The 72,089-nt window shown below is 40.2% G+C and overlaps 1 protein-coding gene, 1 pseudogene and 1 gene segment (V, D, J or C); 2 read left to right on the top strand and 1 right to left on the bottom strand.

The window, feature by feature from the left end:
* The first annotated feature begins 5,852 nt into the window (after window positions 1-5,852).
* LOC125341765 lies at window positions 5,853-6,548 on the top strand (annotated as a pseudogene).
* Window positions 6,549-20,430: 13,882 nt separating this feature from the next.
* LOC125342005 (olfactory receptor 4K17-like) lies at window positions 20,431-21,534 on the bottom strand. Its single transcript, XM_048334142.1, has one exon. The coding sequence runs from the start codon at window positions 21,532-21,534 to the stop codon at window positions 20,596-20,598; it is 939 nt and encodes a 312-aa protein (XP_048190099.1). The 3' UTR covers window positions 20,431-20,595.
* A 19,192-nt stretch (window positions 21,535-40,726) lies between these two features.
* On the top strand, window positions 40,727-41,392 carry LOC125341764. The segment is given in 2 exon segments: window positions 40,727-40,802; window positions 40,914-41,392. Coding segments are annotated over 2 exon segments (555 nt in total).
* The last annotated feature ends 30,697 nt before the right edge of the window (window positions 41,393-72,089 follow it).

The following is a 72,089-nucleotide window of genomic DNA, read 5'->3' as shown; positions in this document are numbered from 1 at the left end:
CTGAAAAAATTAGTAAGATCTGAACCCACTGGGCTAGATATTAAGGAAGACTCAAATGGCTCAGACTCTAAGGAGAAATTATGCAATGAGCCTACTGTAGATAGATTAACCCATGTTGAGAAAATGCTGGAATCAACCATAACCCTGTTGTCGCAGCTTCAGCCAGGACAACAAGCTCCTGCAAAGTTAGAAACTTGTGGACCCCCGCCCACAATCTTGGCGGACTTTGATCCTTTCCCACCACCCCCACCGCCTGCTATTGTCTCACCACCAGTACCATCGCAGCCTGCGCTGTTAAAGGCGCCTGGCCCTCCTAGCGGTGAACTCCTTTTTGGGTCAAGTCCTAATCCTTCCCCTAAGCGTAGTGCCCTGCAACTCTCCCTGGCGCAGGCTGCTCATGAAAGGGAGGACATTTCTGGTTTTCAATTATTCCTGGTAAGGAGGACTGAAGATAACGAAGCAGTCCACCAGCCTTTGCCATTTAAACAAATAAGTGATCTAAAAAATGCTTGTGCTCAATACGGCTCTATAGCGCCATTTACTCAAGTCATTCTTGATACCTTGGCTGCAAAAACTTTATGCCCAAATGATTGGAAACAGTTAGCTAAGGCTTGTCTTCATGGAGGAGATTACTTATTATGGAAGTCTGAATTTGTAGATCAGTGTCAGGCAAAAGCAGAGATCAACAGAGCAAATAATGTGCCTGCTTCATTTGCAGAGCTGGCTGGAGAAGGTGCCTATGCTGGCACTGAGACCCAGTTAGATTACGCCCCGGACGTTTATGGCCAGATAAGTGCTGCCGCTAAACACGCCTGGAGTAGACTTCCTAACTCTAGTAAGACTGAAGACCTTTCCAAAATTAGACAGGGGTCAGATGAACCTTATCAAGACTTTGTCTCTCGGTTATTGGCGGCGGCAAGTCGTCTGATCTGAGATGAGGGTGCCGGCAAGATCCTTGTACAACAATTGGCATATGAGAATGCAGCTTGCCAAGCAGCCATCAGATGTATTAAGAGAAAGGGAGAAATAACTGACTATATAGGGCTTTGTGCAGACATTGGTCCATCCTATATGCAGGGCCTCACGCTGGCTGCAGCGCTCCAGGGGCAGACTGTAACTGAGTTCTTACGCACCCCCCGCACAGGGGAAAAAGGAAAGGGACATCTGCACACTGCTGGGCCTCCCGGCAGCTGTTTTTCCTGCGGACAAATGGGCCACTTAATGGCTCGCTGCCCTAATCAGGAAAAGAGAGCTAAGCCTGGAATTTGTCCCCGTTGTAATAAAGGGAAGCATTGGGCTAAGAATTGTAGATCTACTTTTGTTAACTCTGGCCGCCCGATTTCAGGAAACTGGCAGAGGGGCCAGCCCCTGGCCCCGCAGAGAAATTTTGGGGCGGCTCCTTCCTTCCCCCAACCTCAGGCCCATCCCCCAACAACTCGCAGTTACAATCAGTTTCCTGCCTCCTCCAAGCAACGCCAGGGAGTGCAGGACTGGACCACTGCTCCTCCACCAGCTCAGTACTGACTCTGGAGATGGGAGTCCAGGTCCTCCCTACAGGAGCCATTGGCCCCCTACCAAGGGGATCTGTTGGCTTACTGTTAGGCCGCAGTAGCTCTGCACTGAGAGGCCTGCATATTATTCCAGGAGTGATAGATCAGGACTATACTGGAGAAATAAAAATGATGGCTTCAGCGCCTGTTAGTGTTATCTCTATCCCTGCAGGGCAAAGAATTGCTCAGCTCGTCCTTATTCCTTTAATTTCGGTCGGTGCATCAGCCACCACAAACCCTAGGGGAAAAAGGTGTTTTGGGTCCTCAGACATATTTTGGGTTCAAAACATAAAACGGGAAAGGCCTGAGCTTACAATTTATATACAAGAAAAGCCCTTCCGAGGTCTGTTAGATACAGGAGCAGATGTGTCTGTGATAGCCAAGAGACATTGGCCTTCCAATTGGCCTCTTACTGCGTCTCTTACATCCTTGCAGGGTATTGGCCATGCCACAGACACCCAACAAAGCAGTGCCATCCTTAACTGGAGAGATGGTGAGGGGCATTCTGGGACTTTCCAGCCTTTTGTATTTCCTCAGATTGTATCTCTATCTCCTCTCTCTATGGCTGCCTTGGTGTTTACAGACGGATCCTCTAATGGAACAGCAGCTCTTACTATTGATGGTGAAACTAGATCTTGGGACACTGGGCTTTCTTCTGCCCAGGAAGTTGAAATTCAAGCAGTTTTAGAGGCCCTTACTCTTTTACCTACTAAAGCCTTTAATTTATATTCAGATAATCATTATGTTATTCGAGCCCTTCAGGTCATTGAAACTCTCCCTTTTCTTGGTACAGCTAATTCCACTATCCAAACTCTTTTTCGCCAGATACAACATCTTCTTCGCTCTCGCAACTGTCCGTGCTTTTTGGATTTATACGTGCCCATACTAAGCTTCCTGGACCATTAAGTGAGGGCAATGCTATTACGGATGAGGCTACCCAAATTTTTCTTTCTCAAATTGACTTGGCAAAGCAATCACATGCTGCCCACCATCAAAACAGTCGTGCCTTACGTCAGCAATTTCATATTACTCGTGAGGGAGCTCGTCAAATTGTAAAAACTTGTCCCAACTGTGCTACCTTTCTGCCTGTGCCCTCCAATGGCATTAATCCTCGAGGCTTAGTGGCTAACCATGTGTGGCAAATGGATGTTACCCACATCCCCTCTTTTGGACGGATCTGCTTTGTCCATGTTACCATAGACACTTACTCTAATTTTATTATGGCTACTCCTCTTAGCGGGGAAGCTGGCAAACATTGTATCTCCCATGCCTTATGCTGCTTTGCTACTATGGGACTTCCCAAACAAATTAAAACTGATAATGGTCCAGGATGTATTGGGCGAGCTTTTCAAACTTTTTGCAAATCTTACCAAATTGTTCACTCCACAGGAATCCCCTATAATCCTCATGGTCAAGGAATTGTCGAACGGGCCAACGGTTTGTTAAAACACCAAATTTCTAAATTAAAAGGGGGGAACTATACCCCTCTCTCCTGTTAATATACTTTCTCATGCTTTATTCGTACTAAATTTTTTAAATTTGGATTTCAATGTCCACTCCGCAGCACAGCGGTTCTGGGAAAAAAGAGAGCAAAGAGCTTTTGCTCAAGTTAAGGGGAAAGATCATTTAACAAGTGCTTGGCACGGGCCCGATCCGGTATTGACATGGGGTCGAGGACATGTCTGTGTTTTTTCACAGGATGAAAATGATGCCCGCTGGCTACCTGAGCGTTGTGTTCGGATTGTAGAAACTCATCAGAATGGTACAAGCGCTGACCCACTGGGCTTACGTGCCAGATCCACCGATTGTGCACCCTGCGACCTGGGAGGGAGCTGAGGTGTTTGTCCATGTCAACAGATCAGCGTACGGTACAGCTCCAGACCCTTTTGTCCAGCATGTTAAGATGGGAGATTTTGCAGCTTCTGGCATTGGAACCCCTTTATGTTTTACAACTGACTGCAACCTTTATATTCCAGGCTGTACTGTAATGCAATCCATAAATCATAGAATTTGGATTCCTGATAATAGTCAAGTATATAATATACGAATGACTTCATTGCCTACTGGGTTTCCTGTACATGCCAATTCTACCTCGTCCTTCATGATACCTCGCTGCATCAACTCCTCTCAAATTGTAGAATCCACGGGAGAACTGCACCCTGTAAAGTGTAGACATGATCACCCTTTTATAACCAATATTTCAGGAACTAATTCTCAGCTGATGGACTGGTCTGGAGCTAATCTCACCAACAAGTTCAACCCAGGTCTGTGGTGGATGAATGGATGCCCTCAACGCCATGTCTGGATGTTAGCAGCTCCCCTGAATAATATCTCCTGGCCCACTTTTACTTCTTTAAAAAATATTATGAGTCGTGTAACACCCCCTTATGCTATTATGTATGGACCTTTTAATATTTCTATAGGAGCCATGTATTTCAATGTTACCTGCACTAACTGTTCTTTTACAAATTGCTTGTATAGTGGTCTTACTGATTCTGTAATTATTATTAAGCAACCACCATTTGTTATGCTTCCTGTAAACTTATCTGAAGCTTGGTATGAAGAAACAGGTATTCAAGTGTTAAAACATTTAAAAGAACTTATGCGCCCTAGACGATTTGTAGGGCTATTAATAGCAGGAATTTTAGCCTTTATTTCCTTAGCTGCCTCTGCTGCAGCGGCTACTGTGGCTTTAACACAAAATGTGCAGACAGCTCACCATGTTAATCAGCTTGCTCATAATACCACGCAAGCCCTGCACTTTCAAGGCAGGATTGATGATAAGGTAGAACAAAAATTAGAAGCCTTGTATGAATCTTTGTTGTCTCTGGGAGAACAAATTCGTGCCTTACAAACTTTGCAACGGGTGCGCTGTCATGCTGGGTTTGACTTTATTTGTGTGACCCTCCATAAGTATAATGGGTCGAGCTATCCTTGGGAACAAGTTGTAGCACATCTAAATGGTATTTGGCACCATAATAACTTGTCCTTAGATCTCTTTCAACTCCATAGACAAATAGCCAGACTAGAACAGGCCCCGCCTTTGGACTTTAAAGTGGCAGAAACAGCAAAAGAACTGTTTGAACAACTTCAACAGTATGTCCCTTCCTTATCTAACGTTAAGGGGCTGCTAATGACATTGCTCGGCCCAGGGATACTTTTGCTGATGGCTTGCCTATGTCTTCCTTGCATTGTACGCATATTGCAAAACTCTTTCATGAGTTTAGCCAGCCAGCTGCATAAGGTCAAGCTCCAAGTAAATGAATTTCCCCCGAGTGGAACCGCAGCCAGAGACGGGTATGAGGCGGTGCCAGCCTAGACCGACCTAAGACAGGGCCTTCAGCACTGCTCTGAAGTTGTTCCCTAAGACGGGTAAGGCCGGTTGGGGTACCCACCCCACCTAAGACAGGCGGGTTCGCTTCTTTTAATTAAAAGATGAGGGAATTGTGGGGAGCCGAGCTAGCTGCTAAGCTCTACCTGACCTCTGGCTGTGCTGTTACCGCCAGGATATGCTAAAGACAAGGACAATTGTTCACAGCCACTATCGGAAATTGCTTTGCTATGTCCCCACCTTGCTATGTCCCCACCTTGCTATGCTGGAGTAGATTCCTATGTTAATCAACCTTGTCCTGTGTTTACTGTGATGCTAAAGGCAAGGACAATTGTTCACAGCCACTATCCGGAATTGCTTTGCTATGTCCCCACCTTGCTATGTCCGCTGGAGTAGATTCCTATGTTAATCAACCTTGTCCTGTGTCTACTGTAATCAAATGTTGCAAACTTCAAAGCCTCTTTATGTTCTGGAATTTTAACAATCCTATGCTATTCCCTGGTTCCAAAACTGCATATAAGCTGGGAGTGAGAATAAACTGTTGTTAGAGTCTTGAGGTTCAACCTTACGGCTGCATACCTCCCGTACCCCATCTTTGTCTCTTGTCTTTTTTCTCTTGCCTTATTTTTCCTTTTCCTTAATCCTCGCCGCCCCTCAGTCAGGATTCCTGTTTCCCTGCCGGCTGGCCCGGTAGGCTGTGGCTTATGCTGTGCCTGGCCAGGGAGCACTGGGCCCACAGGAGGGCTCGGGCTCTGCCTCCTCCCTGGCCCTGTGGACCTGGTGATGTGGCAGGATTACTGTGCCTGGAAGGTGCAGTGGCCTGAGCCCAGCTGCCCGCCTTTTGTGTAGCCAGTAGCAGCTGTCGAACGTGGCCTTCGAGCGTGAGACTTCCGCACCTGTCCGCTGTCGTGCCACGGGGACCACCCCTGCATCCCCAAGCCCATGACCATCCCCGTGCCCTTAGGCTGCCCATGTACTGGCCAAAGGGCCAGGAGCACTGGCCCCAGCAGTTGGGCGCTGAGGCTCTGGAGTGGGGCAAAGCCGGTGTCCTCGTGGGAGGAAAGGCTTTGGGTAGAGAGGAAAGCGACACATGCTGGAGGGCATGGCCAACCTGGGTGGTGTGCCACCACTCCCAGGGCCGTGAGCCTACTCCTGCAGAGCAGACCCAGGCCAAAGAGGGAGGCCCAGCGGCAGGGAAAGGTGTCTGGTGCTGATGAGCATGACACCTGCTAGAAGGCCAGCCCCCCTGGAGGGTGAGCCTCTCCAAGGGCCACAAGCTGATGCCGCTGCCCTCCAGCCAATCCCAGGCTGCAGGCCCAGACAGCAGCCCGGGCCTCTCCATGGCCAATGCTCTGAACCAGCAGATCCATGACCAGGTGACCAGCATGGTGAGCATCTTCTACAGGAATGAATTCAGAGCCTGGACAAATATCAAGCCTGTGAAACCAATCCAATCCAAGCCCCAGTACAAATCCCCAGATGACAAGATGTCCCTTGAGACCAGCTATAGCTCCCAATTCAAAGGGGAGGCCAATAAGCCCACTACAGCTTACAATAAGATAATGGATCGCAGAAGAATACGTGGCCTTTATAGCGAACTTTCAAGGAATCCCCAGAGGTGGAGAAACCCAGTGTTTAGAGTTCCAAACCATAAAAGACCTCAGTGAGCCATAAGCCCCAAGGAAGGCCAAAGACAAGCATTTGGCTTCATCGGGCCAGGCTGCCAAGAAAAAGCACAGAGGGAGCCGCTGCCTCCAAACCCAGAAGAAGGAGCAAAGCGAAGGGATGAGCAATAAACTGGCTGAGGCTACAGAGTAAATGTCACCATAGTTTCCTTTTATTCCTCTCTCTCTTCTTCTCCCTCTTTCCCACCCTCCCTCCCTCTCTCCTCAACAACAAAAAAAAAGGCCACAAAATTAATTAGAGACTTGCCAGCTGCCTCCTGCCTGTGAGTCCTGGGGTAGTCCTGGGGCATTTGGGCTGGCTTCTCATGGGGAGGGTCACTGATTCTCCTGTGGGTGGCCCTGCGGCCAGCACCAGGGCCCAGGCCACCGCACCCTCTCTCCCTGGTGGAGCCCTGCCTGCTGAGCTGCAGAGGAAAGGGCTTCCTGCTAGAGCTCCGATGTGCTGCTCCCCCCTGGCCTCTCACCAATCCCACAGTCTGTGTCATTGCTGGATTCTGGACTTTAGATAAATGTTTGGGATTTTTATTCCCTGAGTTCCAAAGATGATCTGGAAAGATGGAAGCTCAGCTTAAGCTTCAGCGGTTGATAATATTTGTGGAAATTCTAAAGACAAACAATAACCTTAGCCTTAATATCAATGAAATAGACCTGTTTCTGTTAACTTTAAGTCATCTTCTAGAATCTTCAGTTAGGAGTTTGTGCCTGTGCTTCATTTCCTGTCGGTAGGCTTTGAACTATATACTGAGTAATAGCTAGGCCACCAGTGGCTAAGGCCAGGCCAGGAAGGGACTGAAAGAAGGTGCTTTCCATGCCTTAGGAAGGTCCCAGTGTGGGAGTCTGCTTTCTTGCAGCTGTACCTGCTCACAGTCAGCGAGGCTGAGAAACTGGCGATGGTAACCAGGGAGGAAGGCAAGGTGCAGTGGACTTATTGTGACTTTTTGTTCCTGAGACACCTAGATAAAAAGTGTGACAATTCTCCCTCCCTATGTCACTCTTGCTCTGCTCCATGAGAGCCAGCATGCTCAGCATTTCTGTTATGGAGATGTGGAATCTGTGTGTGCCCTAGGAAGGAATTAGCTAGCATCTTTGACATCTTTGACTTCTTTGAGAATAAAAGCAACCCTTGATGTGCTCTGTATTGTGTGTGTGTGTGTGTGTGTGTGTGTGTGTGTGTGTGTGTGTGTGAGACCAAAGTCTCCAGGACAGGCAAGGCCACCTGGGCTGTGCTAGAGTTATATGAATTAGTTAGGGAGTTGTGTAATGTCACCTGCGCGCCACTCCCCCAGTGATTGTGAGGGAACCTAAAATGTCTAGCAGAAATATTCTGTGAGCATGTGAATCACTCAACACACTGTATTTCCCTTGCCCTTGAAGCACTTCTCTTGTGCAGCGTTCTGTGCTGTGGAGCTCATGAGTTATGGGTGGTCCCATACCTCAAACATCCCTTCGGGGCCATTTGGCTTGGAGAAGGCAGAGCTCCTCCTTCAAGTATTCAGCCAGTGAATTACTGTTTACACTATTTTCTTGATTGTCACCCTGGGGCTGACTGAAAAATCTTTACAAATTAATTCACTATGTGCATGGAAAGCCCTCAATTAATGATAGAAAATCTAGAAATGAAGTGTGGATGTGAAGGAGCAAAAGGAAATCTTGGTGCAAAATGATGCTTGGCTGGAGGTGAATAGAGTTGTTCTGCTTGGGACTGACTACCTGCTAGCCCATCATAGCACTGACCAGAGACGTCTGTCCAGAGAGTCTGCCTGTGTATGGTTGCTCCTCAAGCTGTTGTGTTAGTCATCACACGGGCTCACATGAACCATATAGTGCCAAGGGCACTCTTTCCACATTCTCATTCTGAATGTCTTGTGCCAGGCACAGTGCTAGAGTTGACTAGTAGCATAAAGAACTCTGGGCAACACAGACAGACAGGCACACATGACGTCACCACGTAACAGTGTGTGTGACTGAACTGATAATGGATATTCTTAGTGGGGTGAGGTAGAATCTCAGTGTTGTTTTGATTTGCATTTTTTTATGGCCAGTGATGCAGAGCACTTCTTCATGTGTCTCTTGGCCATTCTCTTTTCCTCTTCAGAGAAGTCTCTCTTTAGGTCGTTAGCCCATTTTTTGAGAGAGCTGTTGGTCCTTTGAAGATTTTTTTGGAGGAATATAATTTTTTGAGTTCTGCGTATATTTTAGATATGAGGCCTTTGTTGTATGGCTGGTAAAGATCTTCTTCCAGTCTGTAGGATAGACATTGCCAGAAGAGCACAACAGCTCAATAGCTATGCCCGTATGAACATATAAGATAATGCTAAGTGAAACGAATTCCATTTTAATAAAATAAGTGGTATATCATTGCTATAGTTAATTTCAACACACCATGTGAAACTGTACCTTTTGTTCTCTTGTATTCCCTTCTTGTGGTTTTACTCCTGCTATTAGTGTAACTGATCTAAGTACCCCAGATACTGTATAGATATGTATTAGAACCAGATAAGGGAAAGGGAGACAAAAATGAGAGACAAAGGATAAAATGATAAACCATTGCAATAGGGATAGTTACAAAACCAATTGGTGTAAACCTATTGTACAACTCTTGGGGGTGGGGAAAGAGAACTGGGGAGGGTGGAAATGGGAGGAAATGAGGGAGGAGGTAACAAGTTGGATATGTAACGTACTTGCCTTACATATGAAACTGTAACCACTTCGTACTTCACTATGACAATAAAGAAAAAAACACTGAAAAAAGAAAGAAAAAGGAACAAAATTTACTTTGTGAGAGTCAGCCTCTGTTGATAATCATCACTGACACAAAAGAAGGCATAGTTAGCAGAAATAAGGTAAATAAAGTAAATAATGTGTTGTCTTTTTTTTTTTTTGTCTTGTCTATCATGAGGCTTGAATTCTGGGCCTGGGTGATGTCCCTGACTTGAGCAACAGCACCACAGCCAGTTTTCTGATGATTAATTAGAGATAAGAGTCTCAGGGACTTTCCTTCCCGGGCTGACTTTGAAGTTGGTCTTCAGATCTTAGCCTCTTGAGTAGCTAGGATTACAGTTAGGAGCCACCAGAGCCCAGCATGTTGACTCTTTTATGAGGATTTTTGTTGTTGTTGTTGTTAGCCTTTTTTCCCCTATTATTTTTTCCTTATTTCTTTTCCTTCTTTCATTCCATACTTACTTCTTCCTTTCTTCTCTCTGTTTATATTCCTTCTTTGATTCTTCATTCTAAAGATCTTCTGGTTTTACTCCATGCCTCATAATTTTAAGTTATACAGAATTGATTGTTTAGTATTTACTGAAAAACTATTTCATGTACTAAGGAGACGGTGGAAAAAACTATACCATTCTGTTCTCATCAAGATGACTTTGTTATAGTTTTCCAATCTATAGGGCTTCTCCCTATGTTTTTCAGTGCCAAAGTAAACCCATTTAAATGAGCTAAATAATTCCAAAGAACCAATATCCAGAATACCTTCCCATCCAAGTATGGGAAACCTTGACCTTAAGACCAGATATCAGATGAAATACCTCAAATTATTTCTAAATTTATTATTTCAATGAAAGGCATATGAAATCTGTGTTTATATGTATAATATGTATACCTAGTATATTATCTATCTATCTATCTATCTATCTATCTATCTATCTATCTATGTATATACATACATATATACATATATATACTATTAAGGCAGTACTGGGATTTGAATTTGCGGTTTTGTATTTTGTAGATACTCTGTCACTTGAACCTTTGTGTGCTGTGATATTTTATATGAAATCTTTTTGGCCTGGGCCAATCTGGACTGTAATACCCTTATTTTTGTTTTGTGCCATCACTGAGGTGACAGGGGTAAACTAATTGATTGAGATGGGGTCTTGTGAAGTTTTGTCTCACACTGGCCTTGAACTGTGATCTTCCTGATCTCAGCCTACTGAGTAGCTAGAATTATAGATGTGAGTCACCATTTCTTCTTTACTTTAAAAATTGCCTAGATGGATTGTACTGATTTACTATGCTTCTTGGAATCTTTATGAGACAAAATTAAATTCAGTTATATTCATTTAAGTCCTGAACATTTGCATCCCATTTTCTCTAACAATAGATGACAAGATGTCTTGCATTAAGATCACAGATAGTCTGTTTTGTTTTGTTTTTTCTTATGTGTGTTATAGGTTTTAGTTCCTAAGCATGAACTGCCCATCTCAGCCCATATGCTGATGAATTAGGGAGAAGAACTCAAAATGCAAGGAAAGAGAGTACTGTGAGTGAAATCCATTCACTAAATTCTAGCATTTGTAAATGGGGAACTGACAGTCAAGTTTAAATCAATTCATCTTCAGTGGTTCTTTGTGCCAGTGTATTTGTAATCTTTGGATATTATCATTCTGAAATATAGTTTGAGGAATTGTCTGACTTTACATTCATTTCAAAAAGTTTTTCCCTTCCTTCAAATCCTTGTTAGTAATAATACCTACCTTCAAGTTTTTGTTTAATCATCTCAACCACATAATGTCCATGTGTCTTTTCAGTCTCTTGGTTTGAGAGACCTTAAGAACTTTTATCCTGTAGTCCTGAGCTATTTTACACTTCTCTTGACCAAGTCTGTCAAGAAGAAAAATAGACAAAAGTTGCAGAAATTGTCTTATATTCTATCACAGTAAAGCAGAAATGCTACTAAGTGCTGTCTATGAGAAATTTTTATTTCACATTTATATATACTGCACATTGTTGCCATCACAAGACCATAGCCACACCAAGGGACCAGATTTACCTCATAGAAAGGAAAATGAAAACAAAACAAAAAAACAACAACCAGGATTTGACCTGAATGTTAGGTGATTTCCCTTTTGGTCAGATTTATAAAGGTCTTATTTGTTTATATTTTGAAAACCTTTTAGTTTTGCTTACTTTTGTATAATTCTTTCAGAGTCTAGTTAATTTATATTTGTTCTAAAGTTTATTTGTACCAGTTGGTGATTGAGGTTCATGTATTTCTAAGAACTGGGCATATATAATTAGAATATTAATTTGTGACCTCTCTTTTATGTTGTTGCAGGCATTATAAATCTAAAATTTTCATTTAAAACTGGCTTTATTGTGCCCCAAAGTTTCTGATATGTTGCGTTTCCCCTTTCCATAGATTCTAGGAACTTTTGCATTTTCTCTTTTATTTCTTTGACAATTCATATTCAACAAAGTGTTTTTCATGCTTCATGAATTTGAATATTTTCTGTGATTTTTTTCAACTAAGTTCTAATTTTATTACATTAGGTCTGAAAGTATAGTGAGTTTCTATATCTTTCTTTGTTTTTGCTGATACTTTCTTTATAACCCAGAATATGTTTTACTAAGGAGAATGTTCCCTTGCTGCTAGGAAGAATGAATATTAGGCATCTGCTGAATGAAAAATTATGTACATATCTGTGAGATCCAAATGGTCTTTCAAATCAGGCATATGGATATCCAGTTCTAACAACACAATTTCACAAAGAGAATTATTTTCCTCACATATCTCTTTTATCAGATATCAGATGGATTTAGGCATGTGAATTTATTAACAGGTCTTCCAATCTATTCCATTTGACTTTACACCTATTTTTTCTGCCAGAACCAAAGGAAAGTTTCAGTTCTGGAATTTAATACCCCTGGCTAACTTTTACTACCTCAGTAATAATAGTGTCAGTTCTGGAATCTGATACTGCTGGGTAAAGTTTACTACCTCAGTAATAAAGTGTCAGTTCTGGAATCTGATACCTCTGGGCATTGCCTAATGTATCCAGATTTGCTTCAGCTATTCTGTATCTCTTATGGTTTCATATAACTTTTTACATTGCTTTTTTCTACCTCAGTGAGGAATGATAATGCGGTTTTGATGGATGTTGGATTGAATTTGTAGATTTTGTTTGGCATGTCCATTTTTTGCAATAGTCTGCAAATCCAGAAATGCAAAATTGTTCTTTCATTTCATCAGTGTTTTAATTGTAGTGGTCTTTCACTTCCTTTAGTTTGTTTGTTTCATGTTTTATCACATGTTGAGACTTTTGTAAACAAAATTGATTTCTTCATTTTCTTTGTCTACTGATTGTTTGGTATACAGAAACACTATCCTTGGATTTTTGTTTGTTCATTTGTTTTGCAGGTCCTGGGGCTTGAGCTCTCTAATATTGATCATATTTATCAAATTTAAGAGTTTGGAGGTGGAGTGTGTATAGTCCTTTAGATTAGATATAAGACTATATTATCTGCACATTAGAATAGTTTCTTTTCTTTCTTCCATATTTGGATCCCATTTATGTCATTATTTTGCCTTATTGCTATCTAGGAATTTTAGTACTATATTGAAAAGTAATGATGAAAGTGGATGGCCATGTCTTATTCTTAATTTTAGAAGAAATACCTTTAGATTTTCACCATTTAATACAAGGTTGCCTCTAGGTTTGTCATAGAAAGCCTTTTTAAACTCCAGTATGTTTCTTCCATTCTAGTTTCTTCAGAACTTTTGTCATAAAAGAATGTTGTACTTTGTCAGAGGCTTTTTCTTCATCTATTGATAATGTTGTGGGTTTTTTATTCTTGGTTATGTTTATTAATTTATGTCCATTAAACCAGCCTTTCCATCTTGCTGATGAAATTAATTTGCTCATATTGAAAGAAGGTTTTGATTGCTTGTTGAATTTTGTTTACAGATAATTATTAAGAGAATTTATGTCTAAGATCATAAAAGAGATTTGTCTCTAGTAGTTTGTTTGGGCTCCCTGCAGTTTTGAGATAAGTATAATACTGTCCTCATAGAATGAGTTTGATAGTGCTCCTTCTCTTTCTAATTTATAGAATTTTTTTTACAGGTCTTATACAATCAGTTGTGAGCCCTCAAGACCTGTTCTCTGTGGTTGGAAAACTTTCTAGTCCTTCAATCTCACTCATTTTTATTGGTCTGTTTATGGGGTTCATATCGTTTTGGTTCATATCAGCTTGTATGCCTTGTGAAATTCATCCATTTCTTCTAGAATTTCAACTTATTGGAGTGTAGGTTTTTTAAATAATCCTTCATAACCTTTAATATATTTCTTATAATGTTTCCTTTTTCAACTTTTGTTTTGGTTATTTGGGTTTTTTCCTCTAATTTTTGTCAAATTGAATACAGTTGGGTCAATCAATCTTCCTTTTTCAAAGAACCAGCATTTTGTTTCATTGATTCCTTGTGTTTCTTTTTTTTTAATGAATGTCTTCCTGCTGTTATTTGGTGTGTGTGTGTGTGTGTGTGTGTGTGTGTGTGTGTGTGTGTGTGTGTACCACTGTAATTATTTCTTCATGGATCATTCCCTTTATTGTATTGACAGATCTCTTCTTACTAAATTGGCCTGTAAGCAATTTTTATCTTACTGAAATATGTCACATGGAAACAGCAAATAGTATGGAGAAAAGAATGCATATGCACGTGTCGGGGATGGCTATACCTTTAAGACCTGGGGTTGCTTGGCTGTTATCCACTCCTACCTTCTCCCAGGGTCTGGAACTTCCCCCGACCTCCTCCTGTAAGCACATGTCTCATAATGGTGCCGGCCTGAGCCCAGAGGACTGGTCCTGGGGGGACTGTAATCTCCGCCTCTGTGGGAAGTTTTGTGACATCACCGTGATGGACAGTTCACTAGCCAATTGTTAATACCCAGTTAGTCCCTTCTCATCCTCCCGCCATTACTGTTATATAAACCCCTCCACTGAATAAAACTTTGGGAAGCTCCTGAAGCTGACTCCGAGATGTCCATGCGTACCCGGCCTCCTTGTTGAGTATAAGGGGGGGGGAGGGCATTCTCACGGCCACACTCAGTCTGGAGCTTATCCGTGGCCCTCGCTCCTGCATTACTTCCTACTGGCCAGATGATATGCATGACAGCCAAAGGGGAACACATGGAGGGGGCAAATAGGCCCAGGATCTCCCTGGAAGAGGGTTTAAAGCGAGCCCGGCATGCATGCACATGAGTTTGAGTCATGCAATAAAGATGTTTTCCCAAGATGTGTCTGATTTGGTGGGGGGAACAGCTGCCTACAGCCCCTTATTAATGTTGCTGAAAGGTGGTTATTCACCTTCTCCCTTGATTTCTCAGCACTTTCCACAGTAGGATACAGAGCAAAGACCCTTGAGTCTGTGCTCTCAGAATAGGAAGGATAAGTGTGTTTTTCAGCCTGAGTTGGATCCTGCAGATGCTGGCCAGTCTTCCATGCGCCACTTATCCTTAAGGGAAGTGTCCTGATCACAGGCCACTGTGTATATTTTCCTGAGCTCCCACAGAAATGTTCCAAAGATGGAGATTTTCAGCCTCTTCAAAAGGGAGTCAAGAAGGCAGAGGACAACTTGTTTCCTTCCCAATGTCATATCTGAGTCTTTTAGCATACTAGACCTTCCTCCCCCATTCCAGGCTAGGTAATAAACTTATCTTTCATTTTCTTTTTCCTTTTTTTCCTTGTGCTGGTCCCAAGGCTTGAACTCAGTATCTTGGTACTATCTACGAGCTTTTTGTGCAAGATTAGCCTTCTGCCGCCTGAGCTACTTCTGACTTTTGCTAGTTAATTGGAGATAAGAATCTCAGCAGCTTTCCTGACCAGGCTGGCTTTGATTTATGATCCTCAGGTTTCAGCTTTCTGAGTAGCTGGGATGACAGGCATGAGCCACCAGTGCTCAGATATATGTGATAGTTTGTGTGTGTTTTTCTGATACTGATTCAGAGGATCATTGGGTGCGATAAACTGATTTTACCTGCTTGTATTTCATTCACCCTTCTTGGCTGGGAGAGCCTTTCATACCAGATGCTACTTTCATCATCATTCCTAAGGTTTGTTCCTTATTGATTGCTTTTGTGAGGCTTCTTGGATTTGTGCCTAATCCTTGTAGGTTTCAATATCTCCCCTTCTTCACCTGATCAATCTGGTGCTGAGTTAATGGCCAATGAGTTCTTTTTATTCATGGAGAAAATAATACTGGCTACTTTTAATTTGTCACCATGCTGCACCTTTCAACCCATTAATATTGACTGTTAGAATTAAGAAATATGCACATTGAATATATTTATTTGTCCTTTAGTTATGAATGAAATATTGGCTGGGTATCATATTTGCAGCTTGAAATAGATCAGTACAAGCCCTCCTTGCTATTTTGATTTCTGTTGAGAAATCTGCCTTTATACGAACTATATTTCCCATGTAAATGATACACCTTTCCTCGTATATAGCTTTTAATTCTTAATTTTTCTGTTCCTGAAGATTTAACAGTAATGTGGAGGGAAGAGGTTATTTTATAATCTGGCTTTCTGGATGTTTCAGAAGTTTCTTACTCCAAATAGACTTTAGTTTTGAAGGTTTGAAAGTGTTTTTTTGAGTCTATTCCCTTAATGTATTTTCTGTCTTTACCTATCTGCTCTTCTCCTTTCTCACCTGATGTAAATTTGGTCTTTGAATTGAATCCTGAAGCTCTTGCAACCCCTTTCCATAACTCTTGGATTATTGTGTGCATACTACTTTCTCTTCTCTATTGTATTTGTTCTGTCTTCTGTGAGGAGCAGAGGTTATGTCAGGCAATAGAAGTAAGTATGAAGGAGGAGAGTTCTAAGACAAAGGTACAGTGAGATGAAGTAGGCTACCAGACAGCTCTGGGGAGACACAAAAAAGGACAAAGAAAAAAGGAATAGAAAAAAAGGATAATAATAAATATCAAGCGATTGACTCATATAAAAACAAAATTAAACAAATAACCCTCAGCTTTCCCCCACTATCAATAACTCAAAGTACATCAAACCGAAGCACTGCTATATTTGGGCACGCATGCATGCACGTGCATACACACACACAAACACACACACACACACACACACACCAAAGAGAAGGGAAAATGTGACAGTGAATATAAAATGTTTCCCTTGTGTTCATAGACTAATAGAATCTGGTGTCGCTATTGTTCCCAGAAATTCAGTCCCGTTAATTCTATGCCAGGTTATTGATAATGAGATCAGGGTGTTGGAGAAATTAAAGTTTTTAAATTGTTCCAGAAAAATGGAGACTGCATGGGCTGTTTCCTCAGAAACTTTCATGGGTCTTAGGGGTAGGGTTAAAGAGATTTTTTAAGTGGAAAAGTCTAGCAGCATGAGTTTCTTTGTGTACGTGTTATACCGTGAGTCTACATGGCTACATGGTAAAATTGGGCCTGTTTGTTTCTCTCTTTCCCTTCCTTCCTTCCTTCCTTCCTTCCTTCCTTCTTTCCTTCTTTCCTTTCTTTCTTCTTTCCTTCCTTCCATATCTATGACTTGAAATGATTTAGTAAAAAATAATTACACACATTTAGCAGAGATGTTTCAAAATATCAGTGTTTCCCAATAGATCTCCACTTTTATGAAACTTTTATTACTTTATTTTAATCTCCAAATGAGTATAAAATGTATTTAAATTTTGAATTTTCCACTATCTACCAGTGAACCTAGAACATAATCCCCTTTATTTTAAAATGTGTAGTCATTTTTCTCCATTCTGTTTTTTTTTTTTTTTTTTTTTGGCCGGTCCTGGGCCTTGGACTCAGGGCCTGAGCACTGTCCCTGGCTTCTTTTTGCTCAAGGCTAGCACTCTGCCACTTGAGCCACAGTGCCACTTCTGACCATTTTCTGTATATGTGGTGCTGGGGAATCAAACCTAGGGCTTCATGTATGGGAGGCAAGCACTCTTGCCACTAGGCCATATCCCCAGCCCCTTTTCTCCATTCTTGATATTGGAAGGAATTATAAGAAGCTACACAAAAAGTTAGCATAACTGTTGTATACAAAGCAGCATACCAAATGTTTAATTCAGATATGACCACATATATGAACAAAATAGATATACTATAACCTGAAGTATAAAGGTAGAGGGCATAACATACACTAGACCAAGGGCACTCAGGAAAGGAGTAGATGACACAAGAGAAATTCTAAGATGTCAATAATTAGAAAGTTACAATTAAAAAGATCCATGAGCTAAAAGCACATCTTAGGTGATTTTAAATAAACATACATTTCACAGAAATGATAACAGATGGGAAATTGTAAAGTAAGCTGGCATGAGATAAAAAGGCAATAGAGAGATATGAAGGATGGAAAGCTTCAATGATGAAATTTAAGTTAAATTGAATAAAATTATCAGAACTCCTAGAGATAATATAATAAATATATTCAATATATAATAGATTGTATAGTAAGTTGAATACATAGTTAATATAACATAAGTAGAATACAGTTACCAGAACACAAACATACCCTATGGGATGTGCATGGAATTGTCACTTAATTTATATTCTATAGCCACAGAATGTGTGGAAAGACTTAGTTTATTAAAATTTGAATTAATAGTACCTGCATAACTTTTCAACTGAAAGTGCTTCAGGCATGTTTCTTGAAACCAAGAAAAAATAAAAGAAAGCTCATACTTCTATTGAAATATACCAACTTTAGCTAATAAGCATAAAAACCAAAAACTTGATTGGTACTTTACAACATGCTTGTCAAAACAGGACAAAACAACTATCTGCCTACAGAATATTTTGGTACCGGATGGAAATTCCCATTTTACAATAGGACACAAGGAAGAATTATAACAATGAAACCCAAAAGTTTCAGCCCAAATAACTAGAATAAGAAATGAAAATCACTGCTACTGAAATCCAGTGCTATGTTTTTTGTTTTTTGTTTTTTGCTTCAAGTTTATCTATTTATTCACTTATTTAGTTTTATGCAAGTACTGGGGCTTGAACTCTGTACCTGGCTGCTATTCCTAGCATTTTCCTTGATGCTAGTGCTCTACCACTTGAACCACACCTCCATTTCTGGCATTTGGGTTTCATGGAGATAAGGGTCTCACAGAGATATTTCTTCCTGGCCTTATGTGCTCTCGTATGCTTAGATTTACAGTTTACAGTTTACAGTTCAGACAGCATAATTAAACTGTTAACAATTCAGATTACATTCTCTGACCCAATTGCAATTTGTAACATTTTAAAAAGTAATTTTTCTTACATTATTAGACATGGTAGTTATGGTATTTTAATCTAGTTATGAGCTAACTCTTCATGAGGAATATATTTTCTTTTACATTGTACAAGGCCACTTAAAGAAACAATCTTGCATGCTAATTGCTATGTGAGTTGTGTAAATAAACACAAAATGGAGTTTGCCTTGAGAAATTTTAGTTTAGTCTCATTCATTTTTAATTTTGGGAGAAAAATAAATTACTTGAGATAACATAATATAATGACATTGAGTTGACAATGGACCATGATAAATATTTTTTTTTACTGTCAATAAAAGCATTTTGCTCCTGAAGTATAAGTGTGGCTCAAATGGTAAACTTCCAACTAGGCTTTGAGTTCAATCCCCAAACCAACAAAAACAGAAGCAAGCTGAGCGCTGATGGCTCGCTCACACCTTGTAATCCTAGCAACTCAGGAGGCTGAGATCTGAGGATTGTGGTTGGAAGCCAGCCCAGGCAGCAAAGCCCATGTAACTCTGCTATCTTCAAATTACCACCAGAAAACTAGAAGTGGTGCTGTGGCTCAAAGTGATAGAGCATTAGTCTTGAGCAACAAAGCTCTGGAATGGTGTCCAGACCCTGAGTTCAAGGCCTACAAATGAAAAATAAAGTTGTGCCATATTAAAAGAAATATTTTCAGGTATTGTTATTTCCACTAAAATTCAACCACTTAGTTACTGATTTTGGAAGAGATAAAATATTATTTATAATTTCAAATTTTAAACCTGTATGTAAATATATTTGATATAAAAATGATGTAATCACTTGAATTAAAAATTTGGGGGGCTGGGGATATGGCCTAGTGGCGAGAGAGCTTGCCTCATATACATGAAGCCCTGGGTTCGATTCCCCAGCACCACAGAAGTGGTGCTCAGGACCTGAGTCCAAGGCCCAGGACTGGCCAAAAAATAAAAAATAAATAAAAAAAAATAAAGAAGAAAGGCCTGAGCAGATATGATGGGCTGGGGATATGGCCTAGTGGCAAGAGAGCTTGCCTCGTATACGTGAGGCCCTGGGTTTGATTCCCCAGCACCACATATACAGAAAACAGCCAGAAGTGGCGCCGTGGCTCAAGTGGTAAAGTGCTAGCCTTGAGCAAAAGGAAGCCAGGGACAGTGCTCAGGCCCTGAGTCCAAGGCCCAGGACTGACAAAAAAAAATTGAGCTCCAATCACTCAAGAAAACATAACATTCATTGTTTCTAAATAATTAATTAGCAAAAATATGTTATGTACCAAAGTTCTTTTAATCATTTCCATCTATTCACCACCTACCACAAGAAGATTACATTTCAGGAGTTTGCCCAACTATAATAATTATAAAGTAAAGAATGAGTTTTAATGTCAATGTCTGAGACTAACAAATGGAGTGCTATTAATTTTTGTTGAATTAATAAATCTATTCACGGGTAATCACAGTAATTATTTCTTCTGTAGATTTTTTTTTCATTCCTTTCCTTATTAATCTTGCTTTTTCTCTTGATAGAATTTGGATGTTATGTTAGAATTTGGATGTTATGTTAAATTAAAAATAAGATAATATTCCATTGCTTTTTTGACAAAAAACAAAGGGAAGTTTAAGTGCTCAAAAGAGGACACAGGAACAACTATATGTATGCTAATCCTGGAGCTTGGACTCTGGACCTCGGACTTCTTGAGCCACATCTCCAATTCTGGCTCTTCGGTGTTTAATTGGAGATAAAATTTCATGGGCTTTCCCTCTTTGAGCTGACTTTGAACCTTCAATGCTTACATGTCAGTCTCCTGAGTAGTGAGGATTACAAGCATTAGCCACCTACGACCAGCTCAGAAACATATTTTTTCAAATGAAGTTGGATGAAATTTTAATCATTTACATTAACATGCTATTATGCAGTACAGATATGTGCCCTTGTAAAAATGATAATCATTTAATAAAGTTGAAGGCATGGAAATACTAAATACATAACACTCCAATAAATAGAAACATTAGGTTTCTAGCCATTAAGTCTTTGACTTAGAATTCACATACTGGTTTATGAATCTCTTAATAGATTTTCTCATTTCTTTATTTCTCAGTGTATAAATGGCTGGATTTAGGAGAGGTGTAATTATAGAATAAAACACAGCAAGAAATTTGTCCATCCAGGTGATGTTGAGTGGCCACACGTAGATGAAGAGGCAAGGCCCAAAGAAGAGAACTACCACTGTGATGTGGGCAGTGCAGGTAGAAAGGGCCTTAGATGCTCCAGTTTTAGAGTTGTGGTGGACAGTCGTGAGAATATATGTATAGGAGATCAGCAACAGAATAAAACATGTTACAGCCACAACACCACAGTCAATGTTCATTAAAATTTTTATCTTATAGGAATCCATGCAGGCAAGGTTGATGACCAGGGGTCTATCACAAAAGAAACTGTCTATTATTTTTGGCCCACAGAAAGGCAGCTGAACAATCACAATACTTTGACTAATGGCATGCACAAGGCCCACAATCCAGGCAGTCAACACCAACCCAATGCACTTTTGCAAGCTCATTATGGCTGAGTAGTGAAGTGGTTTACAAATAGCCACATAGCGGTCATAGGCCATTATCACAAGTATTACCATTTCAAGGGCTGCAATGAAATGGGCAAAGAAGATTTGGGACATGCAGCCTCCAAAAGAAATGGTCTTATTCTTCTTAAGCATATCCTGTATCATTTTAGGAGTGGCATTTGAAGATAGCCACATATCAACAAAAGACAGATTGGCCAAAAAGAAATACATGGGGGAATGAAGATGAGGGTCAGTGATGACTAAGATCATGATGGCAATATTTCCACAGACAGTGATTAGGTAAAGCAGTAAAAATATAATGAATAATAGATACTGCATATTTGATGAGTTTCCAAGTCCCAGAAGTATAAATTCATATACTACAGATTGATTTTCAGTGTCCATTCTATTTGTTGTGCTCTATGAATTAACCAAGAGAGAAATATTAATTATGATTAGTAGACTATGAATGCATTTTCAATTTCTATAGTAGTTACATTATAATTTAGCATCTACCCATAAGAATAAAATTTGTAATTATCATTATACCCCAAAGAGTAACTAAATGCCTTATAGTGGATTTCAAGAAGTAGAAACTAAGATAGGATTGGTGTGCAAATAATTTGGACAGCATAATTTGGACAGCACTCTCAATTGGAACATATGAAGAAACCAAAGTAAAAAGCTAAAATGGCACTATGTCATCTAAAATCTAGCACTGATCCATTACTCTAATAAAGAGAATCTAGCTGAGACTCAACCAAAGCCTGTGTATTTTTTTTTATTACATACATGAAGTAAGAAACTATCAGTATTTTTATTAACACTAGTAAAATATTTTAAGGGACTGGGAATGTGGCTTAGCTACATTAGCCTAGCATGCATGAAGCCCTGGGTTCAATTCCTTAGCACCACATAAAAAGAAAAACCCAGAACTGATGTTGTGGCTCAAGTGGTAGAGTGCTAGCCTTGAGCAAAATGAAGCCAGGATAGTGCTCAGGCCCTGAGTCCAAGCCCCAAGACTGGCAAAAAATATTAACACATGTATTTAATAAGGCAATTATGAAGTAATCTGGTTTACATATGTACAAAAGAGGATAATTATAGAGGCACATTCTGAGAAGTACTCAAAACAGTGACTGTTAATAAATGTTAATTTTCTTGTTTCATTAAAAAGGACCTATAAGAAGTAGTTTGCCTAAAATGATGATGATGATAGTAATAATAATTGGATATGAATGTAAAATTGGGAATATAAAATCAATGAGGGATAGAGAGAGACAGGAGTGAAATAAGATGAAGGATGTTTATATCTGTATGCATATATACATATGTATGTATGTATGTATTGTACATATGCATACTGAAAACCAACAAATGTTGTTTGACAAAAAGAAAGGACGTCAAAATTAAGTATGACTTCTTCTTTTTTTTTGCCAGTCCTGGGCCTTGGACTCAGGGGCTGAGCACTGTCCCTGGCTTCCTTTTGCTCAAGACTAGCACTCTGCCACTTCAGAGCCACAGTGCCACTTCTGGCCATTTTCTGTATATGTGGTGCTGGGGAATCGAACCCAGGACTTCTTATATACGAGGTGAGCACTCTTGCCACTAGGCGATATCCCCAGCCCCATGACTTCTTGCTGGGTGTTGGTGGCTCATGCCTGTAATCCTAGCTACTTAGGATGCTGAGATCTGAGGATCGTGGTTCAATGCCAGCCAAGACAGGAAAGTCTGTAAGACTCTTAACTCCAATTAACCACCAGAAAACAGAAAGTGGCATTGTGGTTCCAAGTGGTAGAGCTCTAGCCTTGAACTGAAGAACTCAGGAACAGCACCCAGGCCCAGAGATCAAGCCCCTCAACTGACAAAAAGAAGTATGAATTATTAATAGAGTGGAGGAATGACTTTGTTCAAAATACACAATATGTATGTATGGCAATAATCACAGTGAAACTTACGAGTAAGTATTGACTCAAAAAAGAGTAGTTTCCAAATCCTGACCAAAAATGATTACATGCATGAGCACTTTCTACATACAGGGTAGACAATAAATCTTCTTGAAAATGCCTGTGGCTTATATTTTCTTTAAATTGCCATAATTATTAAGCATCCTATTAACTTATATAAATGAAAAGAACACAATTTATAGGTTGCTACTTACCAGGAACTTAAAATACTCACTCTTCACTGTTCCCTTCTCAGGAGGTGTTAGAAATACTTAAGAAGATCTACAGGAACCAATAGGAAATTCCAGGATAACACATTTCAACTTCTTACTAAAATTATTAAGAAAGTTTTAAGGTTTATTCTTCGATTGATTAATTGGAAACTTATAATTCCACTTTTGGAATATAAAACTAAATACAGCTGGGAATGTAGCCTAGTGATACAGTGCTTGTCTAGGATGCATGAAGGCCTGGGTTCATTCTTTAGCACCACAGACACAGCAAAAGCTGGAAGTGGCACTGTGGCTCAAGTGGCAGAGTGCTAGCCTTGAGCATAAAGAAGCCAGGAACAGTGCTCAGGCCCTGAGTTCAAGCCTCAGTTCTGGCAAAAAAAAATAATAAAAAAGAAAGAATAGAAAACTAAATAGAATCATTTTTAACCATTCTAGATAAAGTGTGCTATGAATATCTTTTTCTCTTACATGAAATCTGAAATTTTGTGTGATTGTCATTATTTGATTTTTCAGAGATGTTTGGATTAGGTAGGATAACCTAAGGCAACTCAGGCAAATTGATATACTATGTATGGTACACAAAGGGGGAGGTCTAAGATTCCTCTAATAGCACATGATGCTCACTTTTATTTACCATGGTTTCAATCTCATTTCTTAAGTAACATCATCTCTCAAAAAATATAGAACCTTTTGCTTATATCTATTTCCATAACAAAAGTTATTTTTCCCCATGCAATGACAAATCAGAAAGCATCTCTGAGGGTAAATTGTAAGGTTGTGAACACAGTTGTTAGCAAGTAAAGGTAGGAGAAGAGGAGGAGGAAAATATCTAGATAGTTTTGCAAAAATACCAGAAGCTAAAAAGCTCTAAACATAATGAGTATACATGAAATAGAAACACAATATCCATGAAATAGGAATATAGATGCATTTTAAGGTACATTTTAAAAAGAGAATGGGAGAGATAACTTACTAAACTCAATTTTTTCTTTGATTAAATTATCACTTAAGCTTAAGATCTTCTTTTCTGTTGAGATAGCATCTGTGTTGGGAAAACAAACTATCTGTGGAGGGACTTTCCCTCACCATCACACATATTCGCCACAAGATAAAGTCCCTTGGGGTTAATTTTCATATTCTACATATAAACAATGTAATACAGAAATAATTTTTCTTGGGCATCTCTTGGGAACTTCTTTGTTAAAATGATGAAATCTGTTGCATAATTTTGAAATAAAGGCATGGAAAATTAAAACTTTCTCTAAGTGAATTTGGCTTTAAAAATTAGTAGTTTAAAAATGAGCATGCATCTGAGAATGAATATAAAGGATATGTGTCCTTTGGCCTTGACCTATTATTTATTCTTGACAACAGATAGGATAAGACACATATATTTTTCTTGCTTGATGCCCTACATAGTCAACACAAAATGATGATCAAGTTCCCCAAAACAGTCCATGGTTGTCCAAATAGGCACATCTTCTTGGTCATTTCACTTATTTTTCGAAGTGATTAATTGACATCTTTAAGAGCTATGTGCTGAATAGTAAAACATTAAGGTAATTATAAATGTATCTTTTTTCCCAAATGAACACATTCATATTACTTAAAAATTGATTTCAAAAGCTAGGTGCTAGTGGCTCACATCTCTAATCCTATATATTCAGTCAGCTGAGATCTGAGGATCACCTTTCGAAGTCAGATGGGGCAGGAAAATCCATGACACTCTCATCATCCATGAACCACCAAAAAGCTGGTAGTGGCTTTGTGGGTCAGTGGTAGAGCACTAGCCTTGACAAAAACTGTTCAAGGACATTGTCCAGACACTGAGCTCAAGCCCCAGGATTGGCACTCAAAGAAAAAAATCGACACACAACTGTTAACTAAAATGCCAATACTTACTGCTTAATATCTCCACTTCCCAAGTATGTAAGTTTCCTTAAATAGAGAGCTTGTACAATTATAGACAGGCCCACAAAAAGACAAATAATTTTTATAGTTTATCAGATTTAACTTTAATTCCTAATAAGTCACAGGTATTTTTCTATTGATCTCCTTGCTATTTATTCTCACTGGACTTGTCAATCACTCTTCTAATCTCATGTAAAAACCAAAATACAAGTTAAATCCTTCCCAAGAAATTGAATCTATACATTGCAGGGAGATAGTGATCTAAATAGCCCTTGAGCATTAACTCCTACAGTCTCGAGAGGAACTGAGACAGATACAGCAGCTTGTTCAAAATATCCAGTTTAAAAAAACATAAGAAGATAAATAGGTCTTTCTAGCTATCTGGGACATCTGGGATGTCATCATTGTAAAGGTAAAGTATTTCCATTTCTAAAATATACACAATGAATTTTGCCAAAAACTTGTTTAAAAAGCTATCCTATTTCAATAACCTCTATTTTACTGATGTGAGCAAATAGGGGGATAGGTGTAGGTCACTGGACGCCCAAAGAACAGATAGCAATAGCTGAGAGATGCTGAAAGGACAATGGACAGGAAATTAATGTAATGTCTTTGTAATGTTGATGGGGTTTATTCATCCTGCTAGTGTCTCCTACCCACCACACTAGTCTCTATGGGGCAGGGAGGGGGATGCAGTGGGGTGTTCCAGTGCTGGGTAAACGGTTGTGCTTAAATTGTACTTTGATATATAACAACTCAGAAATGGGACATGTCTGTTGGTTTAAAGATGGAGTTGAAATACTTAGTCAGAGAACACTTGAGGGGACCTGGATAAACATCAAATCAATCTAAGATAATATCCAGTTTGGAATAGCTAATTGTATGGTGTCCCCCAAGGATGAAGGAAAATACAGTTGTTCCAAAATACAGAAAGTTTACCTTATAAAACAGTGTTCTTACAGGAAAACAATGTCATCCGACCCCCAAGTCAGAACTTACCACTTCTCCAAACTTATGGCTTCAATTGGGAAGGCCATTCTGTACAAAATATCCTATCACAAAATTTAGTTAGATTTACTGTCAGTTTAGAAGTGTATAAAAATATAACTCAGAATGAAATTAATCAGCAAGAAAAAGAAATGTTAAAGTGAATTAACTTTTGGCCTTGGGTTTATAGTCTATCATGAGTGCTTGTTTCAATTATTTAGATGACGTTAGTACCTCTACTCAATTTGTCTGAAGGAAAAAGACTCAGCATTTGCTTGTCTTTCTTTCATGGGGGAAAGGCATATCATACTCTGAAGAAAAAGTATTCAGGACGCTGTTACATTGGGAGGAGGATGTCTCTGCTACATAGCAATATGACCCATCAGAATAAGGGACAGATGAAACATAATCTCCCTCACCAAATTGTCATGATGACCTTGTGCTGTTAAATATTGCCAGTATGGCAATACTTGCTATCTTTAGTCCACTCATCCTTGGACTTGTAGTGGGTGTCCAAAAAGAACTTAGTATTACTTTTTGGTATTGATATTTCTCCAGCACCATCCATCCTACTAAGGAATGTTTTTGCTATTCAGAGTCTTCATTGTTCTATGTGACGGTTTAGATTTTGTATTATAACTGAATAAATGTTGTTGGAATTTTGATGGGTATTGCATTGAATTTGTAGATAGCTTTGGGCACTATTGCCATTTTCACATCAATCCTCCTAATTCAGGAGCACAGAAATTTTTTTTCCATTTCCTTAAATCTGCTTTAATTTCCTTTTCCAGTTTTTATAGTTTTTAGTCATAGAAACTTCTTTGGTTCAGTTAATTCCTAGGTATTTTTTGAGGCTATTGCAAATGGAATTGCTTTCCAGATTTCAGCCTCACTTTTCTCATTGTTGGCATATAGGGTGGCTACTGATTTTTGTGGGTTGATTTTATAACCTGGTACTTTGCCAAAGTTTCAAATCAACTCATTTAACTTGTGGGAGACACCTATATGGTTCCTTAAATACAGGATCATGTCATCTACAAAGGGGGAGAGTTTTACTTCTTTGTTCCCTATTTGGATTACCTTTAGTTTTTAAGTTGCCTTATTGATCTTGCTAGGAATTCTAGTACTGTATTGAAGAGAAGTAGAGAGAATGGACATCCTTGTCCTGTTTCTGGTTTTAGGGAAAACAGTTTTAACATTTCTCCATTGAGTGTAAGGTTTGTCAGGTAAACTCTTTATTATATTGAGCAATATTGTGTAGAGCAATATTTCCAATTAAGGTCCTCAAATACATGTCTTAATTAACAATCTACTGTGTTTATATTGGCCCTAGGAGCTTAAATTTTATATCCCATTGTGAGAAGAGGAAAGTCAACCAAAAGCTTAATCAGAAAGTTTAGGCAGCCATAGCTCTGACTCCTAGATGGCACTCTTTCCATTGCTTCTGGGCTAGTATGTATTGCATCTAGTCTGTAGCAGGCCACATTGCAAATCCTGTTTTACCTTACAGAAAAGAGAAGCAGAATCCGAATGGAGGAATACCTGAAGACTCCATTGGAGTTTTCTGGCTTTTTTTTTTTGTGGTAAGTTAATGGGAAGTGGTCACCAGGTTGGATGACAATACCCATAGAACTATTTCTTAGAAACTGGGTTAAAGGCATATTACACTGTGATGAAAGGAGGAAAATTTTGCAATAGTATTTACTAGGGATTCACTGTGGGCTAAAAAGAAGGCATACTCATTAAAAAAAACTAAGATGGTAAGACAACTGATCTCTGGAATTTCATGTCATTTTTCTGAATAGGAGTGAGTGGCAGAACCCAGATGGAGCAGAGTCCATGGTCCCTGAGAATCTTGGAAGGAGAGAACTGTACTCTTCAGTGCAATTATACTGTGAGCCCTTTTAACAACTTAAGGTGGTACAAACAGGACACAGCAAGAAGCCTTGTTTCCCTGATAAGGTTGAATTTTACAGAGAGCAAAAAAATCAAATGGAAGGTACACAGCAACTCTGGATGCAGAAGCCAAGCACAGTTACCTGCACATCACAGCCTCCCAGCTCAGAGACACTGCCTCCTACATCTGTATGGTGGGAGCATCATGCTCCCCAGCCACCTACAACCAGTACACAAACCTGTCCTCAGAGGGGTAGTTGTTTTTATTATGTCTGAAAGTGATATTGACTCATTTATAGAGTATGAGGTTAATCCTGGAAGTCCACACAGTCTAAAATATTCTCAGTCAACAACTAATGTTAACCAGTGTTTCTGACTGTTCCTGTAAGATTGTCATACCTCATTACAGCTACTGAAATAGATGGTTGTTTAGGTAGGATGGGAGGGAAAAACAGTCTGAAGTCCAACTACAGACAGAAAATGAAAAGTCCAAGAAGCTGAATCCAATGTCTTGATCTGTCTTCTTCCTGTAACTATTTACTCAGGTTTGTCTCCTGGCTATTCAGATTCTCAGTAAGCACACTGTAGAGGGAGAGACCTGCTCCACCAATTTAGTCAGGGTGAAGATCTTGAATACTCTTCCATCATATTGGAAGTCTTTTGCTGGATGAAAAGCTGCTACCACCCAGCTAGGTGCCAGGATGGCCGTGAGTACAAGCTATATTACTTAGATGCAGCATCCTAATTTCATTCTGGGCAACAAAATCCATGGTCTTCTTTTAGGTCTAAACATCCCACATTTAGTTTTACTTTCTCATCTATCTGAAATGTTCTCCCACAGACTTGGCAAGCCAGACTCATTTTTACCCTTCAATTCTCAGCTCAAGTATCTCTTCTTTGGAGAAATCCTGTCACTTGTGGTGATCCTCCTGCCTACAGGAGCTTTGATGGTCCTCCCACAGCTTTCTCTCCCTTAACTCTACCCTGCAGGCAAATTATTCCCCTATGGTAAGACACCATAGCATGCAGGTGTGTGGTTGATTTGTATATCAAGTATTCATTGCCCATTCCCATTCCTTCAATTAGAACTTAATGTCGGGCTGGGGATATAGCCTAGTGGCAAGAGTGCCTGCCTCGGATACACGAGGCCCTAGGTTCGATTCCCCAGCACCACATATACAGAAAACGGCCAGAAGCGGCACTGTGGCTCAAGTGGCAGAGTGCTAGCCTTGAGCGGGAAGAAGCCAGGGACAGTGCTCAGGCCCTGAGTCCAAGGCCCAGGACTGGCCAAAAAAAAAAAAAAAAAAAAAAAAAAAAAAAAAAAAGAACTTAATGTCTATGACATCTAAATATATTGTTTTATTATTATTTATGGCTTTAATTTCAGTGTATAGATTTGTACAAAAATAGCACATAAGAATACTCAAAAATATGCTCAGTGTTAGTTTTTCATTCCTGTAATCCTAGCTACTCAGGAGGCTGAGAGATGAGTATTGTGATTCAAAATCATCCAAGGCAAGAAAGTCCATTAGACTTTTATCTCAAATTAGTGATCAAAATGCTAGAAGTAGATGTGTGGCTCAAGTGGCAGAATCCTATCTTCAGTTAAAATTCTAAGAGACAGCACTCTATCCCTGAGTTCAAGCCCCAATATTGGCATAAAACTTCTCTAAAATATAGAGAATCTTTAAAAGTGGGGATAAGAGAATAAGCATCACCCAGCTTTAGGAGAAAAGGAGCAAAGTGAACAAAGTCTGAGACCATTGTGACATAATCAAAAATAGAGTAGCAATCCTGCAAGTGGAGGGAGTAAAGTGAGGTGATGTAGAAGAAATAATGAAACAGTGTCCAATTTTTGTACAACATATGAATATATATCCATGAATCTGAACATGTTCTAAGAAAACAATGACAAACAAGTCCAGATTTAATTCATACTATAATCTGACTGTTGAACACAGAAACCGAGTCTTGAGAACTGCGAGGGAAAACTAAGAAATAACATGCAAATAATCAACTGACCATCAGTCTGTCTGACATCATAAAGGTCAGAGGCAATGAGATGACTAAACTTCAGAAACCAAAAACAAAATACAAATGTAAAATCCCAAACCATAACCACCACCCAAACTGAAAACACAAAAACAGTAAAACACCCTCTCAGCCAGTGATTCTATATCTAACAAACATCTTTTCAAAACTAAAGGGGAAATTGAGACATTTGAAGACTTAAGCAAGAATATTCATCATTGGAGATCTTCCCTATGACAAATCCTATGAAGATCTGTATGAAATAAAATGATACTGGGCACCATGTTGGAGTCATGAAAATTAGGAGAAATAGCTCATTGTCACACCTCTAAGTAGAAACCTAGTGTGTCATATTTATAACTTCATTTCTTCTTTTGGCCATGTAACTTAAATGATAAACATATAAGATATAGAAATGAGTGGACAAGTGAAAGATGTGTTTTCTATGTATATGAGTTCCTTTATTCTTATTTCTTTAAGTAATACACTTTCCATAGTCCAGTGCACAATTTACAAAATCTAGTGGGTAGAAATGAGTTGTACGATTTACAAGAGTATTTCCCTTTGGATAAATTTCTTTGAATAGAACTGGCTCTTCAGTATGCTGTTGCTCACAAGACACAGCTATGAATTTATGACTGAAATTGTAGACTGCTTTGGGAGACTGCTGTGGTTTTCCCTTTTAATATGTAGCCATAGCTCTGTACTACAGGACTAGAAAGAGTCATTTCTCCTTTGTTATCATCAGGAAGCTTTGTAGGACAATTTGTTGATAGATGACTTCAGTCATATTGCCAGCACTGATTTGTTGCTTGGGTTTCTCATAATATTAGATGTATTACTTCATCAATACTATTTTATATTCTTCACACAAACACTGTGTTCCAGGCCCACATTCTATATTTAAGACTTTATACTTCATCCTTTCTTTGTGCTGGTACTGGGGCTTGAACTCAGTAAACAATTTAAGGAATTCGTTTCCTAGTCAGGGAACAAAAAAATTTTTTTTTAAGGAAAATTTCCAAATGCTTCTAACCCTAGGTTTATTTAAAAACATTACTTAATTCAAAAGTATATTGATATTCCATATGAACCTATTCAGATATAGATCCAGCTATAGCATTCATAGTTATATACTTGAGGGACCTAACATAAAATAATGACACACACTGGCACATCCATACTTAATGTGGCCCTATTCACAATGGTTGGGTTATGAAATCAGACACCTGTGTGTGCACACACAGACAGCATTAGCCACATATTTACTCAGAGAAAATTTTTCCAAAATCTTTAACTAGATATTTGACTTTTTCCTTTTAATGCATCATAAAAGAAGAGTCTGAATTTTGAATATTTGTTTGGTCATTGGAATCTACAAGAGGTTAATGTCTATTTGAGGCCCAAGAAGCAACCTCTCCAGTTTTCTTGTGTGTGAGAGAAAAAGAGGAACTAGTTGGTGCAACAGGATATAGGGAAAAGACCCTCTCTTTTCTTAATTGACAGTTCCTCTTCTGTTTCTGAATGAGGCTCATTTTCTTTTACAGTATGTAATCTATGTCCTCAGTCAACTAGAGGGAAACAAATGATGAGATCCTTAAATGTATTTCTAGTGATCCTAAAGCATTGCATGAGTTGCAAGTTTGGCATTTGTATGGGAACATGAGATTCTGTGTTGAGAATTATTGTCTATCTCAGGCCTACAAGGAGAAACATGAAGGTTTCCTCAGATCACTAAGGGAGGGTGGTGGCCCATGGAAAAATAATTTACATTCTGTTGAGGGAGCATCCACTAGCCAACCACTGTGCTTTGTCTGACTATTCTCATTCTGCACAGGGGTGAGCAGCCAAGAAAAGGAGGTAGAGTCCTGAGTCCCTCAGTGTTCCAGAGGAAGCCACCACCTCCTTCAACTGCATTTACTTAGACAGTGGTTCTCAGTAATGGGTAGTACAGACAGTATTCCAGGAAGCGCACTGAGCTGCTGGTGTCCACATACTCCAATGGTAATAAAGGTGAAGAAAGATACACAGAACATCTTAATAGAACCACCTGTTATATTTCCGTGTACATCAGAAGTTCCCAGCCCAATGAAGCAGCTGCCTACATCCAAGCAGTGAATACACAGTTCTCCTCAGACACCTTCAACCCTGCACCATAACCTAGAGGGACCTGGCAAAGACTGAGGTGGAACACAAACCACCATGCCAAGAAATTCTACTGTTTTCTAGATGACATGGAAATTAAGAGTGACAGTAGGGAGGAGATGGTTGACAGAAATTTTTATTGGAGGAAAAATGGGTTTTGTTGTTTTCTGGTTCTGGTTTTTTTTTTTTTTTATTTGGGAGTTATCTGTGCCATTCCTGGGGCTTGAACTCAGGGCCTGAGCATTGTGTCTGAGCTTTGTTGCTCAAAGGTAGCACTCTATCACTTGAACCACAAATCCATTTCCAGCTTTCTTGTTTGTTTCCATTTTCTGGAGTTCGTTTTGATAAATACAATTTTATATGATTAGAGACACATAGGCAGTGCAGTGCACATTTGTGTTCCTCCCCTAAGAGTATCCTCCTTTGGTCTGTGTGTGAATGCCTAGAGTTCTGGATAAATTACCAAGTCCTGGTATATTCTACATCTAACTTCCACATATGAGATAAATCACCCACGGTTTGGTTCTTTGAGCTAGGCTTACCTCGCTTGACATGATTTGTTGTAAGCCCATCCATTTCCCTACAAATGGCATAATATTATTTTTTCTTTCGTAGGGAAGCTGGTCTGTTTCCATAACTTGGATATTGTTAATAGTGCAGCAATTCGTAGGGCAGCTGGTCTGTTTCCATAACTTGGATATTGCTAATAGTGCAGCAATTAACATGGAGGTGCAAGTGGCTTTATAGTATCATTGATTGTGATGTTCTGTCAGGCCTTCCTTCCTTCCTTCCTTTCTTCCTTCCTTCCTTCCTTCCTTCGTTTGTTTGTTTGTTTCTCTTTCTTGCTTGCTTGCTTATTTGGAATCCCATAGACTTTGTTGCCTGTGCTGACTTCAAGCCACAATCTTCAGATTCAACCTCCTGAATAGCTGGGATTACAGATAAGAGCCACTAGCACCCTGCTATTTAAGGGAATTTTAAATTATTCTATTTTAATTCTTTGGATCCGTCTGAAGTATTTTCAAGTTTTCTCTGTACTTTCCAATTTAAAACTTTTTATTGAGATACGTACACAAAAAGCATTTATGTCCAAACCATGAGGGTTTAAATATACTACCTGTAAAACTATCACTTAAATAATGCTACAAGCATAAATTTTGTCTATAATACTGTTTTTAATATTCAAGTTTAATATTCAAGTTTCATAGCGTGTGTATCTTGCTGTAGAACTCAATTTCATATTACAGCTACCACATTCAGAACATTTTACTATGTGATTCTGACATGTTAAAGTAAATGATACAAACTGTTTAGGCTTCTAGTCTTAGCTACTACATATATCAAATGTAACTTGACAGAACAGTTCAGGAGTATACAATACTCCTGACAATAATTCAGTAAATTATTGAATTAATTTTCCCAGTACTAGGACTTTTACTCAGAGCATTATGCTCTTAGACTGTTATCTTAAGACTGGTGCTTTTCCACTTGAGTGTCACTTTCCATTCTAGCTTTATTGATAGTTTTTAGGAGTAAGAGTGTCTTGGATTTAGCTGCCCAGGCTGTCTTCAAATCCTGATCCTCAGATCTCAGCTTCAGTAGGACTGTAGGCATGAATGTAATTTTAAATGATATATGAAGCCCAATTTGAGTACAGATACTAATGATATATGAACAGTCTAAAAACCCCTGAGTTGTAACATTTTAAAAATCATTTATTCCTGTTATTTCATCATGAACATTTTCCAACAAATATTATATCAACCAGAATACAGGAAGATAGGGAAAAACTCAAGCTTTCCACTTTAAGTCACACTAATTTATGACACAATGTAACATTACATACATGGCCAACATTTTAGTCTTTCAAAGCACAGTAACAAAGTAAACAAGAAAGAAGATCTTTACTACAAAAATTTATATTATTGGACTTGTTTGTTATCCTTATCATGGAATTCAAGACCAGGAAATAGTCATAGTTAAAAACTTTTTATATGTATATACATATACATAATTATATATTATATAGTCATATTATATATAATTGTATATATAATTCCAAATTGTAATTTGACTCATGTGATGTGGTAACAACTCACCCTTGCCACTTAAAATATGATCAAAAGTGAGTGAATACAGAACTTATGCCTTTCTTCATTCAGTACTTCATAATTCATGGTGGACATGTGAGTGTAATGCCAGCTATGTGCTACAATTTGTAGATAAAATTTACTTTGTAATGGTTATGAAGTCCATATCCAAATTAAAATTAGTTTTAAAATGATGTTCCATTCAATATAGCACATTTTGGCAGCTATACTACATTTTACATTTTAACTAACTTTCGACAATCTTCGGTGCTTTAAGACTTTTATCCTATTCCACTAAATTACATATTGACTTTCCTAATGACGTTATTTTTTCTGTGCTGAGTGCATAATAGTTGCTCTGCAAAGGAAGCAGAGAACAGACTCTCAGACTTACACATGGTTTTTCCTGTCAGCTCTGTCTACTAGGAGATTGTGGCTGCTTCTCCAGGGAGTCAAACTGAGTTTACCTATTAGAAAGGAATGCTACTAGTTAACTTCAGACTGAGCTCAACAATTTGTCCACAAACATTTTGTTACCCCCTCTGCTTAAGTTAGTCTAGAAAATGAGTGCCTTTCTAATGATAGCTTAGGCAGAGCTTAATAGGCCAGAGTGGCTAAGAGGGGCCACCCGATTTCTACCTTCCCTGCCTTTGAAGTACTTACCTGTGTCTTTTACACACCCAGCACAGCCCCTGCCCAGCACTGCTGGCTCAGATGTGATTGCTTATCACTGCACTGGCATCTTCATTTCCACTCAGGGTCTTCACAGTTCTACAGTCAGGGTCTAGCCAGGAGAAAAAGCAGCACAGTAATTTGAACAAGGAAAGTTTAATAGAAAAATTAGTAATAATAATGGAGATTAGCTACTGTTTTAGCTACATTTACATCACTGTCACAAAAATAACTAAGAGAACAATTGAAGGAAAGAATTATTTTAGCACACTGTTTTAGAGGTTTCATTCCATCATGGAAATGAGGGTATGGCAGAGCAGAGCAGACCTGCTCACATGATAGCCTGGAAAGAGAAGGAAAGAGGAGAGAAAGAAGAAAGAGAGAGAGGAGAGAAAGGAAAGAGGAGGGGGGCTGCCTGACCTACCATCTTTTCTCCTCTTCTCTTTGTTTTATCTAATCCTCAACTACAGGATATGCCTTGTGTCACCTATGTTGAGTCGTCATGACTTTTCCCCGCGTGGAAGACCTTGAATTGTGCTTTAATAAACTCCTGTGTGTCCCCAATCTAGCTGGCAATCAAAATTAATTGTCATATATACTAGTAGGTTGAATGCATGCTGAATGATATTGGAAGAGCATATGGAGTAGAACCTTTCTTCTTACCGAATAAGACAAGTTTGAAAGAAGGAACACTTTAGACTAAACACACCCCTGGAATCTGCCAAAGTTTGATTCAGCTCTTGTATGCAACTGTAGCCTACCAGACTGGACATTTTCTGAGGAGTCTGGAAATAAAGCTGGTCAAGCAGGAAGCCATTACCAGGGTCCAAACACAATTAACAGGAAATTGTCAAAGGACTGCTACTGTACATACTTGGATGCATTTGAAAATGTTCACGAAACCACCTGTGGGACCATCACTGATCCTCTCTGGTGTGTGTGTAGGTCTATCATGCTTACCATAAAGTGTAGGAACAACCAGCACTGGGAGGGAAGACTCTTCCTCCTGAAAGTGTTCTTTTACCCACATCTACTGACAAAGCTATACAACATACCAGTCAGCCAAGGAGAAATGTTTATAGGGCTCAGATTCCATTTCACAGACAGGGAGTGAAGGGAGAGGGGCTCTCTCTGAGAATCCATAAACTGATAACTAGCACTTGGCATCTCTTGGCCACCATCTTTATATGCTCTTCTCTATACAAGCAGTCATAGCTTCTTCTAACAGGAAAAGAGGCCACCTTGCATTAGGACCACTTTAAAGACACCAGTTACAGGTCCTACCTCTAATTACAGCCGCCACCTCAGATACTGAGTGCTGGGCTTGCAGCATGTGAAAACACCGTTTTTAATGCATAACGTGAATTTTCTCTGTATGTGGCTGGAAACCAGAACACGCAGGCAAAGAATCATCTTCATACTCAGACCATACAATTCAGGCATCTGTTTATATGCTCTGTAAAATGTGAACAATATATAATAGTAATGCAGTGCTATCTTTTCAGAGTTGTGGAAGGTTTCTAGTGAAATAAGGAAGTAGGATTTAGAACAGCAACTGAGAGTGATTGAGAGTGATTACGGATAACAGGTTCTGATGCTGAGCAGTCAAAATCGTGTCACAAATCCTCTAGAAGTTTCCATGTATGTTTCTAAATTGATGTAAGGATATTCTGTGCATAGAACATAGAGGCTGATGGAAAAGAGGATGCATTGTTTCCAGTCATTGACTCAAAAGTTACTTTGCAATAAAGGAAATACTAAGAACTTCCTTTAAGGAGTGCCTATAATTGCAGGATGTTGGAGATGGCAGGGCAGCAGGACAGCAGAACTACAGCACTGTAGCTGCCAACATTGTCCTGATTGACAGCTTTTCTGGTCCCACCTGCAGGATTAGAGGTCAGGAGAGGGGTCTCACAGAGAAGCGCCTCTGCTGGGTGGCTATCTGCCCTGGTCCTGACTGTGTATTGTGAGAATCCCCAACATGGTGGGAGGACTGGATTCCTAATCACAACCAGAACTTCTCTACTTAATCCAATCAGAACCCACTTCTTTTCCCATCTATAAAAACTCTGACTTATGTGTAATGACATCATTATGCAGACATTTTTACTTTTCAAAAAATGAGATCAGATACTTTGTTAAAGTTTGTAAAAATCCTAACAGTGTATCACATAGGTATTCTGTAAATTTTTCTCCAGCAAAACGTCAGGCCCACCCAGAAGTACTGACTCATAATTTGCATTTTCAGTACACTTTCTCCTGAAGCATTACTATAAATAACATAAATTTCAGTTATGTGCTCCCTAGCTAATAAAACCTCTAAAACTACTCTGCAGAACCCAGGCTAGTATGACCCTCGAGTGTCCAGCAATGGGTACTCTTAGAAATAGGAAGACAGGACAAGACTATAGTCAGGGGCTAGGATTTGCTCCTTCTCAGCTTGTCTCATCCACATCTCCTCCATTTCTCTCTTTAGCAAACTTCTCTATTTGCTACCCTCTTTCCCTCTTTGCTCACTTCCCTGTTTCCATAATGATATCATGTCACACAGGGCATCAGCACAGAATCTACTTTTCTATTCCAATTAATTTTTTAATATTCAGAATTACTAGACAAACCCAGTAGAAAACTAAAGCAAAAACAGTCATTTGTCTTTATATTCTCTCCCTCTGTTTGCCTTCTGTGTACCCTCAGTGTTCCTCCTCTTTCATTTCCTGGAAAGGAGAAGGAATCTGGGTTTGTGTTCACTGAGCAACTGACATGGATAGGTACACTAGGTAAGATTCTGTGATTCCACCAACACCAACAGGAGCTTCATCAGGCCTCATGAACATTCTCCAAAAGCACCTTCTAAGTAATTATAGAGGATCGTTGCAGTTATAAGTATATATCAAATATGAGGAAATGCATTAGGAAAATGAAGAACAAAAAGAAAACAGTGAGGTGATACAAGAAATTTGTTATCAGACATAGGAAAATTTTAACCTAATCTCTAGTAGCCAAGACTGTGATCCATAAATCCCACATTCCTTCCATCTAGTTACTTCCAATCTGAACTATTTCTCTACACATTTATACTTTGTAGTTTTTGGTTGCAAGACTGGGACTTCATCTTAGTATCTCATGCTTTGCTCATTGGCTGACACTCTACCAACTGAGTCATGTCCCAAACCCTACCTTGTAATTTTTTGTGGAACTTACCTGATCACTGTTTTGATGTGACAGCACATACTACAGATCCTTCTCAGGTTTGAGTGACATCTCACCAGGACCGTGTGTATCAGTGTACAGACTGGGTAAACTTCAACAAAACGACATTTATTTTGGATAATTCTGATCTAAGAATCTCTCTATTTTCCTTAGAGAAGGAAACTTTGCTCAAGTGTACTGTCAGGATTTACTCTAAAATTAAATATATTTCATTAAAGATATTACCAGCAATATTGGTTGTGTGCTTATGGATGTAGGGAGCAAGACATACTTGGAGAGCAAACTCTATATTTTAGGAATTGAGGTAGTATACACAATGAAACCCTATAGTAACTCCATCAAGATTTTTTTAAATTGCTCTTCTTATTATTTAATGACTGTGTTTCTGACTAGTCAAATGTATTGAAATTATCGGGTTCTTCATTTGTAAAATGAACGACAGGACACATGTCTTCTAGTCTTCACTTCCTGAATTTCTAGAGATTTTCCACATTCCCACCCTTAGTGGAAACTGCCTTTTTTATTTGGAATAAAAATGCCCAAGTAGGTAATCACCTTTCCTTGGCTTTTAGATTGCTTAAATGTATTTTTATTAAGCAATTGTGATGATTACATGCTGGTCAGAAGCCAAAGCTTAGCTGAGGCCATTTGAGAAGAGCAAGGAGAATAGCATGCTTATCTTCCCACCTGCCCTTCACCTGGGGATCCCATACTTACCTCTCTTACTTCCCTGCCATTTTGAAAATGTTATATATTTATTCAAAGATGTTTACCTATGCCAAATAGTTTATGATGTGCTTATATACACTAACCTCCCAGGCAGGGTAGGCCACATTTCAATATCTCTCTGTCTTTCTCTCTCCTTTCTCTCATCTCTCCTCTTCTCTCTCTTCTGTCTCCTATTTTCAATCTTCTCTTAATCTCCTTTCTCTTCTCTTCTTATATATATACATATGTATATATACATATATGTATAGCTATATGTGTGAATATAAAATATATGCAAATAAATATGCATACAAATATATGTATATAAATATATATTCATGCAATGGAGCATTACTCAACAATCAAAAATTAAATTAAATTATTTGGAGGAAATTGCCAGTACTATAGTAAGTAAAACAAACCAGTCTCAGAAAGACAAATATTATATTCTTTTCTAACTTATTGAAACTAGAATTGAAAAAAAAAACACAGGATAAGAACATGTCTTAAAGGTAGAAAGCATGCCTAGCAAGGAAAACACCTGAATTCAAAACCCAGTACTGTCATCCAAAACATATCCTGGAGACATTATTCAAGTTGTTGAAGACAAACTCAAAACTCTGAGTTCAAATCCCAGTGCTATCTTAATAAATAAATAAAATAAGAGTAAACATTGAATTTCTTTTATCTATTTCCACATTCTATATCCCTCTAAAATGTATAATTACATAAAATGAATATGAAATATAACTTTGATGCTTTGTTATTTCTTTTCATAAATGACATTTTATCTTCTTCAATTATAGTTTGAAGTTTCTCACCATTGTGTTTAATACAATTCCACCATGTTGATTTCTACGTATTTATCTGGTTATACATGTTTACTTGAAATTCTTTTATATAAATTTACTACTATTTCAAGTGCAAAAAGTTTTTTAAATTGTATTTGTTCAGATGCTAAGAATTTCTAACCTACAAATACAGAAAATTTGCAAGGTAGTCTTACTATATATGCTATTAAGTTTTATTTATGTAACTAGCCTAAACTTAAAAGTAATGTGAAACAAAAATTAAAATAAGTGAAATAAAATAAAAATATTCAGTCTTTGTCTAGCAAGATGGAAGATAGAAGAAAATCTTAAATGCAAAATTTGTCATTAGGATATTTATATTAGTAAGTTAAAAATAAGAGAGAGTATACCAACATAAAAAGTAGTAAGATGTATTTAAAAATTTATTCATTTAATTATCTTTTACTAAAACATCATTAAGAGCCCATGTGTCACACTCTTCATTCTATGAACAATTCGACTTAGAAGGTCAATAAATTCTAGCAGGAAGAATTCAGTTTCTACACTCTATGACTGATGGTCTATATTAGTCTTGTCCACGGTATTACTGGCTCTTCAGGGGACATTGTGGAGGGCAAAGTAACATGTCAGTGCACTATGGTCTAGCTGACAATAGGTACATGAGAATATAATGGCCTTTAAAATACACCAAATAATTTATGTGTTCTTGGCTACACAGACTCCCAGGAATGTGCTACAAAAGTGTTCTCATTTCAGGTACAATCCTAAGAGCAAAATAAGAAAAAGTAAAAGAAATATGGGAAGGATTAAAAAAAAAAAGATTTTCATATTTACAAGGGCGAGTTGAAGTAAGCATTCAGCACAGTCAGTCACTGTCCACCAGGGGAAGCAGCTTCAGAACACAGTACATAGCCTGACTGCATTGAAGGTTAAGATTAATCATTTCAACACGTTTCATGGGAAGATTTTTGATGCAGTATTCTAAAATGTGGGCTTCTACAGGCTTACTGACTGTGATACTCTTACTAGTTGGTAAGTAACATGCCTATGTTGTATTCTTTCCTTTATATTGTCAGTAAAATATTTAAGCTTAAGCTTACAGACTTTATTCCCACAGTAATACAGATCTTTTTTCCCTCCCAGGAAGGATTCATGGGAATTCAGTGACCCAGACACCAGGGCAAGTGACAGTGTTAGAAGGGGCTTCCCTTCATGTAAACTGCACTTACACAACCACAGAGTACCCTTCTCTCTTCTGGTATGTTCAGTATCCAGGAGAAGGTCCACAACTCCTCCTGAAAGCCATGACAGCCAATGAGAAAAGAATCCATAAAGCATTTGAAGCCACTCATGACAGAAAAACCACCTCCTTCCACTTAGAGAAAGCTGCTGTCCTCAAGTCAGATATTGCTGTGTACTACTGTGCTCTGAGTGACACAGTGACAGAAACCACAGGGAAAGCTGCGCACAAACTGAGCAGCACGTCTTGGCTTCAGGATCTCTGGATTCAGCACATTTCCCTGCTGATGAAAAATCATACAGACCAGAGGAGAAAGCAGGAAATGGACATCCCCATACTTAGCTGTGCATTAGTGAAACTGAGAACAGAGTCTGGCTATTGAGTCAGATGAACAGAAACATGGGGAAAGTTTTGGGAGTTTCATTCATGCTTTTCTTGTAGCAACTGTGTTTGGAGAAAGTGGCTTTGAGAGGTCAATAAAAAGGACAGATGATCAGAATCTCCTCTGTATGTGTGGAACTACTACAGGGAGGTGGTAAAAAAGAAGAACATGTTAAAAGTAGCACTAATACATCTCCTCTGTATGGTGTCCATTTAAACAGGGTGAGTAGCTGTCTGTGTGCAGCAGAGCCCTTCATTCATGAGGATGCAGGACAAAGTACCTGCTATTATCAGATGCATTTCTCAAGTCCTCAATTGCCTTTGGTTCTGGCAATATCCTGGGGAAGGTCATCTGTCTCTAGTCTTAACTCCATCTATACAGAAGAATCCAAACACTCCATAGTGCTTTGGACATTCTAGCCTCCCATTCTGTTGACACTCTTTCTGGAATTTGCAGCTCAATGTTTCCCAAACACTTGAAGCCTGAACTACCTCTCTGTATGTGAACCACATCCCAGATCCAGGCCTGGCCCTGAGGTAAGAATGGTTTCTGCATTTATGGTGGGATTTTCCTTTATAATCAGTGTCTGCAAACAGTGTGTCATAATATATCAACTACTCTATGTGAAAAATCTGAACCTACCTTGAATTAAATTCTTTTTTCTACTATTTCATTCTTTGAAATGATAGACTACTGATTTCTCTGCATTTTTTCTTGCTTCACATAGCCCAACCAGATCTTGCAGAAGCAAGTAACATGAAAGCACACATTAGTTCAGAACCAAATACCTCCACCAACTCTGTTCCAACTAAAGTCCCATGAAAAGTTAAGCCTAGTAAGACAGAAGACATTAAGACAGTAACTACTCTACTCCTGCCAAACTACATGTAATGGTTATAGTAATTGAGAAAAAAAACAAGAAAAAAGAAACGTAAGTGAATCATGGTATGAAAAGTAGATGGTATGTTGTGTATATGCTTATGTTTGTGCTAGGTAGGCAGTGTCAGAGTAAAGCTAGGGCACTTTCCTTTAGTTTTTTGTGTTTTGGGTTTTTTTTTCTTTCCTTTTTACCACAGTTCTGACACTCTATTGTTTGAACTACAGATCCAATTCTGGTTTTGTTTTGATGGTCCTAAGGCTTGAACTCAGGATGTGGACACTGGCCTTGAGCCTCTTTTAATCAAGGCTAGTGCTCTATTGTTTGAGCCACTTTTTGCATTTTTGTATCATTTATTGGAAATAATAGTCTTGTGGGGGCTTTTCTGCCCAGGGTAGCTTTGAACTGTGATTCTCAGATCTCAGCCTTTTGAGTAGCTAGGATTACAGACATAAGACACCAGCACCTGGCTTCCACTTCTGACTTTTTGATAATTAAGTGAAGATAAGCTTTTCAGCAACTTTTCTGCCTAAGGTGACTTTGAACTCCAATCTTCAGATCTCAGTCTCCTGAGAAGCTACATAACAAGTATGTTATTTGTGCCTGGCATTAATAGTATTTTAACTTATTTCTGTTCACCTTGATAGTTACAAATAGCCATACACATTTCCACTGTAGATTTCTGCTGCTAATAGAAATAAAATGGGCTTGTAGTTAAAGCACAGGGCTTGGGTAATTTGATTTTTTAGAAGTTTCTTTAAAATACTAATGCAAAGGATATAAATCAGAACTCTACTAGGACAGTGAGATGGCCATAAAGGGGAAATTTCTCAAACGAATTTCACATGAGTGATTCAGCAGCATATTTTAAACAGTCAAGAGAAGTAATCCTCAAACCTGGTGATAGGGAAGGTTGAAGAGGAAAGAGAAGTAGATTCTGAGACACGTGATACATTATCAAATGTGGAGACATATGGATAATAGCAATCCTAGAAGGGGGAGAGAGAGGGAAGAGCAAAGGATGAATAAATGAATCAATGATCAAATCTTCCCCAATTCAATGGAAGACTGAATGTACATATCCATGAAGCTTCAACATGAGGATAATGAGTAAGAAGTCTACATTGAAACACCTTTTAATCCAATAGTTAAAGATAAGGCAAAACTGAAAATCATGAAGCTTATAACAGAGAAGTGACATGCAAAGGACAGTCAATTTTCATGATACATCATGGAAATCATTGAGCCTTGGCATGACATATGCAAAGGACTGAAAATTAAATTAAATTAAACAAAAACAAAACATTGGAATTAGTGGATATATGTTTGTCTGGATTAGGAAAAGGAAGGGGAACATCAAAATGATGAGACAAAAGGTAAAAACCAATGCAACAGCAATACTTATAAGATAATGTGTTGTAAACCAACTGTACAATTGGTGTGGGGGAGTGGATAGGGGAGAAAGGAGGATACCAGAAAATGAGGGAGTAGATAACAAGTTTGACAAGAAATGTACTCACTTGGGCTGGCAATATGGCTTAGTGGTAAAGTGCTTGCCTTGTATATATGAAGCCCTGGGTTTGATTCCTCAGCACCACATATATAGAGAAAAGGCCAGAACTGGTGCTGTGGCTCAAGAGGTAGAGTGCTAGTCTTGAGCAAAAAGAAGCCAGGGACAGTGCATAGGCCCCACAAAAAAGAAATGTACTCACTACCTTATGTATGTAAGTGTAACCTCTCTGTATATCACCTTGATAATAAAAAATTAATGAAATAGTAGTTCTAGAAAATACAAGATTCTAGAATTCAGTGGTTCATAAAAGCAGGTTCTCATTATTAGAAAGGAGTGAAGGTGCTGAAAGGGTGCAACATCACACATGCTGATCACCCTGGCAATTTCTAGGGATTTAGGGGCAAGTTGTTTCAGTAGTTTATGTGACATTTTCAGCATTTGAGAAGCATTCGGAGTTCCAGTTTGTGCACTAGTGGACTGTTATTATTGCAGATGAGAGACCTTAATTGAGAAAGGCTAGAAAGCACAGATTTCTGAATTTTGAGAAGTACATTAAGGGAGAATAGGTGAGCCACAGATTTATACTGGAGACTTGAGGCTTTCATCTCAATGACAATGCACATTTCAGGTGTCATTTATTGCACATTCAGTGACATTTATCAAACAACTTACATACATAGATGGCACATTGTTAGAATTCCTAATGAGGTCTCACTGCCTTAAGAGTTTCATTTAAGAAAAAGAGACAACATGTTAGGAAGTAGTCTAAGTTTTACATGTCATGCATGTTTCTTTCAACCATTATAGAAAAGAAAAAAGACAAGATACCTGAGGAACAATGTATAAGACATTTCAGTGTTTATACTCTCAATTCAGTGACTACTTCAGCTCTAATTATTACAGATGTCTTCTGACTACAAAGCATAATTCTGCTACCTTCCCTGAGTTTCAACTGCATTTCACAAAGTAACAATACCTTAATTTACAGGTTTGTCAGAATGACTCTTGACTGTTAAATACAAGGCCTTGAAGTAAGCTGAGTTCTTTGAAGTAGGGCATGTAAATGAATCTATTACTACCTGAAAATTAGCTTGTGTGACTTTTCTCTTTGATTTTTACGTTCTACCACATTCCACTCAAAGCCTTGTTGCAACTCCCCACTGGTGTCCCAATTCTAGGTCCTTATTCTGTTCCATTGGTCAATGGTCTGTTTTTGTGTCAGTACCATGATCTTTTGGTTATTATGGCTCTTTTGAAAATACTGTGGTATTTTCAACAAGGAATTTGACCATTTCTAATTCTATGCATCTATTAGAAGGGAATGACTTGGCCCCATTCTTAAAGAAATGGAAAGACTTGGAAAAAATCATACTAAGTGAAGTGAGCCAGACCCAAAGAATAAACTCTATGGTTTCACTCATTGGAAACAATTAGTATTTGTCTAGGATAGTCCTAGCATAGGAGCACAATAGACCAATAGCAAGGTGTATATGATTACATCAGATGATCCTAAGTGAAATGAACTATAGATTTGAAAATAAGTGGTTTATCTTTGATGTCATTATTTCCAATGTACCCTATGAAATTATGCCTTCTTCTTTTGTCTTTCTTCCCCATAAGTTTACCCCTGTTGTCACTGTAACTGACTTTGGTACACTGGGTATTATATGTATGTTTATCAGAACTAAGGAAGGGGAGCACAAAAATGGAGAGATGAAGGGTAAAGGGTGAACCAATGAAACTGCAATACTTACACTATAATATGCTGTAAACCAACTGTACATCTCAGGGGAGGGCGAGGAGGGAACTGGGGAGGGGGGAAGGTGGAAGAAAAATAACAGAGGAGGTAAAAAGTTTGATAAGAAATGTACTCACTCTCTTATGTATGTAACTGTAACCCCTCTGTACATTACTTTGAAAATAAAAATTGATTGAAAGATAAAGATATACCATTTCTTCAACCAGACTATTCATTATATAAATTAAAATTAAATTTTCTTCATTTTTTTCCATTGGTTGTTGTGTTTGAACTCTGAGCCTGAGTTCTGCCCTTGAGCTTTTTCACTCAAGGCTAGCGCTCTACAACTTGGAGCTACAGCTCCACTTCCAATTTTCTGGTGATTAATTGGAGATTTTCTGGTGATTAGTTGGAGATGAGTCTCACAGACTTTTTTTGCCTGAGCAGGATTCAAACCACGATCCTCAGATCTCAGCCTTCTGAGTAGATAGGATTACACTGCACCCAGATTTATCAACTTATTATTATTAGCATATTCTAGTTGTACACAGGTGATGTTGGTTATAGATTTCCTGTATATTGTTTTCCAAGTTTTTTTCACAGCTTTTATCATAAATGTTGGATTTTGTCAAGGGCTTTTTATCTCTCAGTTGAAATGATCTTGTGATTTTTGTTTGTGATAGCACTTATGGGATGTATTACAATTATTTATTTATGTATGTTGACCTTTCTTTATTATATATGTATCATATACTCCTGGGAGAAAGCCAACTTGTTCATGGTATATGATCTCTTTAATGCATTGCTTAATTCTGTTTGCAAGTATTTTAGTGAGACTTTTTCCAGGAAATTAATCTATAATTCTCTCTGTTTTGGTGGGTTCTCTGTCCAGATTTGGAAAAGTGCAATACTGGCTTTATAGAATGAACTTGGTAATGGATTTTGGTTTGTATGTTTGTTTCTTCTATTTTATGGAAGAGTTTGATGACTATTGGGGTTAGTTCTTGGAAGGTCTGATAGAGTTTGGCTTTTAATTCATACAGTCCTGGGCTTTGCTTTGTTTGAAGACTATTACATTTTTAACTTCATTCTTTGTGTCAGGTCTGTTTAAGTGAATTATATCCTCTTGATTGGATTTTGAGATATAAACTATATTTAGACAATTTTCAAATCTTTCTGAAGTTTCCAGTTCATTTTATCATAGATTTTCAAAGTTTTCAACATGATCCATTTGATTTCTTTGGTGTTTGTTGTGATATTTACTTGTTTATTTATTGTTATTACTCTGCAGTCACAAGGCTTGAACTTATGGCCTGGGCATAGTCCCTGACCTCTAAACACTTCCACTTCTGGTTTTCTGATGGTTAACGAGATAAGAGCTTCATGGACTTTCCTACCTGGGCTGACTTTGATCCATGATTCTCAGATCTCAGCCTCCTGAGTAGCTAGGATTACAGGCATCACCCAGCAGCACCTAGAGATATTTATTTTTAATCTCTAATTTATTAATTTTGGTTTATTTTCTAATTCTTTTGGTTAAATTAGCTAGGATTTTTATCTGTCTTATTTTTTAAAATAAATTCTTTACTTGTATTGGCTCTTTGTATAGGTTGTTTTTTTCTTTCTTTTTGTTAGTCAATCATGGAGCTTGAACTCATGGCCTGGGCATGGTCCCTAACCACTTTTGCTCAAAGCTAGTGCTCTACCACTTTGAGCCACAGTTCCACTTCTGGTTTTCTGGTGGCTCCTTGAAAATAAGAGTCTCATGGACTTTCCTGTCTGGGCTGGCTTTGAGCCAAGAGCCTCAGATCTCAGCTTCCTGAGTAGTTAGGAGTACAAGTATGAGCCACCAGCACGTGGCCTGTACAGATTTTTAAATCACAATTTTATGAATTTCTTCCTTAATCATTTATTTATTCCTGTCTAATAATTTAGGCTTTTGTTTACTTTTGTTTTTCTCCAAGTTTCATATATACTGAAGTATCCCAGTTCCAAATGAAACACTCTAAAGTGTCCCAAACCCAAAGGAGACATACCAATTCTCAGTTAAAACAACTAGGTGTCTTTATTAGCCATGGCAACTACACATCACTACCTGGATAGTAAAGTGCTGCATCTGCTTTGTTTATTAGCAGGGTTTTTAAAGGGAAAAACCACATGCAGGTGGTGCTTTTCCAAGCAAGCAGAGTTACAGGAGCAGAATTTAGCTTTGAGTTACAGACATAACACATAGTCTTGAGCCAAGTCAGCACGACCATTATTTTAGTTATAAAACAAAAACATAATCTTGAGTAAAAAATATAACAATTTTGTTGACAACACTTTCTGGATGATAGAGAAACTTTGTACAGCTAGTGATAAACTGTGAAACTGTCAGCTTGGTAAACTGGAGGGGGAGACGTCATTATTTTAATTTTTAGCAAGGATGAGAAATTCTGCTTCAATATTTGTCCCTATTTCTAATGGTCAATGATATGAAAACTAAAACACAGCTTAAAAGAAAAACACAGCCTTGAGTACAGCCTTGAACATGCTCAAATCTCAAAATATTGCTAACTCATTCCCAAACATTAGAAACTCAACTCAACTTATTCCTGTGGTTGGGGATGCAAGTTCCCATAGCTGGGGGTGAATGGTGGATTTCAGATGTCACACATATGTGAGTCTTTGCATTTAAATATTTTTCTGCTTTTTTTTTTGGAGAACGAATGGGAACTTTTAATTACAACTGACCCTCATATCCTTTGCTGTTTCCCAGAGGTTCTGGTAGTTTTTATTTTAAATTTTATTTGTATTTTTTATTTTCATTAGGTTACAGGATCTTTTGGATTTTTTTCTTTTCTTTCTTATTGATCCACTTGTCATTACAATGTGTTACTCAATCTTCAAGTGTTTAATTCTTTGTAATATCTTTTACTAAGCTGGGTTCTTTATTTTCTTGTCTTGTAATAGAATGCAGGGGATTTTTAAATTTTTCTGCATTTGCTAAGATTTTTTATGGCATAAAATATTTTCTATCTTAGAGAAAAGGATCTACAGAAAAGAATGTGTATATTTTAGCTGATGTAGGAAATACTTTGTTGATATTCCTTAAGTCCATTTTATGTTTTATTAATTAGTTCTAAGTTTTCTTTGTTGTTGTTTTTTTACCTGACTGACCCATCTATTGGTGAAAGTAGGGTACTGAAGCTTCTCACTAATGTATTTTTGTTGGGACAGGGTTTCTGTCTATATAACCCAGGCTGGCTTAAAAATGTGCTGTGTATACCATGCTAGCCTTAAACTTGGGATCATCGTGACCAAAAAGCAAAGTCAAGTAATAAAGTCAAATTTTCCTTAGAAATGTTTGGAGTGGGGTTTCTAAGTAGGACAATGCAATGGCTCAAAATATGAAAAGAGAAAACAAAGAGAATCATCAGGTGTATTGGTGTGGGGGGCATGGGGGTAGGGCAGAAATGGAGTTGGCCCTTGAGAGGTTAACAGTCCTGCAATCTTGGATCCTGTCTACAAGGGGGCACCTTGCTTAACATACACCCACTTTCTGCTGTCATCTTCAGCTCCCATTCATCTTTCCCATCCTCTCACCTTCCCTTACAGTAAGAAGTCAACCTTCACAGAATGCAGAATTTCTAAAAATGAGGTGCTCCCCAGGACCAATGATTGCACTGCTCTTATTGTTTGGTGAGTGATATGGCACATAAACTTTAAGTCTTCTGTTTGTGATGCTGACAGAATCTTTAACCATGGCTTCTCTAAGAAGCAGGAAAGTCATGGCCAAGCAGATCAAGGTAAATCTCGCTGAATTCCCACGTTTTTGTCTTTCCAGGAGGAAGCAATGGAGACTCAGTGACCCAGACACAAGGCCAAGTGGCCATGTTGGAAGGGGCTTCCCTGACTGTGAATTGCTTCTATGAAACCAAACAGTACCCCACTCTTTTCTGGTATGTCCGGTACCCTGGAGAAGCTCCCCAGGTCCTTATTAAAGTCGGCAAGGCCAAAGAGATGGGAAACCAGAAAGGATTTGAAGCCATGTATGACCAAGAAGCCACCTCCTTCCACTTGAAGAAAGCCAAAGTCCTAGTGTCTGACTCTGCTGTGTACTACTGTGCTTTGAGTGACACAGTGACAGAAACCACACGGGGAGCTGAGCACAAACTGAGCTGCAGTAGGGGCCTGGCTACTGAGCTCCTGTTCTGGAAGTGAAAAAACAGAGCAAGAGTGACAGGCTCTGAGTAGAAACTCCAGTACTGGTATACACACACACACACACACACACACACACACACACACACACACACACACAGAGGTGGGGGGGAAGGAGAGGGGGTGAGAGAGGTGGGGGGTGAGAGAGAGAATGAATATCTGGTTATTTTATCAATGAAATGAATAATCCCAATTTTTCATACGACTGATATTACCACAGGTCCCATCCTGCAGAAGCAGCTATTCTAACTGAAAGGTAGAACAGCTGTGGGCTGAGTTCCAGTATGTGCTCATGGGAGAGAGTATTTTCAGAATCTGTTTGATACAGTGGATACCTCAGCAGTCATTCTTCTTCTTCTTCTTCTTTTTTTTTTTTTTTTTGCCAATCCTGGTGCTTGGACTCAGGGCCTGAGCACTTACTTCTCTGGCTTCTTTTTGCTCAAGGCAAGCACTCTGCCACTTGAGCCACAGCGCTACTTCTGGCCGTTTTCTGTGTATGTGGTGTTGGAGAATTGAACCCAGGGCCTCATGTATACGAGGCAAGCACTCTTGCCACTAGGCCATACCCCCAGCCCTCAGCAGTCATTCTTAATCTTAACCTAAATGGATTGAAACAGTTATACCATGCCTTCTTTGACAATGGTAAAGGTTCCTTTTCTGCAAGTTTTTATATAGTCTGCTTATTTCTCATCTCCTTGACATAAAACACACCATATCTTAAAACTGCCAACCAAAGCAAAGTCTAATGGTCAACACTAGGACCTTGTACACTAACTAGTTCCTTTCTTTGAGTGTATTTTTTTCTTTTGTGTGTGTGCATGTGTTTTCTTTTAAGTAGCAAATCTATGACTTAATATATGAGGGAGAGCCTGAGGGAAAATGACCTTAAGCCTTATTAAATGTCCTATCAATTCCAGTTGCCTTTTGTAACCCCTTTTTTACATTACCCTAAGATCTGTGACTAATAAGTACCATTTGTTTTGTAACAGATTTTATCTGTTGCATGCACTTTGTTTTCATCTTCTCATTGTGTCTCTCCTTGAAAAACCATTGGAATATGACTTTCTCTGGGATCACTCAGATTATTATTATGATTATTCTAAAGAGAGAAACCTCAAGAACTAAATCAGAAAGAGTCCATGACAATAAAAAATCACAACAAAATCTATTAAAGGATGAGGCTTTGTTTTGTAAGATTCAGCATGGGCCTTGAGTCAGAGACCATCCTGTGATATGTCTTCTATACTATCAAAAATATATCTAGTATATATATATATATTGAACTATTTCAGAGTTACTAACAAACACATCTTCACATTCAGAAATAGGAGAAAGGGCTGTACAAGTTCAAGTATGCCCATTGTAAGGAAGCAGCAGGGCCAATACTCATTTTTGCATACTTTAAGATATTTGTGCATAAGGCATGGGTGTGTGAATGTGTGTAAACATGTTCAAGATAAAAACTGTCTGCATACTCTAAAAAATGGGTGAGTTTATACTTAAACCACAAAAGGTTAAATGGGTGATGTTATACTTAATGGGTGAGGTTATAAATGGATAATGTAATTGGTATTTCTAAAACTGAATGTATTAAATACTTTGGAATGTATTAAAATACTTTTTAAAAGCTTTTTAAAAGGTTTAAATTAAAAAGACAGAACTTACTTTTTGACAACAGCTATAACTAACATAAACCTTGAGTTAAGGAATGAATTATCATGTGTTCTAATATTAAAAGAAAAACATCTTTATCAACAATAGTAAAAGGAATGAGACCCAGCCCCACTCAAGGTTAAAAAAAAAAGGCCTTAAAAATGGAGGAAACAGGAGAGAGAAAGATGGCGCCGACAGAATAGGGAGGCACCCTGACTCGCTCCAACTGAATAGCGAGCTGGGAACTCCAACATCCAACACCCCATCAAGAACCCAGCAAAGGGCTGGGGATATAGCCTAGTGGCAAGAGTGCCTGCCTCGGATACACGAGGCCCTAGGTTCGATTCCCCAGCACCACATATACAGAAAATGGCCAGAAGCGGCGCTGTGGCTCAGGTGGTGGAGTGCTAGCCTTGAGCAGGAAGAAGCCAGGGACAGTGCTCAGGCCCTGAGTCCTAGGCCCAGGACTAGCCAAAAAAAAAAAAAAAAAAAAAAAAAAAAAGAACCCAGCAAAACCAGCAGCCAGAAGCAGTGGAGAAACGCAGGAAAACAAAAAGGAGCAAAAAAGAAGAACCGAAAACCTACACGGAGCCAGAGAATCTCTGGGGCACCCTCCCCCCACCAGCAACCCTGGCCCAAACAGGGCCAGGCTGGGAAAGGGGAACCCAGCGATCGGCAGACAGGCTGCCAAGAGAGCAGAATTCATATAGTGGGAGACCCCACAGACACAAGGCATGGTGCAGACCAAGACACACACCGGCAGCGACGAGAAGTTCGGGTCCACACCGGGCTCGGACAAGGGAACCCAGCGCGGCAGAAAGAGGGAACCGGGGAAGCCACCACGACACTTTGACAACTCCTGAAGGGCCAATGGTTGCGCGGGACACACACACAAAGCAGCAACTGTGAGTGCTCCCATTATCCCCTCCCCCAACGGGAGACCAGCTATCAGAAACCCAAGCCAGACAAACAAGCTAGATCTCTCTCCCCCTCCCTCCCTACCCCGAGGGAACAAAGAACCCCAAAATCAGGAGGGTAGCCCCCATCAGGCACTGGGAAGTCAGTATAGCAGGGAAAGGGCGGAGCAGCCCCAAGGCCCCACAGGTTCCTGAACTGGCAGAACCAGCTCCGCCCCCTTCCCAACAGTGGCCGGGGGACGGTGGGCAGTGCAAGCCCCACCCGAGGCGCCTGGACCTCGCAGACACTTACAGGTGCTGGTGTGTGGGGACTGCTTTCTCTGCTCCGGCTCAAATTCTTATTTTCTCTCTTATTATCCTCGCATCGCCTTCTCCCCCAACCCTCGGCCTGCAGGTTTGTCGGGGTGAGACGTGGGGATGTCTCCGTCCTGGCGGGCGCTCGACCCGCGTGGCAATGTGACCGCTATCCTACTCCCGGACATAGACCACGGAGTCAGCTTCTGAGAGCGAACTAACTTTATTGAGAGAGGGGCAAGGGTAGATGATCCGGGGGAAGGGGGTTGGCCAGGATTCCCATAGGCCACGAGCTGTCAGGTGACCTCCAAGGGGCTGGTCACTTGACCTCTAAGGGGCTACGTCACTCTGAGCGCGCCAAACCAGGGCGGGGCTGGTAGGCGCCAGGCTGGCTGCCAGCTAAGTCGGGGGTCTCTTATCGGACCGGTTTCTCCAGATTCCAATGTAGAGAGGATGGAAGGGCTGCATTCCCCAGCTGGGGGAGGTGCCTCAGGCCCCTTTCATCTAGGGGGGAAGATGGACCCCAACATCTGCCTCTTTTATATTTTTTTTTTTCGAACAGCAGGAGGCGCCCTACTCGAGAGCGCGCCATGTCTTAGGTTGCCCCCCTCCCAAGGGGAGTCTTACCCGTCTTGGGCTAACGCCCTAGCTCTTCAGGCTGACCTTCCTGCCGGGCTGGCGGGCCCGATGAGAGGCCTTGGGGAGAGTGGGATTGGCACTCGAAAGAGAGCCTGATAATTTTTTCCGGTGCCGGCGGACCTTACTGAGCAGCCGGTCCTAGGGTTTGAGTGACGAGCCTCTTGGGGTTCTTATATGGCTAAAGGCCAAAGGCCACTTGGTACCTAGACAGCTCTGGCCCATCGCTTACAACAAGAGACTCAATGTAAACATAAGGTGAATGGGAGCATAAAGCAGACATGAGCATAAGCAATCTTAATACAAGGCAAATGCAAACATGAGCAACTGTAACACATGAGCAATTGTAACACATGAGTAATTACAACAAGGCACAAGGCAATGGAGGGTCTCTTATCGGGGTCAGTCCATGGAAAACAGGAATTCTGGTCCAGTCTGGTGTCGCTCAAGGCAGCACAGATGGCTCTTCCTTCCCTCGATGGTGAGGTAGAGGGGCAGGTTCAGGTCCTGGTGATGTGGCAGCCAGGATGCTGGTAACTTAACAACTGAGGTTAGTAAAACACTTCACAGTAAACATTGCAGCAAGGTGCCAATACCTTACTTATTATAAACATTTATAATAAAACATTAAAGTGTCCAAGTCCTTCAGCTCCTATTTCCCTCCAATGGGGACCCCTGAGATAAGCAGCAAAGGGGGGAGCGAAAGAGAGGGACAACCGTGCAAAATTTCCCTTTGGTCCTTGTGCAAGGCTGTGGGCCACGCTGCCACAGCAAACGTTACTCCAAAGGGCGTCAGGCAGGGTCCAGGGAAGAAACAGGGCCGACACTGGGTCCAGGTCCATCGCTGGTGCAGGCAGGCTTTCCCGTTTCTCCTTAGAAAATTCCACCTCGGTCTTTGCTTTCCTGAGAGGGAACAAGGGGAGACATCCCTCAAGGGCAGGTGCCCTTGGGTGGTCATTCTGTTGGACAATATTTTACATCTCTAGCTGGTATCCAGATTGGATTCGGTTCCCCAGTAGGGAAGACGCAGGCGAATCCCCTGCCTGCGCTGATAATTGGGTCGGGTCCACGCCACGCCCCTGTCAGAGAATCCTTCCACCGGGCCTCCACTTTTAAGTAGGGTGTTTGGCTTGACCAGTGTCTCTGGAAAGCCGACAGAGGTTGGTCCTTAGAGAAATTTAAAATATTCAATGTAAACATCGCTGTCCTCAGCTGGTCCTGGGGGCTTCCCCCCCCTTTTTGTTTTAATAATTGATCCTTCAGGGTCCTATTATGCCTCTCAATTATGGCTTGACCCTTTGGGTTATAAGGTATTCCAGTGGTATGTTTAATATTCCACATTTGGAAAAATGCCTGTAAAGGCTTACTGGTGAAACAAGGTCCATTATCTGTTTTAACCTGTAAAGGCAGTCCTAGGATAGCAAAACATTGTAAGAAGTGGCTTTCAGCATGCCGTGCTCTTTCACCGGTATGCAGAGAGGCCCAACATGCACCGGAGCAGGTGTCAATGGACATAAATATATATTTTAGCCTTCCAAAGGGGGCGTAATGGGTCACATCAGTCTGCCAAATTAAATTGGGTCTTAAACCTCTTAAATTCACACCTGGAGATTGTAAGGGAGGGACTTGCACGAAAGGCATACATGATTTGCAAGTCCTTATAATCTTTTTTAAGTCTTTTATAGGAATTGAAGGAAATCTCTGATGTAACCCTCTCCAATTTAAGTGAGTACGCTCATGAAGCCCTTTGGCCATTTGGAGGTTTTGAGGTTGTACAATGGCTAGCGCTATGATGGTTCCATCAGTGGCCAGCTGGTCAGCCATACGATTACCTTGTGCCAGGTCCCCAGGCAGTCCTTGGTGTCCATGAAGGTGCTGTAAAAAGATAGGCTCACTCCGCTCTTTTAACAGAGACCTGACTTGGATCATCAGAGGAGTGATTGGGTTTCCATCCAACTTGATATGTGAACATACCAGGTTGGGTAGCAAGTTAACCACATATAGACTATCAGAGAACAAGTTCATTGGCTGTTTAACATGGGTCAGTGCCAAGGCGACTGCGTACAGCTCTTTAAACTGTGCAGAGCCAGTGACGGCTTCAAAGTAATGGGTGTTATCTTTCCCACCGTCAGGGGGCGAGGCGGAGCGCACCACTAAGGCAGAGCCAGCTGGCCCACCATCTGTAAAGACATTGGCAGCCTTGACAAGAGGCTTGGTAGAGAAAAGCACAGGGGGTGTCCATTGTAGCCTGGAAAATGAGGTCACCCATCTTGAAGTGCCATAGTGGCAATCTATCTTACCCATAAAGCCTTCCAGGACACTAGACACACGTGAATTATTTCTCCTGACCCATTCAAAATCTGACAACCGGTAGGGAATAGTTAGCACGTCAGGATCTCTTCCATAATGTCTCAGGGAAGTATCCCTGCCCTTAATTACCAAGTCAGCTAGCTGGTCCATCTGGGAATAAACTCTGGGAGCTCCTCCCACTGATGCGTGCACCCACTGAAGGGGCTCGCCTGATTGCGTAATTGCAGCTGAAGAAAGTTCGGATCCGGGGAGGATCCAAAGGCAAAGTGGGCACTTAGGCTTGTAGCGTGCCAGCTGTGCCTTATTTAAGGCCAATTGGATTTTCTGGAAGGCTGTTTGGAGTGATGGAGTTATTATAATAACATCAGTGGGCGCCTTGCCCTTCAAAGAGTCATGGAGCGGTAACAGCTCCTCTGTAGGCAGTTGAAGCCAGGATCTTAGCCAATTAATTTCACCTAACAGTCTTTGCATCTCCACCAGAGTATAAGTTGCCTGGAAGGATAACTGGGGCTTGAGTGGGCATACAGAGTCTAGTTTAAGCTCTGCCCCCAAGATCTTGAAGGGGTATACTTTCTGAACCTTGTCACTGGCTATATGCAGCCCTCCTCTTTGAAGGAGTGTTTGGGCCTTGCTATAGGCCAAATCTAGCACATGGGGGTCTACTGATCCAATAATAATGTTGTCCAATTAAATGCATATAGTCCGATCTGCTCCTGTATTAATTAAGAGTCGGAACTTTTTTCCAAATATCATGATTACTGTCTCTGGCAATAGGGACTGCCCAGCAAGGGGCTTTAGGCTGTTTATTGCCTTGGTTGGTAGGAAATCTGAAAGTCAGGCTGTAAAGTAGATGTTTTGTCCAGGGCGCGTTTACCCACCTCTCTCAAGAACCATCCTCCTGGACTCATGAAAATCTGTAGTTTCAAGGCCTCTGAATTTAAAAGTGGCCAGGCTAGTTTTTTTTTTTTTTTTTTTTTTTTTTTTTTTTTTTTTTTGCTGCAGGGGCGCCGCCGGCGCCGCAGAAAAGCGGCTCAGGGTTGCCGAAATCTGCATATGTATAGATTCAAGCTGAGCCTCACATGGGGGAGGGGTAGCAAGCCTGCGGCTGCTCTGCTCATCTCCTGCCAGCCTCGGCTTTGGATTCCTGGGTACCGAACGAGAGTTGGTCCCAGGGCTTTTTGGAGTAGGCATCGGGGCCCACTCCAGATCAAAATTACCTCCGGCTTCCTTCTCCTGAATCCAGGGACTCCCCGCCCGGGTCCCAAGAGAGGCAAGCCTTGAGAGTCTTAATGGCTCGCAGTGGGGGTTCTCCTCCACGTTTTGTTGTTTGTAATTCCCGCTCTAGTTGGTCCCAAATTTCCCATGAGAGTGGGTTGGCTCCAGTTAGCCACGGGACCCTGTGGGTCAATTCCTCCCAAATTTGTATGGCGCAGGGCTCTGAGATATTAATCCCCGCGTTTTGGAGGGTGAACTTTAGGATCTTAGGGGGCGAATTGTTTCGCCGATTCTGGACTTGTCCCATCCTCTTACCTGGGGTGGGAGGATCGCGCGTCTCAGGATTTCCAACCTGTTTCCGTCAGGGCCGGTCGGGAGCCTGGCTTTCTTGCGTGGATTCGTGCAACCCACGTGGGGCGCCACTCTGTGGGGACTGCTTTCTCTGCTCCGGCTCAAATTCTTATTTTCTCTCTTATTATCCTCGCATCGCCTTCTCCCCCAACCCTCGGCCTGCAGGTTTGTCGGGGTGAGACGTGGGGATGTCTCCGTCCTGGCGGGCGTGCGACCCGCGTAGCAATGTGACCGCTATCCTACTCCCGGACATAGACCACGGAGTCAGCTTCTGAGAGCGAACTAACTTTATTGAGAGAGGGGCAAGGGTAGATGATCCGGGGGAAGGTTGTTGGCCAGGATCCCATAGGCCACGAGCTGTCAGGTGACCTCCAAGGGGCTGGTCACTTGACCTCCAAGGGGCTACGTCACTCTGAGCGCGCCAAACCAGGGCGGGGCTGGTAGGCGCCAGGCTGGCTGCCAGCTAAGTCGGGGGTCTCTTATCGGACCGGTTTCTCCAGATTCCAATGTAGAGAGGTTGGAAGGGCTGCATTCCCCAGCTGGGGGAGGTGCCTCAGGCCCCTTTCATCTAGGGGGGAAGATGGACCCCAACACTGGTGGGCAATACGAGCCCAGCAGGGTCACCTGAGCCTGATCTCGCTCCCCCCTAACAGCGGAGGCGAGGTCTGAGGGTGCCAAGCCACACCCGGACAGTCCATCCCACTGGACCCTACACATACCGCCCCCCCCAACGGACTCGCAGGAGGGCACAAGCACAACCCAACAACCCGGGGCTCGCTCTGGGAGGCATATCCCGCTAAAGTGCCTGTTGTAGTGGACGCACAGCGCACAGGAGGACGGGGCCCCTGGCGACAGAGCCCGCTCTGGTAGGCATACCCTGCACTGGTGGGCGGGGCCACAGCAGCAGCACCTGCTGCCGTAGACACGCCTACACAGGAGGGAGGGAAGACCTACATAGACCTCCAGATGCGCAAATCACAAAGAAACATAACTCAGTTCATCAAAGGGCAAGCCAACTTGCCAGCTCCAAAAAGCAGCACGACTGAAGAGGAGATGGAGACTAAAAAAGCAAATGAGGCCATGTTAACAGGAATGATCGAAAGCGTCAGAAATGAAATCACAAAACAATTCCAGGAGTTTAGAGCAGAAATCTGGAAGGACACCCAGGAAGCCAAGAAAGAAATGGAAGCAAAAATGGATACAATGCAAGCCTCAATTAAAGAAATGGAAGCAAAAATGGATACAATGCAAGCCGGCTTTAAAGAAAATCTCCACATCCTGAGAATTGAAATGCATGAAAAAATAGATTTAAAATACAACTCTTTAAAGGAAGAAATTTCCACGATCAGAGCTGATATGACAACCATAAATAGCTCTCTGACAACCATAAACTCTGCAATTGAAACCATAACACAAAGAGTGGACCATATAGAATCCAGAATCTCTCGCCTGGATGATGAAGCAGCTGACAACAACCAGAAAATGACCACACTCCAAGAAAAGGTGAAGCTTCAGGGAAGACTAATCCAGGAACTAATGGACAAAGACAAGAGATATAATCTGCACATAATTGGAATAGAAGAAGGAGCCGAATACCAGAACAGAGGGCTTAATCATGTTCTCAATAAAGTTATTGCAGAAAACTTCCCCAATCTCACAGGGGACCCCATCCAGATAACCGAAGCCTATAGGACACCTGGCAGGCCAGGCCCCAGGAAAGCCACCCCAAGGCACATAATATTCAAGACTACAGACCTCAAGATTAAAGAGCAAATTCTGAATTCAGCCAAAGCGAAGGAGGAAACTTTTTTCAATGGGAAGAGGATTCGAATAACATCCAACTTATCCACACAAACTTACCAAGCTCGAAGTGAGTGAAAGAACACCATCCAAGTACTTCAGAATAACAATTTACAATCTCGAATCAAATATCCAGCGAAATTGGAGTTCGAAGGGAGAACCAGATCTTTCCACAGCAAAGAGGAGCTAAAGGAGTATGTGAATAAAAAACAAGCCCTACAGCGTATATTAAGAGGGAAACCCCACCCAACAGAGATCGTAAAAGACACACAGACAGAATCAGAAAGAAACTTCAATAGCCAAAGTCCAGCAGAAAGACCAGCTCACTAAAGACAGGAAAAAAAAAAAGAGGAAAAAACAGCCCAACAAGAAAATGGATGGAGAAAAAACACCCTTATCCTTGATCTCTTTAAATATAAATGGTTTGAACTCCCCAATTAAGAGGAGCAGACGGGCAGAATGGATTTGCAAACAAAAAGTTGACATCTGCTGTCTACAAGAGACCCACCTTACAGCAAGGGACAAAAACAGGCTTCGAATGAAAGGATGGAGCAAGATCTACCAAGCAAATGCACCCACCAAAACGGCAGGTGTAGCCTTTCTGATCTCAGACAAGCTGGACTTCTCATTAAAGTCCACTCAAAAAGACAAAGAAAGACACTACATATTAATACAAGGAAAAATCCAGAATCAAGATATCACCGTGATAAATGTATACTCACCGAACAAAAGAGGCCCAACATATGTCAAGCAAATTCTCACAATTACAGAGCAAGATAGACGCAAACACAATCATAGTGGGTGACTTTAATACTCCTCTCTCTCCAAGAGACAGATCCAACACCCAGAGGATTAGTAAGGGAGCTGAGGACCTAAATAACACCATTTCCCAAATGGATCTAACAGACCTATACAGAACTTTCCACCCTACAGAGACCCAATACACCTTCTTTTCAGCAGCCCATGGATCATATTCCAAAATAGACCACGTCATAGCCCACACAAAGAACCTCAGCAAATACAAAAGTATTGACATCATCCCATGTATTATATCTGATCACAGTGGATTAAAGGTAACCCTCAACAACAAAGGATACCACAGATGCTATACACACTCTTGGAGGCTAAACCCCAGGCTGCTATCCAACAATTGGGCCACAGACCAAATTAAAGATGAAATCATCGAATTCATAAGCCACAATGACAAAGAAAACACATCACAAAGAAACCTATGGGACACAGCTAAGGCAGTACTGTGGGGCAAGATCATTGCACTCAGCACTCACAATAAAAGAATGGAAGCAGAGCAGGTGAATCCCCTCACGATGAAACTAAAACAACTGGAGAAACAAGAAATGACAGAATCTAAAACGACTAGGAGGGGAGAGATCACAAAGATTAAAAAGAGATAAATCTGATTGAAAATAGAAAGACCATTCAACAAATAAATAAGACTAAAAGCTGGTTCTTTGAGAAAATAAACAAAATTGACAGACCCCTTGCAAGACTTACAAAAAAAGAAGAGAAGAGACTCATATACGTAAAATCAGGGACTCCACCGGAAAAATTACAACAAGTACACACGATATTCAAATAATCATAAGGAGCTATTTCCAAAACCTCTACTCAGCAAAAAACAATAATTTTACAGAAATGGATCAATTCTTAGAGAAGTACAAGCTTCCCAAACTGAACCAAGAAGAAATTAACCAACTAAATAAACCAATAACTTACGGTGAGATACAGGAGGTAATCAAGAACCTCCCTACTAAGAAAAGCCCAGGCCCAGATGGATTCACCAACGAATTCTACAAAACCTTTAGTGAGATGCTAATACCAATACTCCTCAAACTCTTCTGCGAAATAGAAACAGAGGGAGAAATCCCAAACTCATTCTACGAAGCTAATATCATACTCATTCCCAAACCAGGCAAAGATCCAACAAAAAAAGACAACTACAGATCAATATCAGTAATGAACACAGACGCAAAGCTCCTCAATAAAATATTAGCTAACAGGATCCAGAAACTGATCAAGAAAATCATACATCATGACCAAGTAGGCTTCATCCCTCAGTCACAAGGATGGTTCAACATCCGTAAATCAATCAACGTAATTCACCACATAAACAGGTCTAAAATTAAGAATTACATTGCTATCTCAGTCGATGCCCAAAAAGCCTTTGACAAAATACAACATCCATACCTATTAAAAGCTTTGGAGAGAACAAGAATAGATGGAACATTCCTCAAAACAATAAAAGCCATATACAACAGACCAACTGCTAATATCATATTAAATGGAGAGAAACTTAAATCATTCCCCCTAAACTCAGGAACAAGACAAGGATGCCCACTCTCTCCACTTCTGTTCAACATAGTGCTGGAATCCCTAGCCATAGCAACAAGGCAAGAGGAGGACATCAAAGGGATCCACATCGGCAAGGAAGAAATCAAGTTATCCCTATTCGCAGATGACATGTTCTTATATCTGAACGACCCAAAAAACTCAGTACCCAAACTCCTACACCTAATAAACCAATTTGGCAAAGTAGCAGGATACAAAATCAATCCACAAAAATCAGCAGCTTTTCTGTACACCAGCAATAGACAAACAGAAAAGGAAATTATGGAAACAATTCCATTTACAGTAGCCTAAAAAAGAATAAAGTACCTAGGGATCAACTTAACCAAGGACGTGACGGACCTATTCAATGAAAACTACAAAAATCTAATAAGGGAAATCAAAGAAGACACAAGGAGATGGAAAGACCTCCCATGCTCATGGGTAGGCAGAATCAATATAGTGAAAATGGCCATATTACCCAAATTGTTATACAAATTCAATGCAATACCTATCAAAATCCCAGCCACATTTTTCACTGAAATAGAGAAACCAATCCATAAATTCATACGGAACAGCAAAAAACCTAGAATAGCCAAAGCAATTCTAGGCAAAAAAAATAGTGCAGGAAGTATCACAATACCAGACTTCAAGCTCTACTACAAGGCCATCATAACAAAAACAGCATGGTATTGGTATAAAAACAGATTGGAAGACCAGTGGATTAGAATTGAAGACCCAGAAATAAAACTGCACTCTTACAGCCAACTGATATTCGACAAAGGAGCTAAAGACATACAATGGAATAAACATAGCCTCTTCAACTACTGTTGCTGGGAGAACTGGGCAGCCATATGCAGAAAACTCAAAGTAGACCCAAGCCTATCACCATGCACCAAGATCAACTCAAAGTGGATCAAGGACCTCAACATCAGACCTGAATCCACTAGAACTTATAGGCACAGGAAGGAACTTCCTGAATAGAGTCCCAGGGGCACAACAAATAGGGGAAAGACTCGACAAATGGGACTACTACAAATTAAAAAGTTTCTGCACAGCTAAGGTCATAGCCACCAAAATAGAAAGACAGCCAACGATATGGGAAAGGATATTTACCAGCACATCAACAGACAAAGGCCTGATATCTGTCATCTACAGAGAACTCAAAAAACTAAGCCCCTCCAAGCCCAATAAACCTATTAGGAAATGGTCAAAAGAGCTAACGAGAGACTTCACAAGAGAAGATATAAAAATGGCAAAGAAACACATGAGGAAATGCTCAACATCCCTGCTAGTAAAGGAAATGCAAATAAAAACAACCCTGAGATACCACCTCACCCCAGTTTGAATGGCCTATACTCTGAACTCAGGAAACAACAAATGCTGGAGGGGCTGTGGGGAAAGAGGAACCCTTCTCCATTGTTGGTGGGAGTGCAAAATAGTACAACCACTTTGGAAAACAGTATGGAGGTTTCTCAAAAAGCTCAATATAGACCTACCCTATGACCCAGCCATATCACTCCTAGGCATCTATCCTAAACAGCAAAACCCAAGATATCAAAAAGACATTTGTACTTCCATGTTTGTCGCGGCACAATTCACAATAGCCAAAATATGGAAACAACCCAGATGCCCCTCCACAGACGAATGGATCCAAAAAATATGGTACTTATACACAATGGAATACTACATAGCGATTAGGAATGGTGAAATATTGTTATTTGCAGGGAAATGGTCAGAACTTGAACAAATAATGTTGAGTGAGACAAGCCTAGAACACAGAAAACAAAGGGGCATGATCTCCCTGATATATGACTGTTAACAAAGGGAGACGGAGAGACAGTAGAGACCAAGTCTGTGAATACTGTATATGTTCTTGATACATTGTATATTGTATATATGTCTACCTGACCTAGACAAGGGATAGAAAAACAGGTCATAAGATATCATAAGAAATGTACATACTGCCCTACTATGTAACTGCACCCTCTTTGCACAACACCTTGTAAAAAAATTTATGTTCAATTAATAAAAAAAAAACTTAAAAAAAATTGAGGAAACAAAAATAGTTTCCTCTAAATAAGAAAGGATTTAAGAAGTAACCCCAGAAAGTTTGAGCATGTAACAAATGGTATGAATATGTTTTTTTTAAATAGAACTTATGAGAAAAATTAGTATATAATTAAGTTGGCCATAATTTAAATAAGGCTAAGACTAATACATTGATGTAAAACCATGTCAGTCCTTATGTCCATCTAAAGAAACAAAGTTAGTCAAGTGTAGATTGTTAGCATGATACTGGTACTTGTGATTCTTGCATTAAGAAAAAAAACTGTCATTTGAGTTCAAAGTTACCTCAGGCTACAGGGCTGAAATAGTGGCTGTTCTGCTGTTTTAAACAGATTACTGAGAAGTAAAGTGACCAAGGCTCTAGTGCCTCAAACTTTCTAAAGGTTAATTTAAAGCAGCCAAAATGGGTTCCTCCATATAAAATTTGGAAGTAAAATTAGCCTAAATGTTTGTTTCAAAATGAAAAAAGAAAAATTAGAGCTACCAGAATAATTGTTCAAATGCTATTTGTTTGCCTTTACAAGGCCTTCTGTAACAGTTTGCAGCAGTCCCACAGAAGGATAGATGCTTCTTACAAGTTTGTTAATTTGGCCTTTAATAAGTTCCAAATAAGACCATGTTTAGAGACTACGTCTGTTGACCTCCATGTTTTTTTTAAATTAATTAAATGTTATCGACAAGCTGATGTACAGAGGATGTACAGTTACATAATAAGGTAGTGAGTACATTTCTTGACATTTTTTACACCCTCCCTCATTTCCATGTTTCTTAAATTGTAGTAAAGTGGCCTTTTTTAAAGACCCACTGATCTGAGAACTGGAGTTCCAAGCTAGCCTGGGCAGAGAAAGGTCCCTGCAAAACTGTGATCTCTAAGAGGCCAGCAGAGTGCTGGAAGGAGGAGGCACTAGGATTCAAAGTGGCAGAGGGCTAGCCTTGAGCTGAAGAGCTGAGGGACAGCACTCAGGCCCTGGCTTCAACCCAGCAACTGAACTAGGGAAATACCAAAGTGGCATTTATTCTAGCATGACACTACTAGGATGAGAGAAATGGTATCAGATCCTGGTGTATGCTTGGCCTTTCAAAAGTAATCAGAGCCAGGAGGTCATAGAGTAGTTTGTAAAGATGTCTTTCTAATGCCCATGTCTGCCTACTTTGTAACCAGGAAAGAACTTACACTCTTGCCAGTCATCTGTAATGGTTAAAAAAAAAAAAGTAAAAAGCTAAGGTTGCTAATGTGGGCAGGGGGAATGGTTTAAAATCCTAACTCCCTGTATCTGCTCTAAGCCCTAACTGGCAGTGATTTTATGCTGGGACCAGCCACATAAATTGAAAAAAGAAAGTTTGTGGACCTGAGACAATGTCCCTATTAAGAACTAGCTGGTCGCTACAGGTGACTTGAGGCATTGTTAGGGTTACCAAAGAGGCATTGTTAAGGTCATCAAAGATTTGGTTCCCTCGGCAACCAAAAAAAAAAAAAAAAAAAAAAGGCTTTGTCAAACACTGTAGCCCAAAATTTCTACACAGTTAAATGTTGTGTGTATTTTTCAGTCTGGAGCATATGATGCTCTTAATGAAATCTAATCCTGACAATCCCTTGGTAATTTAGGCTAAGGTTTTAGGTCCTTGGCTAGGCAGAGTCAGTGTCCATGAATTAGATTTACAAAGTTATAAAAGATGGATTTTTGCTCATCAATTCCCCTCAAGATCAAGAGACACCAAAAGGAAAAATCACCTACGGCCCAGGGAAACAGAGCAGCATATCTGGCAGCCGGGGAAAGCCTCCCTAGAACCAGTAGGGTCCCTCCAGAAGCCTCCCAAGTCCCCTATAAGAGAGAACGGACAAAGCAGTTGTGCTTCAAGCACAAAGAAATGGGTTAGGTGGTGGTGCAAGATGGGAGACCTGTTCTCCAGGCAGCACTTGAAGAACAATTGGTGACTCAACTCCACCAGACTCCCAAACTAAGAAATGTCCCTGGAGCAGAGATTATTAATCACTCCCTTTTCAAGTCATTATAGGCCCTCCAGTACACTTAGAAGGCTATTCGCCAGGAGGTCAGAGGAACAGATCCCCGGTCTGTGCTGTGCTTGAGCCAATTCACAAGATCCAACCAGAAGACTTGGTGTGGGTACAAAGCATTTGTGCTCAGACTTTGGACCTTATCCTGCGATCCCTACCACATCAATAGTGGTGAAGATACCTGGTGTTCCCCTCTAAATCTACTATACACAACTAAAGGCAGCAGCAGATTAAAACAAAGATGGACCAATTCCCAAACGTTTGAACTGCTATTATTGTGCTCCAGAGACCACTTGGTTGGCGTGCACAAATGGGTTAACAAAATGTGTAGCATTTAATTTATTAAAAAGCTAAGCAGAGCAAGTGCTCTGTGTATTGGTCCAAGTCAGTCCTCAACTATACATCTACAGTGGGGAAGAAGGATGAACCTATCTTAACCTAGATGCTGGACTCATCAGAAATGGAAGGGCTGTGCCTTTCTGGTGGGAGCAGGGATTTCTGGATCCTCAGCCACTGGGGCATCTGCATAGTCATAGGAGACAAAAAACTCAAAAAACTCAAAACCCCCAACAAAACCAAAACCCTAAGTGCTCAAACAGATACGGATTTAGAATATTTAAATAACTACCTCTCCTGACTAGAGATTCAAATAGATTTCTGAACTGAGGTGGTCCTTCAGAACTGCAGAGGATTGTACCTCATATTCATAAAACAAAGAGATCTGGTGTTTTTATATTAATCAGTCAAAAATATTACAGAAATCCTTGTCCTAATTAGAAATAACTATGAAAAAAATCCATAAATCTGACAAACAGTATCAGTCCCTGTTTAGCTGGTCTCCTTGACTTATGACCTTAATCATGGCCCTAGCAGGCCCTTTGGTCCTCTTGCTCCTAGCCTTAACAGTAGGACCATATTGATTAAGATTAACTGCCTTACCAACTGTGTTTTTAAAAAATGAGTAAATAAAATAAAACTAATGGTCATAAAAAGCAACTATGATCCCTTGCCCCAGAGTGATTCACACAGAAGCAATGATAAATGTAATAGAGCTTGTCAAATTCACCATCTTCGAATTTACTCTCAGCTTCTAAAACTCCATTTTGTTTTTGTGACTCCATCTTTTGTGACTCTGACAGACTAGTTCCTTATAGTTGGACATTTAAAAATATATGTAGCCATTATTCCTTTCTGTTTCTAGGTAGCAACCATAGTAAGAGATTATTAAAATGATCATAGTAATGAGCTGTAAAAATAATCATAATAGTGGTAATAGAAATGCCATGGTAACTGTCATGTCCCCACTCATGATCACTTACAGCATTGGCATTGTTTTAGCATGTTCATGCAGGCTTAAAGCACAGTTTTAACTTCTGTAACTTCATGCTTGGCTTGCACCTGCAGTTAAAAGCTATTAGGGACATTCCACCCCAAGCAAATAAGAGGTGGGGAAGGGTGCTTCTTGCTTCCAAAGGGAGACCAGACTTGGCACTGCACTTTTTGGGCACCTGACTGCCCAGTGTAGTGCTGGCCAGTAACAAAGGCTTTCTTTTGGCTGTTCTCTGTGTCTGCATGGTGTCTCCTGGTGGTCTCACTTCAACACCAATAGCGGCACAAACAAACAAGCAAAAAAGAAAACAAGGAATGAATGCGTGGGAGGGAGTTGTGTTGTGTGGCTGCCCTGAGAAGGCCTAAAGATGTGGTTTCTGTCTACTAGGGGGCCCTCAGATTTTTTTATTTTTATTTTTTAAATTTTTTTATTTTAATTTAAAAAATTTTTTTTTTGGTCAAACTGATGTACAGAGAGGTTACAGTTTCATACGTTAGGCCTTGGGTACAATTCTTGTACTGTTTGTTACCTCCTCCCTCATTCCCCCCTCCCCCATCCCCCTTCCCTTTCCTCCCATGAGTTGTTCAGTTGATTTACACCAAACAGTTTTGCAAGTATTGCTTTTGGAGTCGTTTGTCTTTTTACCCTGTGTCTCTCGATTTTGGTATTCCCTTTCAGTTTCCTAGTTCTAGTACCAGTATACATAGTTTCCAATGTACTCAGATAAGATACAGAGATAGGTCAGGTACAACCACAGGAAGGGGATACAAGAGGGTCATCAATAATAGAAGCTACGGTTTCACATCACATGTTGAAAGAAGTTACAACTGTGATATAACAATCATTTCCATAACATGGAGTTCATTTCACTTAGCACCATCTTATGTGTTCACAAGGGCATAGCTAATCCTCTGCTGTGATTTGCCTAAACCTGTGCTAATTATTCCCTATGAGGGAGACCATAGAGTCCATGTTTCTTTGGGTCTGGCTCACTTCACTTAGTATAATTTTTTCCAAGTCCTTCCATTTCCTTACGAACGGGGCAATGTCATTCTTTCTGATAGAGGCATAAAATTCCATTGTGTATATGTGCCACATTTTCCTGATCCATTCGTCTACTGGGGCCCTCAGATTTTTAAGAAATGATCTGAAGCTTCCTGAATGTTGAGAGAGAAGCCAGAAAGCATGTTATTCAGTCAAGTCACAGAAGGCAACGGTCATCTCAGGTATTCACTCTGTCATTGTGTATAAAATCTCAGAAAGCTGTACCCATGGGTCTGTACATACATTGTGAGGCAGAACCCCTGAGCAATGACTTTATTTTCTTTGGGAAGGGTCCATGGAGTATCAACTTCCCCTTTCATAAACATTTTCCCACAAACTTGTTACATGAACTTGAGGAGAAAATATTTCCAGTCCTGCTGCATAGGAAGCATTGCTTGAAAACCTGTGCTGCCCTAACTACAGCTCTGCAGGGTTGCTGTTCATCTTCAGGCACTGTGGCTGGGGTTCCTGTTAGACTAAGGGCAGAGCGCAGAGGGGACTGGCTCTGGAGAGTCAGGTGGAACCTGCTGCCTGTAGGAGGAATTGTGTGGTGAGTGGGCTGGTGACTTGGCGGCCTCCAGAGCTGGGAAGAAGTCACCCCAGCAAATAGTCAGGAGCCATGGGGAGGAGGCTGGGGGCTGCACTGGGACTTCTGTGGGTACAGATTTGCTGTGAGTTTGGTCATCATAGGTGGGGTCAGGGAGGAAGGGGGGACAACTGACACAAGGCTCCTATGCTGTCTTCCCCATCCTGAGCATTGCCTGGGTGTTTGCAGGCATGGGAGCTGCCTCAGTGATTTCCCTGTGACACCACATGTGTTTGCTGTCCTCTTTCTATGCAGGGGTGAAAGGGCTACAGGTGGAGCAGAGCCCTTCAGTCCAGAGGCTCCAGGAGGGAGCTAGCTCCACCCTGTCGTGCAATTTCTCTACCACGGTGTACAATGTGCAGTGGTTCCGGCAGAGTCCTGGCAGTGGTCTCCTCAGCCTGTTCTTCATGACTTCAGGGACTATGCAGAAGGGAAGGCTACAGTGCTCCCAGACACCCTGCAGCCCAGCCCCTGCCTCTGGGAGGGACACAGCAGCGTTCACTCAGCAGTAGCATTCCTGAAACACCTCTACTCCTTGTCATCTCTCCAGATGTCATATCATTTAGGACTGTCATTTCACTTGCTTTCCTCCTTTTTTCCCCCAGAAATCCTTTTGCAGAAAAATGTTCTCATCTGGAAGAAGTGAACAGTGGAAAAAGATGTCAGATCCCAATATACTGGGAAGACATGTCCCATAACAGAACCTGGAAATCATTGTATACTTACATTACTAAGGAGAAATGCACTTGGAAAATACACACTGGTTAAAACATAGAAATTAGTGACATAAGTAACCATTAATTATGGATCAGTACATTTTCCAAGAAAAAAAAGAGCCCATGTAATCTGTTTTTCTCCACTCCATATATGTATGTACACACACATACACACACATACATACACATATACATGCTGTTTGTGTGTGAGTCAGGCATCCTATCTAGATTGTTATATATAAGATCTAACTACTGACATCATTTTTTCACTGTGTGTACAAACGAAGCCAATCGTGACTTGCTTGTGGTTAGTAACTGGCCAACTGATCTTGGGATTTCCATACAGAGCTTGTGACAGCAGAGCTCTTCTATGACCTTGTTCTAAGACTTTAGAATGCAAAAAAAAATAGCTATTGCTAAATTTCTACAATGGGTTTACATACAACAACAATAAAATTTTAGTCTATTTGAGTCTTTTCTAGTGAGTTCCCTTTAAAGAAGAGTTTGTTGGGCTTTTATTTTTGTCACATCACAATCCAATCAACTGCTGGGGACCAGTGACTCATACTTAACATTCTAGCTATTCAGGAGGCTGAGATATGAAGATTGCAGTTTGAAGCGCACCATAAACTGATCTCCAATTAACCACCCAAAAGCCAGAAGTAGGGCTATGGCTCAAATAATAAAGCACTGGCCTTGAGCACAAAAGCAGTACAGTACACAGGCCCTCAGTTCAAGCCCTAGGACCAGCACACACAAAATAGCTGATCCTCTTCCCTGGAATTTGCAAGAACTATTACCCATTTTCTTTCTGTATGTTGATACTAGAGCTTGAAATCAGGTTTTCGTAATAGTTAGGCTGTTGCTGTACTACAGAAGCCATGGTTTTTGCTGGTTAGTTTTGGAATGGATACTTGTGAACTTTTCTACATGAGATGGCCTCACAGGAAGATCCTTCAGATATCAGCCACTGGTATAGATATAATTGTATGCATGAACCACTGGTACACATATCTAACATTATTCATTTCTATCACTACTCTAAAAGAAAACTTTATCTGTGGTAGCTGCACTCCAAGACATTTCACAACCACACTGATGGCTTGAACCTGAATGTGGATCAATGAGAACTCAACTGAAATTTCAACCTAGTAGGGTCTTCTTTTTTTTTTTTCTTATTTATTGTCAAAGTGATGTACAGAGAGGTTACAGACTCATATATTATAAAATAAGGACAGACAATAAGACAAATAAGACAAAATAAGGACAGACAAGAGATGCTGCACTCTAGCCTCCTGAGATAAGGGACAAGTGTTTGGGAAGAAAAAAAACCCACCTCTTATCTTGCAGATGGGAAAAACATGCCCACATCAACAGTGCCCACTATCAATATTCCCCTTTAATAATATGACTTTCAATTGCTGCATAGATAATTGGTAAAGACTTGTGGGCTGCTGGATTTTCTTGCCTTCCGTTTTATGGTTGCTAGAGAGGTGTTATCTTCTATATTTATGGGTTCACCCTTGAGTTGCATTTCTTATGGCTCTTACAAACTGTCAGATTAAATAGTCTGGCCTCAAGACAGTACTCTTACTGAGCTTTTTAATTTTAATATCTCTCAATGATATGAGGTATCTTACGTCCAAATCTTCATGTTCCACTTGCATGATCTGAGCATGTGGAATGGATGCCAGGTATGTCTGGCATTCTAGATGATGGCCAACTCTCTTCTGTTCCACTCTGCTACTGTATATGTTCTATTGGCCTTCTCGCACTGCCATATGGTTTCTCCCATCTGCTTTATAAGATTATCCTGTCTGTCACTAGTCAAAGGTAGCTCATGATCTGTTTCTAGTGAGATCTTCCCCTAGTCAGACACTTCAAAAACACAACAGTAATGGTTTCTCTCTTGTTCCTAAGGAATTAAGTTCCTTTCCTTATTTTGCTGTTCTAACTCTATGCTCTGCCCTTAAAAAAAAACAAAAACCAGAATTAACTAATTAATCAACCCAAACCAAATGTTTTTGCTCATTTTGTACTGTTAATTACAGTTCAGACAAATTTGCTTTATCTTGCTCTTCAAAAATGCACCAGTAGCTCAGGCAATCCTAGCTACCCAAGAAGCTGAGGTATGAGAATAGCAGTTGAAAGCCAGCTCAGGCAGAAAAGTCCCTATGACACTCATCTCCAGTTACTCAGAAACTAGAAGTGGCACTGTGGCTGAAGTGGTAGAGCACTAGCCTTGAGCACAAAGAGGCTCAGGGACCACACCCAGGCCCTGAATTCAAACCCCACAACTGACAAAAAGCAAAATGTAAGTTTTCCCCTAGTCTGAGAAAGCACTTAAACTCAAACAAACAAACAAAAAATGGAAATTTTCCAGCTTGTGAGTATGAGTGTCTTGTGTTTATATATTATGTGTAGCATAGCTTATATAATCCACCTAGGTGTCCTTAAAAACACTGTGGTTATGAACTTGCTGACAAAGAAATCTACCTGCCATCATAGGGCCATCATGCCCCATCCAGTGGCTGATTCTACAGTAGCCAGCCTTTCCATGATGTCGCTAGGATAGCAAGCATGAAAGCTGAGCTACCTGTTATACCTTAAGAAAACTGATATGGCCATAGGTTCTATGAAGGTTTTCTAAGTTAATATACTTAATTACAGGAGTATTTCTGTGCATTAATCTATTAAGTATTGAGCAAAGGTTTTATTTGCCCCAGAGGTAAAAAAAAACAAACAATTGTTATGACTGATTTTCATTTTTGAATTCAGTTTTTATGTATAATTGATATGTCCAAGCTAGAATGTGTTGTGCACATACGTGTGTGTTCACATCATTAGTATGTAAAAGTTACTCTCACTCTTAAAGGTATCTCAGTCAGACCTAACAAAAATACAGATGTGGGAACCTGTAAATGTGGAGCTATGAGGTCTGCCAAAGAGAGTGGGGATGCCATTCTCTGACTCTCAGAAGGGTGAGTGGCCTGAGAAAACTCTGTTGCTCCTAGAATTACAAAGACCATAGATTCCACCCTAGATGTGAGCTAATCAGCATCCAAACTTCCCCAGATCTTGGAG

Source organism: Perognathus longimembris, chromosome 25 (assembly GCF_023159225.1).
Source record: "Perognathus longimembris pacificus isolate PPM17 chromosome 25, ASM2315922v1, whole genome shotgun sequence".
In the NCBI taxonomy this organism is placed as follows: domain Eukaryota; kingdom Metazoa; phylum Chordata; class Mammalia; order Rodentia; family Heteromyidae; genus Perognathus; species Perognathus longimembris.
The sequence above is the reverse complement of the archived record's forward strand: the minus strand, read 5'-3'. Positions and strand labels throughout refer to the sequence as shown.

What these genes read in the sequence shown, in the direction of transcription:
- LOC125342005 (XM_048334142.1), bottom strand. Translation starts at nt 21,534, where the DNA reads ATGGACACTGAAAATCAATCTGTAGTATATGAATTTATACTTCTGGGA.